Source organism: Zingiber officinale, chromosome 4B (genome assembly GCF_018446385.1).
Source record: "Zingiber officinale cultivar Zhangliang chromosome 4B, Zo_v1.1, whole genome shotgun sequence".
In the NCBI taxonomy this organism is placed as follows: Eukaryota; Viridiplantae; Streptophyta; class Magnoliopsida; order Zingiberales; family Zingiberaceae; genus Zingiber; species Zingiber officinale.
Window position 1 is genome coordinate 86445895 of NC_055993.1, and position 72089 is coordinate 86517983.

Below are 72089 nucleotides of genomic sequence, written 5' to 3' on the forward strand. Positions count from 1 at the left end.
GATCACCTATGTAAGAAAGAAGTGGGGTCGCATTGAAGAGAATTGGAAATAATTCTTAACACTTCTCACAAAACCAGACATGTTTACGACCACAAACAAACACACCCATAAAACCTGAGCTATATTAGGGAGAGTCCTAAATGAGATCTATCTATGCTTACACAAACGATAAAACAGTTCAAAAATATTATGTCTACTGATCAACCGGTGAGCAAACGTATTTTCACAAGGGAAAGTTTAAAAGGTAATACCTACCTATCCTATACATGACTTAATTGTTGAAGGCTATTACACACCTTGTTTACATTCATATAGGAGATTGTTGGAAAAATATGAATGGAAACACAACTCATGGATTATTAGTCTCGCAACGAAAAAGTGACATTAAGACTGATATATAGTGCAAAAAGGGGATGATTACACTAACCCAAAGGGTTCTCGTGTGAATGCTATTGCACGCAATGGACCACGATCGGGGATAGTGTGTCCATGTGACTTTAGTCCGAATTTACCACGAGTCTCTTTTGCGTGCTCAGCCGCGTGGCTCAGTAGGAGTGTGCCACCTGACGTGCCACATGCCTTGCATGTTTCTTACCTCATACTTTTGCATGCTCAATGACACATGTCACATGTTATGCTTTTGTATGAGGATGCCACATGTTGTCATATACTTTTGCATGAGAATGTCACATGTGTGCCACATGTCATAACATGTAGCTCAAGAAGCTCTTATAAAGAGAAGCACGTTGATCTTGAGTAGAACATGAATGAGAAAAGCTTGTGAAGCTTTCTTCATACAAAAGAAAAGGCAGAAGCAATTCAGTGTGCAAAAGAAAGCAGAAGTTCTTCATACAGAATAAAGCAAGAGAGAAAGTGTCAAAAGGAAAGAGACTTTAATTCCCCTCATTTCTTTTTTTTTTTTCTTTAATTCTACTATGTAATTCTTTGTTAGAGAGATACCCGTGATAGTGTTCAAGTATACGCTTAGGTCGTTACGTCGACCTATGCTAGATTGTGTTTGTGATTTCATCATTTTTATCCTAGAAAATAGACGTTTAAATGTGATCTCTTAGCATTATCGAAGGGGATAAATCTATTTTAAGGAGATTGTCTCGTTGCAGGACTTAACATCTTTGTTCCTCGATCGACGCTCCTCACTCAATCCACTTGGACTCAGGTTTTGGGTTTGTTCGACATCCGTCTCACACCTTTAGCATCAACTTCATCGACTCGACACTGAGAGCACTCACTGACTCGACAATTTGATGAATTGGCGACTCAACAAAGTCCCTCTCCCACTCGGACTTGAGCAGCTCCAAACGAAGTTGACAATCAACCTACTCAGCTAGGCATACAACTTAAAATAATCAGCTCAAGTCATCTTGACATATAAGTAATCATTGTTCCTCTGTCCCTCCGACAGATTGTGGATAGAGCTCTAATACAATCTTCCTGAGAAGAAACTAAAAAGTAGTGAAGCTTTGCATGATTTTGGCTCATTAAGGAATCAAAGAAGCTAGACACCATTGATTATATGTGACTACTTATCGTTTTTGAGGATTTATATAAGAAATAGTTGCATATAACATTTAAGAAACACTATGGTATATACAGGTTCTTTATGAAAAAAGAAAGAAAGGATCAACAAAAAATTGTCAAGACTGAAGCTAAAGGTACCCTGCTAAAAAGGGATACAACCTCACTACACTAATTTAAGTTCAAAATACATAATGGAGAAAAGACTTACCTCATAAGAGACTTGCACTGATTTTTGCATATGATTCCAGAGCATATTTTTCAGTGCATGAACATCAACTTGTTTCGATACTTTGTCATACTGGATGTCTATTTTGCTTACCTTCAGTTTAAAACAGACAAATGTCAGTATAAAATTTTATTATTTTTACAAAGCTAAGGGAGTGGTCCTGGAAATGTAATATTAAATGTCAACTATGTTAGTATATAATGGCCAAATGAAGAAGACAGCCTTCACATCCTAAGTTCTTTTAATTTTTGAGTTGGTGATCTGTTTAAGCACAGCTTACTTGCAACTGTCACATGGACATCCACTAGTTTGCCATTAGGAAATGTTTAGTTTTCGGATATCATTTTCACATCAAACGTACTTCTACCCAACCATGACGCTGGCAGAGTTAAATACAACTAGTGCCAAAATTTATGGGGTAGTTAAACAATATCTGTGATAGCATCCACTGATGACATGATTTTGATTGGGATCTTTTGAAACAATATCTCCTATGAAGGTTTACTGAGAACAAATAATTTTGATGATGTGCCATAGAAACCGTTCTGTGTTTTTCATGAGTCATTTTCGAACAAGACACATTTCCCTCCAACCTTGACATTGAGAGTCAAACAAAAAACCTAATTTTAAAAGATGCAACACAAGTGGAATGCCCACTATTGACATGACTCAGATTTGGTCCTTTGAAACTATCTTCTAAGAGGATTTCATTGAACATAATAAAAAATGATTTGTAGCATGTGTAATACGATATTATTGTCTATTTTGCTGTAGTTGTGTTTTTTTTTTCCTCTTGGAATCTCATTTGGATTATAAACGCTTCCATATCCACACATTCTCACATTAAATAATTTAATAATGAAGGTCTCTGTTTTGTTTAATTATTAATTATTTATCAACTTTGTGTTATGATGACCTCCGAACTTGTATTATTTCTGAGTCTTTAGTTGAATCATAGCCTGCGTACACACTGTGATACTATGGTTGTATTGCTGCATGTGATTGTGACTCATGCATTAACCTCAAGTTCTCTACTAGTAAACTAGTGCACACTTAATATATTGGTCAACTTGATGATTTTCAACAAAGAGATCTGTGCCATAATATAGAAACATGTATGCACCTGGCGAGGTTGACGAACAAGACTCCCTTGATCATCTGTATCACCGAAGGCAAGTCCATCATCAAAGTTATCACATGTACTATCATTTTCCCATGATGCCACATAGCTCCCATCATTTTGTCTTGGTTCATCTGTATAATAGGGAATAGATGTATAATCTTTGAGATGAAGAAAAGGTGTAAATTAGAATTAATCGTATAAAAATACAGCAGCCAGAATAGTTGAATGAATGACTTTCCTTTTACATGAATCTCCAAATTCCTAACTGAACTCTCCTTTCCTTTGGAAAAAACTAAAAGTAAATAAATATACTGTGTTTCCGGATTGGGGTGTTTATGACAGCCAATTGTTTTAAAAGATCTTTGATTAAGCACATAGAATGACTATAGCATATCTAGGTGTATGTACGGGAGTGCAGTTGTTCAAAAACTTCTAAGAAGAAAATGAGATTCATATTACAGCGCATAAAAAAGAAAGCAAAACACCATGTATTTTCTTTTCTAAATATATCGCCAAAAGCTCCATTCAAGAGAACTGAAATGACAACTAACACCATGTTGATTTGAAGAAATATTTTGTATGCATATGCATTCTGTTGGGTCCTTCAAATCATTTAGCTTATTACCAGCAACTTACCTGAACCAAAAATCAATTTTAATCAAACTAATAGACAATAATTAATATTCACATCTCTAAATCACGTGATTTGGATACCTTTCGTCAATAGATAGCTAAAATAGCACATTTTCATAGAAGAGAATAAAGAGATTCCAGTACAGCGATTTGTCAACCACAGGAGCAGAAAGATCATAAGAATCATAGAAGCAAAGAGCAAAAGACCACGAGTTACAAGGAAATTGCAATCTTACCAGAAAGCTGTCTTCCTTTCTTTCCAAGACACTAAAAAATGGAGGAATTTCTATTAATACAGAGAAATGAAACATTCTGACAAAGAAACCAATTGAGTTTGTCTTACCATAACATTTGGTAATAAAAACAATTTGACAAGACTTTCTGGTTGATAGTGACAATCTTCAGGGAGCGAAGTAATACATGTTGCTTTGTTTGCAGGCAATAGCAATGACTTTGGATTCTTTGGAGGTGCAAAGATATTTGGCATATCAATTTCCAGTGATTTTGTAAAATCAATATCATTAGCATCCTTCCGGTTCTTTGATTTCTTGCTTACTGATTCAGTGTTCGTATCCAATGATTGTTTTTGATCTAAACCTGCAATCATTTTCTTCCAATAATTGAACATGTGATACAAAGAATGACAAAATAAAATTGAGGTTTTTTTTTTCTCTGTCTACCCTTTGCTTTTCTATATTTCCAATGATCAGGTCCTGCCCATGCATTTGATTTTGAAGTAAACCCCAATCCTACAGACAAGAAATCAGTAATTTTTTCAAACTTCTCTTCCACATTAGGTCCATTAAAGTTGCATTCAAAATCCTCCTGCATCACAAAGATAAAGTTTATACAACCAAATTCTATGGGTTAAAGCAAAGCCAGAAAAAGCATACCTCCAGATCATTTGCATAATTTAGGTTTATGTTAGTTGAGTTGTCATCAGCTACACTAAGACGATCATCATGATCAAGGTTCCAAGCTCCACAATCATCATCAAATCCATTCTCTCCAACATCGATTTGGTCATTTCCTTCGGGAAAATCCTCAGTAATTGGCTCCTGAGGTGAATCATTTATATCTGGCCTACGATTTTCTTCATCAAATTGATTCAGGATATCCTTTAGAGTGGGTGAAATATCATTTGCCGTGAGCATACAGATCATCATTTTCTCAATGTAATCTGTACAAAAAAAGAAGTCCTCATCCAATTAGTGGACATTATATATTATATGTATAGACATAACAGTCACAATATTCATGCCTTTAGCAAAAGAAAGATCAATTAGTTCAGGTCCCTCAGTTTCAACTGTTGACATGCTCCTTTCTGGACATTCAAATGAATCAAAAAGTACACGGCAACCACCATAAACCCCAAGGTTGTTCAATAGAAGACCCTTAGCACCACCTTCATCAAATTGTGCAGAAGTCTGATGATACAGAGGATCCACAATAAATGCCTCTGAAAATGAAATTTGCTAAATTAATTTCTACTCGGGCATCAAATATTCTGAAACAGGAAACACAACATAGCACTCAGTCATACCATCAAACTTTTTTATGTTAAGGGCTTCAAAAGATGATTCCAATGTTGATAAGGGCGAAAGCTGTGGTTCATAAATAGCGTAAGCTGAAAACATCTGCAAGAGAAAGTTCTAGAGCTGGTAAGTCTGTGTACCTTTCTTTCCAATTCCTTCTTAGAGACGTCATCTGTTTGTGCAACATCAATATTGTCCCCCATTTCAGTGGTGTCTGTGAGTATAGCTTGTTATATTAGCAAATTGCTGACTTTATTCTGATAAAGAAATCTATTAAAACAATGCACAAAAGAGTGTAGCTGCAACAATGATGAGACCGGAAGATAAAGATAGGCCTGGTGGCACTGGTGAGGAATTAGAAGAAAATAAAGTATAATAGAATATCAACTTATTCAATGTTTTATTGAATCATCCTTTTATATATACAAAAAAATATTATTTGGATACTACTATGATTCATTGCCATGAAAATGTAAATTTTATATCAAGGGGAGCTATTGGCAACTAAATATCACTTGTTTGATTCCAAGCCCTCCAATAGTGACAACCAACATGGCTTGTAAGCAGTAGAACCTAACCATTATCTTCTTCTCTCCCAGCACGATTTATCCCTCCAAGAACTTTATATGCTTCTGAGTGCACGGAATCTACTCTCATTGAGTAAATCTTCACGCCAGCTTCCAAAGTACAACTTGCCTGACCAGATCAATATTTTGAAATTAAATTGGTTTAGTTGCCATTTCACATCTGCAAAAAAAGTAAATATTTATCCATACACAAACCTTCTGGAAATTGGTCTCCTCGTCATCTTCAGGGCTCACTCTGATGATCTCACTGAGATGATCTATAAGGCTCAGCTCCCATGTGTTTTTCTGGTTAATCTTCTGCAGAAATGACAGAATTCTTGATAGTGACATAAAATATATATATCCGGGAAAGTAGATATATCTTTTACGAGCAATATGAGAAAAGAACACGAAAAAGAAGAATTCATCAGAGCAATGCGAGTAAAGGGGCTAAGGGGAGCGTCAGCTCGCGAGTATTTTTCAATTGAATTTTCTCCATAACACAACCCATCATCAAGGGAAGGCATGATAGTCGAATCAAAGCATGAAAAATCTAACCCTAAGCTGTCCACTTCCCCCAATGCGTTAAAAGAAACAACAGAATGAAGAATGCACGCGCGGGGGAAAAAAAACAGCGGTCGCACGTTTTCGCTGGCCAGCTTGATGCAGTTGTGGAAGAGATCCATGATCTGGCTCCTGTCCATGATATCATTTCTGCTCTCGGAGAAGAGCGGCTGGCTGGGGACGACGGACTTGCGGCGGACGGAAGCAGCGCGGGCGGCGGCGCGCGCCTGTGCGCGCTCGAGCTCGTCGTTGTTGGATCCGAGGTGGAAGGGAGGGGACTGCAACCGCGAGGCCATCGGGGTCTTCGACGGCAGTGGATGAGGCGCCGTCGCCGAGGGACTGCAGTCGCCCATCGCAGAGTACCAAAGCGGGATCGGAAATTAGAATTTGAGTTCCCTCTCCCTCTCTCTCTCTCTCTCTCTCTCTCTCTGCCTCTCACTTCAACGAGCCGACTTATCACCATTCGGGCTATGGGCTTGGAATTTTAGGCCTTGAGCTTTCGCCCTGCCTGCTAGTTTCTGGGCCTTGAGACTTGGGCTTTGGGCCACCTTACTGATTATACTAGGTTAAAAGACTTCTAACTTCTCAAACTCTTGATAATTTACTTTCTTCCTTTTCTTTCATTTCATAACTAAAAGTGGAAATTTTCTTTTGGTTAAATCCTTATTTAAGGTCATTCAGCTTGTGAAATCTGATTGACTATTAAGATTTATTCCACTGCATAGTAGAACTATTCGAAAGTGATGCTTCGAATGCATCATAGAGTATGAAGATTAGATTAGATCTTCAAATCTTTTGTTTTCACTGTGTATGCTATTAACATGATCAATAAAATATAATCCATTGCCTATCTTTGTGTTTACATAAGGAATTTATAAACTAGGTGAGTAGTCTATTCACCCCCTATAGTTGTATCTTTGGCCCTACACAACCTGCCCTCACTCCATTATTCTCAAGGCTATCGATATCTATCTCTTCTAGTTGTAAGATCTTTTAGGAGATTGTGTCGCCCTTCGTTTGTATAGCTCTAACTAAACAAGTTCCTATCGAGTGCCATAGTTAAACAGAATGAGAGAATTTCAAATGACTATGCACAAAATCAATGTGAATCCCTTAAAATCTACCTTTTTCCATCTTATAGTGCTTTGTTCTCTTCTTCATTGTGTTTCATATGCATGTCTCTTATTTTTAGCTCCACGTGCCCAGTTGAATGGTCTGCATCAGGCATGATCACAATATCTCACTCACTAATTCCATGTTGAATTTACTGAAAGGGAATTGGAGTCCGAGACAATGCATTTAAGCTAGCAATGACCATCAACATAAAGCTAATGAACCCCGGCCATGCACATGATGATGAGAGCTCTGTTACTTTGGGAGAGAATTAAAGTCGAGGACCTTTCTCTATCACATCCAATCCATGCATGTCTTTGTGCTCATGTCTCTACCCTTGTGATTTGGCTGCAAGCAAAGCCCTCTCTAAGGCGTCCCGAGGCACATGGTTCTGTGTCCTCGCTTGGGGCGTAGCTTTCAGTCCACCATTTAACTCTGGGCCACTTTCAGAAAAGTGATTCAAAGATGCCGACTTAGTGCCTCATGGAGTCAAGAGGAAGATACGTATACACAAGTGACAAGCACGCACCTATGAGAAGTAGTGAAATTAGCCACGCCATGTGTTTAGTAAAAACTCAGTAGTCGTGGTGTGGTCGGATGCTCTTAGCTTTTGGCAACGGACCCATGTACAGGTGAAACATCAGTCGAGTTAATGTTAGGATTGTGGGCTGCTCGAGTACCTGATGCTCGCTAAGGATGTGATATCGTTTCAGTGTCTATCGTTAGGAATACATATCCAACTGTTTACACTGTAGAAGTGGCAGACGAATGATGGCGATGAAGAAGATCAGGTAAGAGGAGAAGCTTTGCTCACAGGAAGCAGCTCACATGGCGAGTTTCGCTTTCACCATCCCTGTACAAGTTTTTTTAATAATACTTTGAGAATAACAACTTGAACTGAAGTCGACGGAAAAAGAAAACAAGTTAAGCTCATGCTCTGCTTACTGATGAGCCTTCGTCCATTCCGACGTTGAGGACTTGCTGCCCATTCTGAGAGGAATCCCAACTCGGCGAAGCGAACCCAATGGCTCGCCTTGTCGTCTTCTTCCTGCCTTTCATTCTGGAACATGTAGTATAAATATATCGGCCAACGCGCTTCCTTTCTTCTCGGGGAGTCACTGATACAGAGCAAAGAAGAGCATAAATATTTGATTCCGATTTGTTTCGTGTTGAGAGATGGGTGGTTGATCGCCGGAGGAGGGAAAGATGATATCTTGGCATGACCTGTATACGGTGCTGGCGGCGGTGGTGCCGCTCTATGTGGCGATGATACTGGCCTACGGCTCGGTGCGGTGGTGGGGGATCTTGTCGCCGGACCAGTGCTCTGGCATCAACCGCTTCGTGGCTATCTTCGCCGTGCCTCTCCTCTCATTCCACTTCATCTCCACCAATGACCCTTATGCGATGAACCTCCGTTTCGTCGCCGCCGACACCTTGCAGAAGCTGCTGGTCCTGGCGGCTCTGGCCGCCTGGTCCAATTTCCTCCGCCGACGCCGGCCTCTGCCCGGCGGCGCCGCGCCACTGGACTGGTCCATCACCATCTTCTCCCTCTCTACGCTACCTAATACTCTGGTGATGGGCATCCCCCTCCTCATCGCGATGTACGGGTCTTACGCTGGTGCGCTCATGGTCCAGATCGTCGTCCTCCAGTGCATCATTTGGTACACGCTGATGCTATTCCTCTTTGAGTTCCGCGCCGCCCGCCTCCTCATCGCGGATCAGTTCCCCGACACCGCCGCCTCCATCGTCTCCTTCCGGATCGACCCCGACGTCGTCTCCCTCGACGCCGGGGCCGCAGAGGCTGTATCCGAAGTCGGCGGCGATGGCAAGATTCACGTCACCGTCCGCAAGTCGACCTCGTCGAGGCGATCGGCGGCGATGATGACCCCCCGCCCGTCCAACCTCACCGGCGCCGAGATCTACTCGCTCAGCTCCTCCCGTAACCCCACTCCGCGAGGATCCAGCTTCAACCACGCCGATTTCTTCGCCATGGTCGGCGGCGGCAGCGCGGCGACCCCCGCCTTCCGCCCCTCCAGCTTCGGCGCCGCCGACTTCCACTCCCTCCAATCTTCCCGCGGTCCCACCCCGCGCCCCTCCAACTTCGACGACCACCACCATCACCCGCCGCAGCCGGAAATCTCCGTCGCCGGCGCGGCGAAGAAACCCCACCCGCATCCTAACCGAGCGGGGACGGCGGACACCAAGGAGCTGCACATGTTCGTGTGGAGCTCAAGCGCGTCGCCGGTGTCGGAAGTGGCCGCCCTCCCCTCCTTCGCCGGCCGCGATCCTGACCTCGACCATGGCGCGAAGGAGATCCGAATGCTCGTCCCGGCAGAGCTCCCCACCGCCAAAGGTTAATTAATTGACTAATATCCTCGATTCAATTAAACTAACCCTCGCCCTTATTTGAGTGGTCGTGGTTTATGTAGAGGCTGAGGAATACCGGGCGGAGGAGTTGAGCTTCGGCGGCGGAAAGGGAGCAGACGAGGCGAGCGGCGGGGACAGGGGAGGTGCGGGAGGGCCGTCGGATGGGATGAGACCGGACCTTCGAATGCCCCCCGCGAGCGTCATGACCCGTCTGATCTTGATCATGGTGTGGCGGAAGCTGATACGCAACCCTAACACCTACTCCAGCCTCATCGGCCTCACCTGGTCCCTCGTCGCCTTCCGGTGGCACGTCGCGATGCCGACGATAGTGGAGAACTCCATCTCCATTCTCTCCGACGCCGGCCTGGGAATGGCCATGTTCAGCTTAGGCAAGTCCATCTCCTTCCTCAACTCGAGCAACATCTGACCGATCCTACTTCTTAGAACAAACCGGGATCACACTCCTGCAGGGCTGTTCATGGCGCTGCAGCCGAGGATCATCGCGTGCGGCAACACGGTGGCCTCCTTTGCGATGGCGGTCCGGTTCCTGGTTGGGCCGGCGGTGATGGCCGCCGCCTCGGTCGCCGTTGGCCTGCGTGGGACCCTCCTCCACGTGGCGATCGTTCAGGTACGCTCATATACTGTCGATCGATCGACCGAACCCCAAGAGCCTCGCTCACATCACATGCGATGTTTTGTCTGCGTTAGGCGGCTCTCCCGCAGGGCATCGTGCCCTTCGTGTTCGCCAAGGAGTACAACGTCCACCCTGCCATCCTAAGCACAGCGTGAGCAGCAGATCAATCAATTGCCCTTCTTCCCCTTCCACAGAGCAAACAGCTAAAATTCTCTCTTTTACATATCACGAAACGTGCAGGGTTATATTCGGGATGCTCATCGCTCTTCCCATCACTCTCGTTTACTACATCGTCCTCGGATTCTGACGCATGTTAACGATGGTCTCTGATGAACGAACCAGCTTACGCATGAGATGCAAGCGACGGCCTGCCACACCACGCCACGCCACGCCAACTCAGCCGGCACTGCCCAAGGGAAAACAGTTCTTTTTTTTTTTTGTACTAAATTGTATTACGAGAGATCGATCTTGTTTCTCTTTTTTTTGTTTGTTTTTTACTCAAAACATGTGAGATTAAAAAGAGAAGAAGATGCTTATTCTGTCCGAGCACCCATCCTACTCTGTTTTCAATTGACTTGCTTGCCTTGCTGGGCAGGGATCGATGGGTGATACGGCTAATTTAGGGGTCCCACGTAGGATAAAAACGGTTGAGCGTCTCCAGCTGTGGCGGTCAAAGTCCGTGAAAGACACCAGGTCGACTGATGGTCGGGGGTCTTCCGAAGGATTCTAGATCAGATCCCTGAGTCAGCAAGCCTCTCCGAAGACTCCTGATCGATTCTCCGACTCCCGGCCGGATTGTCCGAGTCATTAGACTCTATTCCCGTGAAAGAGTCCAATCGGATCACCTGAGTCACTGGACTTTGCTCCTTAACATAACTCCTAAACAAAGACCCCCCTCTCATGATACCATCACTCAACTCCTTATAAAATGAATAAATTATACTCTTAAGTCTAAGTCTACTAGTTCATTAGCCAAAATTGAACTCCTTTACTTATCCACTGTTCCCTTAATTGGGTTAAGACCCAAAGAACCCAATTGACCTTATAGATTATGACTCAATGGTGCAATTAGTGCTCCACATGATGTTGTTGGAAGTATGTGAGACAATATATTATTACAGATATGGAATACTCGTAATATAGGGGCGATATTATTGCTCAATATTGTAAAAGAACACTGATAAGATATTTTTTCTTTGATATGACATCGAATCATGATATTTATTTAATATGGGGATTACAAAGTGTTACAAAAATGTCTCGTCCCCCACGAGCGTAGATATGTTTTTTCATCGTGAAAAATCTATTAGCTTCCACTATTCTTCTTACATTTTCCCTCCACCTCGCTAACTTGAGCGTCAGAGTGACTGTCACAGAGACTCCCCCTAATTGCTTGCTGGCGTTTCTTCTTCCTCCCCCTTTTTGTGTTCTCTGCAATCCCCATCTCCGTGAGGTCTTTTTCTTCTCGTCAACACTCTAGCCAATTCGTTGATGGTCTTGCTTCACGAATTTTAGACGGAATCAAATTTGACATTATCTGTGAGAAGATACACTTGATTTGAATGTGAAAATGGACGACACTAGAAGATTCATGACAGTCACCATGTCATAAGAAGACCTTGACTTGCCGGTGATGGTGAAGGCGTAAGTACTCGCTCAAAAATAACAAACGATCTGTTGGTGAAATATCCCTTAGGTCAAGGTTGACTGAGTTGACCAAGCTTGAGTCTTGGTCATAGTTTCGATGTTTGACAATACATGTAGACACATGGACAATACATGTGCAGTTGTTCATATGGGGAGATTCTGATCAGGGACTGATCAGTATGAATGAAGAAGAGTCAAGTAGGTCAAAAGTGACCGGATACCTGACTGGAAAGTCCTAGTGAGTGAAGCTAGGCAGAAGGAAATCCTGGTGAGTGAAACCAGGTGAAAGTCCTAGTGAGTGAAGCTAGGCAGAAGGAAATCCTGGTGAGTGAAGCCAGGTGAAAGCCCTAGTGAGTGAAGCTAGGCAGATGGAAAACCCTAGTGAGTGAAGCTAGGTGAAAGCCCTGGTGAGTGAAGACAGGCAAGGGAAAATCCAGATGGATCAAGGATGATCGGACATCTGGTGTTGGGAAGTCCAAGTAGGTCAAAGGATTGACTGGATACTTGACACGAGGAAATCCAGATGGGTCAAGGTTAACCAGACATCTGGTGGAAGTCCAAGTAAGGTCAAGGAAGTGACCGGATACTTGGCACGAAGAGAAAAGTCTAAGTGGGTCAAAGGGTTTGACCGGACACTTGGTGGGGAGTTCTGGCAGGTCAAGGGAGTAACCAGATGCTAGGTATGATGTACCAACAGGTCAAGGTTGACCGGATGTTGGTTTGAGAGGCTTTGGACTTGGTTTTGGGCAAAAACCAAGAGCTGGATCGATCAGTGGATCGATCCAGGCCTTTCCTAGCGAACAGAGAGCCTCTGAATCGATCAGTGGATCGATCCAGAGGTCCCAATCGAGCAGCCGATCGATTGGGACGCTGCTGCTTCGCGCGATAAGCGCTGGATCGATCCGTGGATCGATCCAGACGTTTTTCCAGAGCACAGAGGCGCTCTGGATCGATCCGTGAATCGATCCAAAGCCTCCCCGATCGATTGGGAGTTTTCGAATCGATCGGGATCCGACCGTTGCGTCGTATTTGAGCTGCAGGCGGGTGTCTCCTTCAGCATCTCTTCACCGATTCATTTCAGACTTTCACTAGCTTCTCCACAGCTCTTCTCAAGCTCAAAATCGCCAGTTCTTGAAGACTCTTGGAGGTTCTTCCAAGTCAAGAGGCGGATCAAAGCAAGAAGAAGAAACTAGGGTTAGGGTTTTTGCTCTCAGTGTAAGCTTGTATTTCATTACCTTTCCATTTCTTCTTGTATTGAGTCTTGTAGGGCTTCTCCGCCCTTGGTAGTTACCATAAAGGAGAGTTTTATTAGTGGAGGGTGTGTGTGTAGATGTGGATCCTTGGACTAGTCACTGTTAGGATCGATGGACTCGGCTAGAGAGGGGGGGTGTGAATAGCCGACCCCAAATCTTCGTTTCTTCCTACGATTAGGGTTAGCGCAGCGGAAATAAACAAAAGAAACGACAACGGAGAATAGCAAACCTCAAACTCGTCGATGTAACGAGGTTCGGAGATGATACTCCTACTCCTCGGCGTGTCCGTAAGGTGGACGAAGCCTACCAATCTGTCGGTGGATGAGACCCCAGAAACCCGACTAATAATCACTTCTTCTGGGTGGAGAAACCTCGCCACAATGTCTTGCAACAGCAAGATAAGCAGGAGTACAAGAATACAGTAAGAAACTAAGTACAATACAAAAATGTAATAACCCTAGCTTGCCTTCTTGTCGACTGAATGAAGCAGCAACTTCACGGGAATCCAACCACAGCACCAACTGTCCAGTTGAAGTCCCAGCCGAGGGAAGCTCACGCGAAGCTTCAGCGAAGAAGAGCTCAACAAAGCTCAAGCAGAAATACTTCAGTAGTCAGTAGTAAGAAGAGGAAGAACTAGTTCTGTAGTGCCTCTCGATCCTTTTATAACCTCTGATATCCTGAGCCAACCTGCGAACCTGCAAGCCAAAAAGGCCAGAACACAGAAGCCTGAAATAGCCTAGCCGTTGAGTCGATCGTGGAGACCGATCAGACTCCCTGCTGATCGGTCGTGGAGACCGATCAGACCCCGGCTGATCGGTTCCCAGACCGATCAGTTCTCTCCAGCTCGTTGCCTCCTTCTCTGATCGGTCTCCGATCGATCAGATAACTTACAGAACCCTTCTGTTTGTTATCTGATCGGTCACCGGACCGATCAGATACTCAAGCGTATCACTGGATCGATCCACTGATCGATCCAGAGCTTGGTTTTTGCCCAAACCAAGTCCCAAGCCTTCCAAACCAACATCCGGTCAACCTTGACCTGTTGGTACATCATGCTTAGCATCCGGTCACTCCCTTGACCTGCTAAGACTCCCCACCAAGTGTCCGGTTAATCCCTTTGACCCACTTGGACTTTTCTCTTCGTGTCAAGTATCCGGTCACTCCCTTGACCTACTTGACCTTCTCAACACCAGATGTCCGATCTCCCTTGATCCATCTGGATTTTCCCTTGCCCGGCTTCACTCATCAGGACTTTCACCTAGCTTCACTCACTAGGGTTTTCACCTGGCTTCACTCACCAGGATTTCCAATCTGCCCGGCTTCACTCACCAGGACTTCCCAACTGCCTGGCTTCACTCACCATAACTTCCCAACTGCCTAGCTTCACTCACTAGGACTTTTCGACTGCCTGGCTTCACTCACCAGGACTTCCACCTAGCTTCACTCACTAGGATTTTCACCTGGCTTCACTCACCAGGATTTCCCAACTACCTGGCTTCACTCACCAGGACTTTCCCGTCTGCCTGACTTCACTCACCAGGACTTTTCCACATCCGGTCCAGAGAACGAGCTACCGAGCCCTCTCTGACCACAGTTCGGAGAACGAGCTACCGAGCCCTCTCCGACTTCCATCCGGTCCAGAGAACGAGCGACCCAGTTCGGAGAACGAGCTACCGAGCCCTCTCCGACTTCCATCCGGTCCAGAGAACGAGCTTCCGAGCCCTCTCTGACCACAGTCCGGAGAACGAGCTACCGAGCCCTCTCCGACTTCCCATGTGCCAAGCTTCCATACTTGGACTTTTCCCGTGCCAAGCTCCCTGCTTGGACTTTTCACCAGATGTCTGGTCAACTCACCTCGGGTCAACCAGGTCAACCTTGACCACGGGTTGCACCCACAATCTCCCAAGCTTGTATCCTTGTCAAACATCAAGATACAACTTTTCTGTTCACGTCAAACATTGTCAAACATAACTCGTCAAACATCAAAACACAACTCTAGTCAAGTCAACTCGAGTCTGGTCAACCATGTCAACCTTGACCTAAGGTTGCACCAACAATCTCCCCCTTTTTGATGTTTGACAAAACCCATAATCAAATCCATAATCAAGTTAGGTTAACCCGATAACCTAACTTAGGTTTTCCAATGTTCTTCCCTGAACATTCTCTAGACATTCTCCATTCTCCTTTCTACTCTCCCCCTTTTTGACACACATCAAAAAGAGTGAATCAAGGTCAAGAGTTTCTTCCTAATGAAAGTCCCACACCTTTCATTGAAACTCTTAATTTCCCCCTTGACACTAGAGTCAACAATTAACTTAGTGATAATCCCATATCACTTAAGTCTTTTAGGAGTAAAAACTCCCCCTAAAAGTCAACTCCCCTTGACTAATAGGTAAAATTCCCCCTAACGGTCAACTCCCCCTTGACCATTGCACCAACAATGTCTTGGAGAGTTTCAACCCTTTAGAAATCCAAAACACCACTTCCATAGCTGCAATTTCAGACAAACAGTCGAAATTCAGCAGGTTGGCACGCCCTGATCGGTCACCAGACCGATCAGGCTCCCTTTGGATCGGTCACAGTGACCGATCCAGGCTCCCCTGGACCGATCAGAAACCCTTCTGATCGGTCCACAAACCTGATAAAGGTCTGATAAGTTCTGATTTCTCTCCACGAAATTCAGAAACCTCTAGAAAATTACAGAAAATTCCAAAAATTGTGAAATTTTGAGGATACATTCCTCATAACATATACTATCAAGGAAAAATAGTTTTCTATGAAAATAAGTTCCCTTTTCAAATCTTGATACAAAGTTCAAAAGTCTTTGAAATAGCTCAAAGTTAACTCAGCTTTGTATCACTTTGCTCAATGATGAATGCTATCACTAGAAAAGCTTCATCAAGGTTTTTCAAATCAATTTTGAAATGATTTTAAACCATTTAATTTAGGATCACAATCTTTGGGCTAAATGTACATGACTTGTACATAAGCTTTCCCTATGATCCCCAATTTTGAATTAGGCTCATCTAGGTACAAGAACTATGCATCTTGATCCTAACTCATCATCCTAATATCTCACACACATCTAAGGTGTATCAAAAACACATCCAAGTCAATTTTGATGTGAGATATGGATTTAGGTCATCTTAGGCTAAGGTCTCATGCATTTTCTAAACATCAATTTGATCTCCATATCAAATTGTGTTTCTTATCCTTAGATCAATTTCATTGATTATACATGCAAGAGATAATGACATGGCAGATAATGATATCATAAGTAAAAACATGTGCCAATGTCATGATGTCATGGCATAAAGTATAAAATTTAAATAGAGCATGACATTTAACTAACCTAAACATTATCATGACATTTTAAATGATCATAAAATAAATATGATGTCATGACATGGCATATGGCAAACAATACATGACAAATAACATATAAAGGTATAGAAAATACCTAATTCTAGCCTTAGTTGTCATTTTTGATAATTTTGATCATTTTACCATAAAATCCATATTCCTAAGTGTATTAGACCTAAAATCACATACCAAGGATGTTTAGATCACTATGTGCCAATTAAATTGACCTAAGAGAACTCCTCAAATGTGATTGGCACATCCTAATCACCTTAGGAATAATTTTCAATTTCATTTTCAAGGCTTGATTGCACCTTGAAAATTCCTAACATGCCACCTTTTGCCATGATTAGGTTAACTACCTATTCAAGTAAGGTTGGCACACCCTAACTCATCTAGCGTGATGAAATCACGCTCATAGGAACCCAATACCTATTGGAGCTCATTGGGTTCACTAAGTATTCACTAGGGATGACTTCCCTAGCACCCCTCCTAATGACCCTCCTAGGCTTTGAAGCCTTGGTCATTTGGGACTCATCAAGATCAACTCTAGGGGTGACTCCCCTTGTGACCTTGGTGATGGTCTTCCTAGCCCTAGATTTTGTTCCATAATCGAATGGAACATTGTGATAAGTGGGCTTGACCATTTGGGACTTAGGTTTGTGACCCAAACCTTTCTTGTCCTTGGACATTGGTTTTTGACCCTTAAACCCTAGAGATGACTTCTCCAAGTTCTTAAGATCCTTTTCCAAAGTATCAAGTCTTGACCTCAAGACTTGATTCTCCTTATCTAATACCTCAATTTTTAATTTTTCATTTTTCTTTGAGGTATTCCTAGGCATGTGTCTAGTTGATTTGCGATTCCTACCTAGGTTTCCCTTAACCTTAGATGAGTTAATCCTAGGGTTGACATTTCTAGAGTTATCCTTATCTAGGTTAACATGTTTGGCTCCTAAGCTCATGTATTGGTTTCTATTGTTGTCATGCCTATCTTTATTGACAATTGCAACAAAACTACTATTAACATGTGTCTTACTAGAATTGCAATAATGAGCCTTAAAGGTTACCTTAGGGTTTGCCCTAGCTCCCCCTATACATGTGCTCGATCTCTTGTCCTTGTGAGATTGCCTCCCCCTCGGACATTGGCTCCGATAATGTCCCCTTTGCTTGCATTGGAAGCACACCACGTGCTCCTTGCTCTTGCGTATCGGGACTCCGGCTTCCTTGATCTTTGGCGCCGGTGGAGTCTTCCTAACCCTCTTTGGACACTTACTCTTGTAGTGCCCAAATTCCCTACACTCAAAGCACATTATGTGTAATTTGCTAGAGATTAAAATGCTTGAGTTACCTAGGTTTGAGGATGGATGAAAGCTCTCTTCTTCATCCCTTCCGGAGGTAGACGCCTCTTCTTCTTGCTCCGAACTTGAAGAAGAACTCTCCTCCTCTTCTTCTTTAGATGTTGAGTGGCCCTCAACTTCTAAATCCATCCCTCCATGATGTGAACTCCTTGGCTCACTTGACTCCTTTTCATGACTTGAAGTGGAGTTCTCCTCATGGAACTTTGCCAAGTTGTTCCACAACTCCTTGGCATCGTTATATCCACCTATCTTACACAAAATGTCATTAGGTAATGAAAATTCAAGAATTTTCGTTACCTCATCGTTGATTGTGGATTGGTGGATTTGCTCATTGGTCCACTCCTTCTTCTCTAGGGTTTCTCCTTTCTTGTCCATCGGAGGCTTGAAACCTAATTGAACACAACTCCAATGAACTAGGTTAGTCATAAGAAAATACCTCATTCTTACCTTCCAAAACGCGAAGTCGTCGCGATCGTAGAAGGGTGGAATCGTGACATCTTCTCCAAATTAATCCATCTCTAGCTTGTGCTCCCTCGGGTGTTAATCCTGCGAAGAGTGACCTCGCTCTGATACCACTTGTTAGGATTGATGGACTCGGCTAGAGAGGGGGGGGTGTGAATAGCCGACCCCAAATCTTCGTTTCTTCCTACGATTAGGGTTAGCGCAGCGAAAATAAACAAAAGAAACGACAACGGAGAATAGCAAACCTCAAACTCATCGATGTAACGAGGTTCGGAGATGATACTCCTACTTCTCGGCGTGTCCGTGAGGTGGACGAAGCCTACCAATCCGTCGGTGGATGAGACCCCGGAAACCCGGCTAATAATCACTCCTTCTGGGTGGAGAAACCTCGCCACAATGTCTTGCAACAGCAAGATAAGCAGGAGTACAAGAATACAGCAAGAAACTAAGTACAATACAAAAATGTAATAACCCTAGCTTGCCTTCTTGTCGACTGAATGAAGCAGCAACTTCACGGGAATCCAACCACATCACCAACTGTCCAGTTGAAGTCCCAGCCAAGGGAAGCTCACGCGAAGCTTCAGCGAAGAAGAGCTCAACAAAGCTCAAGCAGAAATACTTCAGCAGTCAGTAGTAAGAAGAGGAAGAACTAGTTCTGTAGTGCCTCTCGATCCTTTTATAACCTCTGATATCCTGAGCCAACCTGCGAACCTGCAAGCCAAAAAGGCCAGAACACAGAAGCCTGAAATAGCCTAGCCGTTGAGTCACAACGGCTAGGCCTGGACCGATCAGGCTCCACCCTGATCGGTCCAGGGTGCTGTTGATCGGTCATGGGGACCGATCAGGCCCCAGTCTGATCGGTCCCCAGACCGATCAGCTGTTCTTTCCCAGCTCTGTTGCCTTCTTCTGATCGGCCTCCTGATCGGTCTTCAGTCCGATCAGATAACACACAGAAGCTCACTGTGTGGTTACTGATCGGTCACCAGACCGATCCAGATACCCAGTGTATCACTGGATCGATCCACTGATCGATCCAGAGCTTGGTTTTTGCCCAAACCAAGTCCCAAACCTTCCAAACCAACATCCGGTCAACCTTGACCTGTTGGTACATCATGCTTAGCATCCGGTCACTCCCTTGACCTGCTAAGACTCCCCACCAAGTGTCCGGTCAATCCCTTTGACCCACTTGGACTTTTCTCTTCGTGTCAAGTATCCGGTCACTCCCTTGACCTACTTGACCTTCTCAACACCAGATGTCCGATCTCTCTTGATCCATCTGGATTTTCCCTTGCCCGACTTCACTCACCAGGACTTTCACCTAGCTTCACTCACTAGGGTTTTCACCTGGCTTCACTCACCAGGATTTCCAATCTGCCCGGCTTCACTCACCAGGACTTCCCAACTGCCTGGCTTCACTCACCATAACTTCCCAACTGCCTAGCTTCACTCACTAGGACTTTTCGATTGCCTGGCTTCACTCACCAGGACTTCCACCTAGCTTCACTCACTAGGATTTTCACCTGGCTTCACTCACCAGGATTTTCCAACTGCTTAGCTTCACTCACCAGGACTTTCCCGTCTGCCTGGCTTCACTCACCAGGACTTTTTCACATCCGGTCCAGAGAACGAGCTACCGAGCCCTCTCTGACCACAGTTCGGAGAACGAGCTACCGAGCCCTCTCCGACTTCCATCTGGTCCAGAGAACGAGCTCCCGAGCCCTCTCTGACCACAGTCCGGAGAACGAGCTACCGAGCCCTCTCCGACTTCCATCCGGTCCAGAGAACGAGCTTCCGAGCCCTCTCTGACCACAGTCTGGAGAACGAGCTACCGAGCCCTCTCCGACTTCCCATGTGCCAAGCTTCCATACTTGGACTTCTCCGTGCCAAGTCTCCATACTTGGACTTTTCCCGTGCCAAGCTCCCTGCTTGGACTTTTCACCAGATGTCTGGTCAACTCACCTCGGGTCAACCAGGTCAACCTTGACCACGGGTTGCACCCACAATCTCCCAAGCTTGTATCCTTGTCAAACATCAAGATACAACTTTTCTGTTCACGTCAAACATTGTCAAACATAACTCGTCAAACATCAAAACACAACTCGAGTCAAGTCAACTCGAGTCTGGTCAACCAGGTCAACCTTGACCTAAGGTTGCACCAACAGTCACCTCTTGTGAGGTGGATACCAAGTAAACCAACCTTGTTAGCGTTATGTGGTTTGTTTCTGTATTTTCCGCTGCACATCTTGAAGAAACAAGCAACGACGAGCATCTAGCACGCGACGAGCTATTCACCCCAATGTTGTCAAAACCGTTTCGTGCACCGTTTCATTTTTCTTACTGAAACGGTATATTTCGGCACCGGCTTGTTTCGGTGCACCATTTCGGAGTGCACCGTTATAACTAAAATATCCATAATTATGATTCATACACACAAAATACACATATTTTTCATACATTCCATTGATAATAATATTTAACAACATTACTTATATTGTTCATACATTTCACACAATAATATTTATATTGTTCATGCATGCACATAGTAGTAATATTATCTAAGCATTTATAAAAGCTACTAATTGTTAAAAGTTCAATATGTAGACAAATAAGCTACTAATCATCATTAAATACCTAAATAGAAGGATCAAAATCTTGTATAGGTGCAATATAATCATCTCCTTCATTATCATTTTGTATAGGTGCAATACGGTTTCTAAGATCGAGGCAGATATGTAAATATGGAAAACATAATTCGAAGGATGTCTTGCTCAGCAAGCCATTAAAAATTTGGTCTGCTTTTCAGTTTTCTCTCTCTCCCTGCTTGTTGAGTGCATGTGCCGGTTTGATTATGAAATTTCATCTGAAATCGGTGTTTCGGATATTTCGGCCGGAATCAGCCGAAACCGAGCGATACAAATCCCGGTGCGATATCTTAATCATGTTGTTTCGTTCAAAGGGTCATTTCGCACCATTTCGGCTGTGCCGGCCGGAACGGTACGATTTTGACAACACTGATTCACCCCCCTCTAGCTACTTTTCGGTCCCAACAAGTGATATCAGAGCGAGACTGCTCTTCACCGGAATCATCGCCGGAAGGGTCAAGCATAACAAGAAGAGCAAGAGGGTGAAGAAGTTGAAGCAAAATTATCAAAGTCAAAGAAATTCAAAAGCTCAACTTCTACAATGGAATTCCGAGATGGGCTCAGATTCGACACGAGGGTGGCTCCACCATACACTTCCATGAGCTTCGATTCTTGGAAATCAAGAATCGAAAATTTTCTTATGATGGAGATAGAGCAATGGTTTGCTCTTATGGAAGGCTTCAAGACTCCAACAAATTCAAAGGGCAAAGTTCTCAAGAGGAGCAAGTGGAGCCAAAAGTAAGTCCAAAGGTGCGAGGCCAATGACAAAGTGACCAAGCTTTTGGTCAATTTATTGCCAAGCACCATCCTTTGCAAAATTGGAGAATTTGAAGATGCAAAGGAATTATGGAGTAAATTGGCCAAGCTTCATGAAGAGATCCCCTCCACTTGACAAGAGCAAGAAGAATCCAGAGAGGGTGACTCTTTGGAGCAAGACCAAGAGGAGGACTCCGAAGTTGAGAGATGCTCAACTTCCGAAGAAGAGGAAGTTCAAGAAGCTTCATCCTCAAAGGAGTGCAATCAAAAGAGCAAGGAAGGAGCATATTCCTTGTTTCATGTACAAGAGGATGAAGAAGAAGGTGAAGCCTCCACCTCTAGGATTGAGGGGGAGCAATCTTCATTGACACCGAAGCAAGAGCAAGAAGAATCCTCCACATCCGGGTCAAGAGAAGATGAGGATGAGGAAGCTTCTACCTCCGGATCAAAAGGAGAAGATGCCACCCCTACAAGCAAAGGTATAAACATTTCAATTAATAATAAAAATCATATCATATGCTTTGAATGTAGGGAACATGGGCATTACAAAAGTAAATGCCCTAATTTGGTCAAGAAGAAGGGTCAAATGACACAAAAGGGCAAGGAGAAGCCCAAGGAGACCACCCCCGGGACAAAGAAGAGCAAGGAGCACATTGTGTGCTTCTTGTGTCAACAAAAAGGGCATTACCGAAGTCAATGCCCCAAGGGGAAGAAGATGGTCAAGGCTCAAGGAGACACTAATTAAGGGGGAGCCTCCAAGGTAAAGAAGAAGGTAACATTTATTGAGCCTACCCCTTTACGTTATGGTAAAAAACATGATAGTTCTAATTTTTATCATTTTAATGCAATTTACCATAAGAATAGAAAGCATGAGGGCATTAAGGAAAAGCATGTAGCCCTACATGCCAAGACTACCCAACCTAAGGTTAGGAAGGTAGATAGACATTTGGGCAAGAACACTAAGGATAATAGATACAAGCCCAAGAATAAAAATGCTCATGAATCAAATGAAAAATCAAATACTAAGGACTTAGTGAGGGAAAATCAAGTCTTGAGGTCAAGACTTGATAAATTAGAAAAGACCCTAAAAAGATTGAAAAATATCCTATTAGGGCAAAATGGGCATAACCTAGGTTTAGGGGTACAAAGGTCATCTAATGGCCATAGAGGTTTGAGATACAAACCCAAGGCTAAAAGGATGTGCCTAGTTATCATAGGGTTTCATATAGTTATGGAACAAACCCTAAGTCTAGAGGTCAAGTCAAGGATACAAGGGAAGATATCCCTAGGAGTATCTTTGCAACCAAAGTGACTAAGACTTCTAAGAAGTCTAAGAAAGTCACTAACAAGGTCACAAGGGAGGTTATCCCTAGAGTTGACCTAGAAAATTGTTTGTTGCTACTCGAAAAACCTAGAGGTTCCATTGTACAAAAATTTTGTACAAAGGTCTGAACCTTTTCCTAGCTACCATGTGTTCTTTTAAATTAAATTTTGGATCGCCTGCGGAACTTAACACGTTTGATCCAAAACTTAATCTATTTGTTCTTTTAGGTTTTGACTTGGATCTCCTGCGGAACTTAACACGTTCGACCCAAGTCACCTTAAGTTATTAATTCCATTAAATATTAATTTCCATAATTGGTTCCCAGTACTGACGTGGCGAGGCAAATGACCTTCTTGGATATGGGAGCAACCACCACCGACTAGACAAAACCTTTTATGGAAAGCTAATATTTAATTTCCTAAAATAACTTTAGGTTAACCGAAAAGAACAATCAAATCACAAGGAAAAGAAAAATAAAAGAACACTATATCGAAAATAAATTCGAAACTCTAGAATCATATGCCTCTTGTATTTAGTATTATTTCCAAAAATAACTAGTATGATGCGGAAAGAAAAAAATACTAGTTATACCTTTTAGAAAAACCTCTTGATCTTCTACCGTATTCCTCTTCTAACCTCGGACGTTGTTGTTAGGACCGATGGTCGCGGCTAGAGAGGGGGGGTGTGAATAGCCGACCCCAAATCTTCGCGTTTCTTCCTACGATTAGGGTTAGTGCAGCGGAAATAACTAAATAGAAACGCAAAAAGGAAAGATCAAACCTCAAACTCGAACTCGACGATGTAACGAGGTTCGGAGATGATACTCCTACTCCTCGGCGTGTCCGTAAGGTGGACGAAGCCTATCAATCCGTCGGTGGATGAGTCCCCGGAAAACCGGCTAATAAGAACACTCCTTCTGGGTGCAGAAACCTTGCCACAATGTTTTGCAAAAGCAATACAGGAGTAGAAAGCAACAAGAAGCAAAATACAATACAAATGTATGAAACACCTTCGCTTACTTGCTTTCTCTTCGACTGGATGAAGCAGCAGCTTCTCGGATCCAACCACAACAGCAACAACAACTGATCAGTTGGTCCCAGCCGAGTGGAAGCTCACAAAAAGCATCAGGAACGAAAAGCTCAGCAAAGCTCACAGAAGAACTTGCAGCAGCAAGCAGAAAGAAGTAGCCTCCGACCAGAAAAAGAGTAAGAGAGTCCCTACACTGTAGAAGCCCTCAGCCCTCTTATACCTGCATCCACCTGCGAAGAAGAGAAGACTAGCCGTTGTGAGCCAACGGCTAGTGCCAGACCGATCAGGCATCACCCTGATCGGTCGTGGGGACCGATCAGGCTCTATGCTGATCGGTCCCCAGACCGATCAGCACACTTCACAGAGAGTTGCCCAACTCTCTGTGCGTACCCTGATCGGTCCCGGGGACCGATCAGGCTTCATGCTGATCGGTCCCCAGACCGATTAGTAAGCTCACAGAGGCACTGATCGCTTTCTGATCGGTCTCCAGACCGATCAAGAAACCACAGTATCACCGGATCGGTCACCAGATCGATCCAGGTCTTGGTTTTTGCCCAAACCAAGTCCAAACCAATATCCGGTCAACCTTGACCTATTGGTACATCATGCTTAGCATCCGGTCACTCCCTTGACCTGCTAAGACTCCCCACCAAGTGTCCGGTCAATCCCTTTGACCCACTTGGACTTTTCTCTTCGTGTCAAGTATCCGGTCACTTCATTGACCTACTTGACCTTCTCAACACCAGATGTCTGATCACCCTTGATCCATCTGGATTTTCCCTTGCCCGGTTTCACTCACCAGGACTCTCACCTAGCTTCACTCACTAGGGTTTTCACATGGCTTCACTCACCAGGATTTCCAATCTGTCCGGGGGACTTTCCAACTGCCTGGCTTCACTCACCAGGACTTTCCCACTGCCTGGCTTCACTCACCAGGACTTTTCACCTAGCTTCACTCACTAGGGTTTTCACAACTGCTTGGCTTCACTCACCAGGACTTTCCCACTGCCTGGCTTCACTCACCAGGACTTTCTCCAACTGCCTGGCTTCACTCACCAGGACTTTCACTTTCACCTAGCTTCACTCACTAGGATTTTCACTCTGCCTAACATCCCAGTTAAGACTTCTCAGTCAAGTATCCGGTCAACCTTGACCTACTTGACTCTTCTTCATCTAACCTGATCAGACCCTGATCAGTATCTCTCCGCATGGACAACTGCACCTGCATTGTCCATGTCTACATGTCTTTCTGTATTGTCAAACATCGAAACTATGACCAAGGTTTACGCTTGGTCAACTAGGTCAATCTTGACCTACTGGAAATTGCACCAACAATCTCCCCCTTTTTGATGTTTGACAATACCTTTAAGTTAGGCTAATCCAATAGCCTCAACTTTCTTCATGCCACTAGGTAATGAAACATAAGTTACAACCTTACATTCTCCTTCTAAGAAGGCAACCTCCTTCTTAGATAATGAAGGCCTAACTTAAACCCTTCATTCTCCCCCTATTGACACACATCAACAAACTCTCCCCCTGAAGAGTAAGTTATCGTTGTTCACAACTTCACTCGTTGTGATCAACAAACTCTCCCACTAACTCCAATGTTCTTCCTTGAACATTCTCTAGACATACTTCCCCTTTTTGACACACATCAAAAGGAGTGAATCAAGGTCAAGAGTTTCTTCCTAATGAAAGTCCCATACCTTTCATTGAAACCCTTAATTTCCCCCTTGATACTAAATTCAACAATCAACTTAGTGATAATTCCATATCACTCATCCTCAAAAATTTCGACGAGTAAAAACTCCCCCTAAAAGTCAACTTCCCCTTGACTAATAGGTAAAACTCCCCCTAAAGGTCAACTCCCCCTTGACCATTGCACCAACAATGTCTTGGAGAGTTTCAACCCTTTAGAAATCCAAAACACCAACTTCATTGCTGAGATTTCAGAAATTTCAGACAGCTCTGTCGAAACTGGCACAGACCGATCCACACTCTCCTGGATCGGTCCTAGTGACCGATCCACACAGACCTGGACCGATCAGGGAACCTCCTGATCGGTCCACGACCTCTGATTTCTGATTTCTGAATTTTTCTTCTCCCGAAATTCAGAAACCTCTAGAAAATCACAGAAAATTTCAAAAATTGTAAAATTTTGAGGATACATTCCTCATAACATATACTATCATGGAAAAATAGTTTTATATGAAAATAACTTCCATTTTCAAATCTTGATACAAAGTTTAAAAACTTTGAAATAGTTCAAGTTTACCTCAACTTTGTACCAACTTGTTCAATGATGAATGCTATCACTAGAAAAGCTTCATCAAGGTTTTTCAAATCAATTTTAAAATGATTTTAAACCATTCAATTTAGGACCACAATCTTTGGGCTAAATGTACATGACTTGTACATAAGCTTTCCCTATGATCCCCAATTTCGAATTAGGCTCATCTAGGTACAAGAACTATGCACCTTGATCCTAACTCATAATCCTAATATCTCACACACATCTAAGGTGTATCAAACACATCCAAGTCAATTTTGATGTGAGATATGGGTTTAGGTTAGCTTAACCTAAGTTCTCATGCATTTTTCTAAACAACAATTTGATCTCCATATCAAATTGTGTTTCTTATCCTTAAATCAAGTTAATTGATCATTATTGCACAAGATGATGACATGGCATATAATTGTATCATAAATGGAAACATGTGCCAATGTCATGATGTCATGACATAAAGTATGAAACTTAAATAAAGCATGACATTTAACTAACCTAAGCATTATCATGACATTTTAAATTATCATAAAATAAATATGATGTCATGACATGACATATGGCAAACAATACATGGCAAATAATATATAAAGGTATAGAAAATACCTAATTCTAGCCTTAGTTGGCATTTTTGATAATTTTGATCATTTTGCCATAGGTTCTATATTCCTAAGTGTAATAGACCTAAAATCATATCCTCAAGACTTTTAGATCACTATGTGCCAACTAGATTGACCTAAGAGAACTCCTCAAATGTGATTGACACATCCTAATCACCTTAGGAATAATTCTTAATTTCATTTTCAAGGCTTGATCACACCTTGAAAATTCCTAAAGTGCCACCTTTTGCCATGATTAGGTTAACTACCTATTCAAGTAAGGTTGACACACCCTAACTCATCTAGCGTGATGAGATCACGCTCCTAGGAACCCAATACCTATTGGAGCTCATTGGGTTCACTAAATATTCACTAGGGATGACTTCCCTAGCAACCCTCCTAATGACCCTCCTAGGCTTTGAAACCTTGGTCATTTGGGACTCATCAAGATCAACTCTAGGGGTGACTCCCCTTGTGACCTTGGTGATGGTCTTCCTAGCCCTAGATTTTGTTCCATAATCGAATGGAACATTGTGATAAGTGGGCTTGACCATTTGGGACTTAGGTTTGTGACCCAAACCTTTCATGTCCTTGGACTTGGGTTTTTGACCCCTAGACCCTAGAGTCAAATCCTCAAGAGCCTTTTCTAGAGAGTCAAGTCTTGACCTCAAGACTTGATTTTCTTTCTCTAATACCTCAAGCTTTAATTTATCATTTTTCTTTGAGGTATTCCTAGGCATATGTCTAGATGATTTGGGATTTCTACCTAGATTTTCCTTAGCCTTAGATGAGTTAATTCTAGGGTTGGCTTTCCTAGTGTTATCCTTATCTAGGCTCACATGTTTGGCACCTAAGCATGTGTATCGATTTCTATAAATAACATGCTTATCATTCTTGACAATAGCAATAAGGATACTAGCATGTATCCTACTAGAATTGCAAGAATGTGCCTTAGAGATTACCTTAGGGTTTGCCCAAGCTCCCCCTATACATGTGCTCGATCTCTTGTCCTTGTGAGATTGCCTCCCCCTCGGACATTGGCTCCGATAATGTCCCCTTCGCTTGCATTGGAAGCACACCACGTGCTCCTTGCCCTTGCGTATCGGGACTCCGGCTTCCTTGATCTTTGGCGCCGGTGGAGACTTTCTAATCCTCTTTGGACACTTACTCTTGTAATGCCCAAATTCCCTACACTCAAAGCACATTATGTGTAATTTATTTGAAATTAAATGGCTTGAGTTACCTAGGGTTGAGGATGGTTGTATGCTTTCTTCTTCATCCCTTCCGGAAGTAGAGGCTTCTTCTTCTTGCTCCAATCTTGAAGTAGAACTCTCTTCCTCTTCTTCCTTAGATGTTGAGTAGCCCTCAACTTCTAATTCCTTACCTCCATGAAGTGAGCTACTTGACTCACTTGACTCCTCTTCATGGCTTGAATTGGAGTTCTCCTCATGGAACTTTGCCAAGTTATTCCACAACTCCTTGGCATCGTTATATCCACCTATCCTACACAAAACATCATTAGGTAAAGAAAATTCAATGATTTTCGTTACCTCATCATTGATGGTTGATTGGTGGATTTGCTCCTTCGTCCACTTCTTCTTCTCCAAAAGTTCTCCTTCTTTATCCAATGGAGGAGTAAAAACTAATTGCACACACCTCCAATTCTCAAGATTAGTCATAAGAAAGTACTTCATTCTTACCTTCCAAAACGCGAAGTCGTCGCGATCGTAGAAAGGTGGAATTGTGACGTCTTCTCCAAATAACTCCATTCTCTAGCTCGTGCTCCCCTGGGTGTTGATCCAACGAAGAGCGACCTCGCTCTGATACCACTTGTTAGGACCGATGGTCGCGGCTAGAGAGGGGGGGGTGTGAATAGCCGACCCCAAATCTTCGCGTTTCTTCCTACGATTAGGGTTAGCGCAGTGGAAATAACTAAATAGAAACGCAAAAAGGAAAGATCAAACCTCAAACTCGAACTTGACGATGTAACGAGGTTCGGAGATGATACTCCTACTCCTCGGCGTGTTCGTAAGGTGGACGAAGCCTATCAATCCGTCGGTGGATGAGTCCCCGGAAAACCGGCTAATAAGAACACTCCTTCTGGGTGGAGAAACCTTGCCACAATGTTTTGCAAAAGCAATACAGGAGTAGAAAGCAACAAGAAGCAAAATACAATACAAATGTATAAAACACCTTCGCTTACTTGCTTTCTCTTCGACTGGATGAAGCAGCAGCTTCTCGGATCCAACCACAACAGCAACAGCAACTGATCAGTTGGTCCCAGCCGAGTGGAAGCTCACAAAAAACTTCAGGAACGAAAAGCTCAGCAAAGCTCGCAGAAGAACTTGCAGCAGCAAGCAGAAAGAAGTAGCCTCGGACCAGAAAAAGAGTAAGAGAGTCCCTACACTGTAGAAGCCCTCAGCCCTCTTATACCTGCATCCACCTGCGAAGAAGAGAAGACAGAAGACTGGCCCAGAGCCAGCGGCTGGTGCAACTGCTAGTCGAGATCGGTATGGGGCTGATCCGATCGGCCGTGGGGACCGATCAGTCTATGCTCGATCGGTCCCCACCGATCAGCACACTCACTGAGAGTTGCCCAACTCAGGCGTTCTCGATCGGTCCCGGACCGATCAGAGGTCGATCGTCCCCTGATCGGTCGGTGATGATCAGTAGTCGCCGATCGGTCTCCGGACCGATCAAGAAACCCCTGATCGGTCGACTACCGATCCAGGTCTTGGTTTTTGCCCAAACCAAGTCCAAACCAATATCCGGTCAACCTTGACCTATTGGTACATCATGCTTAGCATCCGGTCACTCCCTTGACCTGTTAAGACTCCCCACCAAGTGTCCGGTCAATCCCTTTGACCCACTTGGACTTTTCTCTTTGTGTCAAGTATCCGGTCACTCCCTTGACCTACTTGACCTTCTCAACACCAGATGTCTGATCACCCTTGATTCATCTGGATTTTCCCTTGCCCGGTTTCACTCACCAGGACTCTCACCTAGCTTCACTCACTAGGGTTTTCACCTGGCTTCACTCACCAGGATTTCCAATCTGCCCGGCTTCACTCACCAGGACTTTCCCACTGCCTGACTTCACTCACCAGGACTTTCTCCAACTTCCTGGCTTCACTCACCAGGACTTTCACTTTCACCTAGCTTCACTCACTAGGATTTTCACTCTGCCTAACATCCCAGTTAGGACTTCCCAGTCAAGTATCCGGTCAACCTTGACCTACTTGACTCTTCTTCATCCAACCTGATCAGACCCTGATCAGTATCTCTCCGCATGGACAACTGCACCTGCATTGTCCATGTCTACATGTCTTTCTGTATTATTAAACATCGAAACTATGACCAAGGTTTACGCTTGGTTAACTAGGTCAATCTTGACCTACTGGAAATTGCACCAACAGTTGTGTGGGCAACGATCTTCCGAGATGAGAAACCACCAATCACCTTCTTCTTCCTTGCAAGTTTCGACCATCAAAACTTCTTCTAGGATGAAGAGGTTCGGCCACCACCACCATGCTCTAAGGGATGCTAGAAACGAGGCTTGCTTTCTCTCCTTCTTCTCCTTCCTTGATCCGACCACTAACAAAAGCTCCACCAAGAGATAAGTTTCGGCCAACAAGAGGAGAGAAGAGAAATAGGGCCGGCCACCAAAACCAAAGAGGAGAGGAAGGAAAAGAATAGAGATTATTCACAATGAAGTCTTCTCTACCCCCTCTTTTATAATCCTTGGTCTTGGCAAATAAGGAAAATTTAATAAAAAATTTCCTTAATTCTTTTTCCATTGAAAAGGAAAAATTATTTAATTAAAAATAATTTTCTTTTTCAAATACAATGGCCGGCCACCTCAAGCCCCAAATCAAGAAAAGTTTTAATTAAAACAAGAATTAAAACTTCCTAATTTGTTTCAGGAAATTTATAAAACTTTCTCCAATAATTTAATCCCTTCATGATTGGTTTATAAAAAGGAAATTTAATAAATTAAAATATTTCTTTTAAACATGTGGATAAAAATAAAGTTATCTCTAAAAATTAAAATATCTTTTAATCTACAAATAAGGAAAGATATCAAGTCTTTTCTTAATCTTTTGTAGAAACTAATAAAAGAGAATTATTAATTTTTAAACTTTCTTTTAAATTATGAACATGGTTAAAAAGGAAAGTTTTCTTAAAATTTAAAATCCTCCTTTAATCAACAAATAAGGAAAGATTTTAAATTTTAAACTCTCTTTTAAACATGTAGATGATTTACAAATAAGGAAAGTTTTTACCAAAAATTAAAACCATCCTTTTAAACTACAAATAAGGAAAGAGATTAATCTCTTCTCTTAATCTTTTGTAGAAAGCTATAAAAGGAAATTTTTAATTTTTAAACTCTCTTTTAAAATCATGATATCCACATAAGAAATAATTTTAATAAAAATCCTTTTTAATATTCTAGTGGCCGGCCACCTAAGCTTGGGACCCAAGCTTTGGCCGACCACCTACATGACTCATCCACTTGATCTTGGCCGGCCCTAGCTTGGGTTCCAAGCTAGCTTGGCCGGTCCCATTGGATGGGTAAGAAGGTAGGTATGCGGTGGGTATAAATCTCTATATACTAGAGGCTACGATAGGGACCGAGAGGAGGAATTGGTTTTGGTCTCCCGATGAAATTAAGCATCCCGTGTTCGCCCCGAACACACAACTTAATTTGATCAATAATAATTCATTCCACTAAAGAACTATTATTGAACTACCGCACCAATCCCAAATTACATTTTGGGCTCCTTCTTATTATGAGTGTGTTAGTCTCCCTGTATTTAAGATAACAAATGCCCACTAATTATGTAAGTTACTGACAACTCACTTAATTAATATCTAGCTCCAAGAGTAGTACCACTCAACTTCATCGTCATGTCGGACTAAGTCCACCTGCAGGGTTTAACATGACAATCCTTATGAGCTCCTCTTGGGGACATTCTCAACCTAGATCATTAGGACACAGTTTCCTTCTATAATCAACAACACACACTATAAGTGATATCATTTCCCAACTTATCGGGCTTATTGATTCATCGAACTAAATCTCACCCATTGATAAATTAAAGAAATAAATATCAAATATATGTGCTTATTATTATATTAGGATTAAGAGCACACACTTCCATAATAACTGAGGTCTTTGTTCCTTTATAAAGTCAATATAAAAAGGAACGACCTCTAATGGTCCTATTCAATACACTCTAACTGTACTAGTGTAATTATATTGTTAAGATAAACTAATACCTAATTACACTACGACCTTCCAATGGTTTATTCCTTTCCATCTTGGTCGTGAGCTATTGTTTATAATTTATAAGGAACCGATAACATGATCTTCTGTGTGTGACACCACACACCATGTTATCTATAATATAAATTAATTGAACAACTATATTTATCATAAATGTAGACATTTGACCAATGTGATTCTTATTTCTAGATAAATGTTTATACCAAAAGCTAGGCTTTTAGTATACATCCTAACAATCTCCCACTTATACTAAAAGACTAAGCTGCTATATCTGCTGTCATACATCTGATTCCTAACCCTTCAACATGCCCATCAAAAGCTCTTGCCTTAAGGACCTCAGTGAAAGGATTTATAGGTCATCACCTGATGCAATGTAGGCGGCAACAACTTTTCCTCATTTATACGATTTCTCGTATTGGGTGGTACTTGCGCTCTATTGTGTTTACTTGCCTTATAGACTTATGGTTTCTTCGAGTTTGCTACTGCACCAACATTATTACAATAAATTATAATAATCTTTGGACAAACCAGAAATCATATCTAAGTCTATCTTGAGGTTATTGAGTCATTCAGCTTTTATCGCTATCTCAGAGGCTTGCCATATACTCAGCTTCTATGGTGGAGTCCAGAAAAACACCTATGCTTATCACTCTTCCATAGTTATGCCTTTTCCTCCTAAAGTAAACACAAAACCCCGAGGTCGACTTATTATTGTCCCTATCCGATTGGAAGTCAAAATCCGTGTAACCCACAGGGACCAAATTAACTGCCTTGTAAGCTAGCATATAATCTCTAGCGCCTCTAAGGTACTTTAATATATGCTTTACTGCAGTCCAATGTCCTTGTCTAGGGTTACTTTGATATCTGCTAACTATGCCCTTGGCAAAACAGATTTCTGATCTCGTGCATAGCATACATTAGGTTGTCTAACTGCCGAAGCATAAAGAACTGCCTACATGTCCTCAATCTCCTTTGATGTCATCGAGAACATCTCTTTAATCTCCTATGTAAAAGGAGAAACCTCTTCGAGGAGTTTTGCATGCTTAAAACGAGCAAGGATTTTCCGATGTATCAAGCTTGGGATAAGTAAAATATATTTTTTCTTTCGATCCCTTATTACTTTGATCTCAAAAATATATACATTCTCCCAAGTCCTTTATATCGAATTATTTGGACAACCATACCCTTACTTCTGACAACATTTTGATATTGTTTCCAACTACCAAAAATGTTATCTACGTATAGTACAAGAAATACCACCACGTTTCCATAACACCTTTTGTATACACAAGACTTATCCATTTACTCAATAAATCCATAGGTCTGGATTATTTTGATAAACCGGATGTTCCAAGACCTTGAAGCTTTGCCTCAGTCCATAGACTGATTGAGCTTGCACACAAGATGCTCTTAGCCCTTTGCAATGAACCCTTCTGGTTGCTTTATATGGATGCTTTCATCAAGACTTCCATTAAGGAATGCTGTCTTGACATCCACTTGCCAAATAGATAAAAGAATCCGGATAGACTTAAGCATGGCTACCAGTGAAAAAGTTTCCTTTTTCATCAAGCCTTGCTTTGAAAGTTACTACCTTCCTTTCTATCCCTCTTTTCCTATTATAGACCTTTTTACACCCAAAGGCTTTTACACCATTTGGTGGTTCTACAAGCTTCCAGATTTTATTAGAATACATATATTCTAATTCTGTTATTCATTACTCTTTGCCAAGATGTTGAATCTTTATCTTGGAGTGTTTCGTCATATGTCCGGAGATCAGGTTCATGTCCTCCAGGGATCGAGTCCAAAAACTCTCCCAAAACATGAATCTTTTTAGGTTGCCTAACAACCCTCCCACTACGACAAGTCACTTTCTGTAATTGTGTATCATTTGTGATACGTGTTGCAGTTTCCTTATGGTATCTCATCTTATACAGTTGGTACTAGATTAGACATGCCTTTTATTATTTCCTTAAGAACAAATTTTCTTATGGGCACATGGTTTATTACATAGTCCTTTTCTAAAAATCGGTCATTGATGCTAACAATGATCTTCTGATTTTTAAGACTATAAACCTACTTTCATTTTACTAGGATAACCCACAAACAAGTGAATTCCTATCCAACTTATCATTGTCTCTCTTCTGCATATGTGCTGGACTACCCGAATCCGAATATGCTTCGAAATAGGCTTGCGCCTATTCAGCAATTCTATATGAGTAGAGAGTTCTGACTTTAGAAGGTACTATATTCACTCCCGTTTCCAGAGTATATCCTTAAAATGATTTTGATAATATTCTTAATAACTCATCAATCTACTTATTTCCATAAGAGTCCTATACCTTCATTTTCCTACACCATTCTGTTGGAGTGTACCAGGTGCAGTTAGTTTGGATTGAATCCCTACTTCTGATAAATGACTCCTAAATTCTCCCAAGAGGTACTTGTCACTACGATCTTACTGTAGTGTCTTGATACTTTTACTTTGTCGTTTCTCCACATCAGCCTCGTACTCTTTGAACTAATCAAAGCACTTAGACTTGCGGCACATCAAGTAAATATATCCGTATCTCAAATAGTTGTCTATAAAATAGATGAAATATTTGAAACAACCTCTTGCCTGGATGCTCATAGGATCACACAAATCAGAATAAACCAATTCCAATATATCTTTGACTCCATACCCCTTAGACTTAAAAGCTTCTTGGTTATTTTTCCTTCCAAGTAAGACTCGTAGGTTGGAAAGATTTCCACTACTAATGAACCCAAAAGTTCATCAGCTACTAATGAATCCTACTCAAGTTAATATAACCTAGCCTTAGAAGCCAAAGATATAATTGGTTCATATTCGAAGGTTACTTTCTCTTAAAGTTAGAAGATGTGTTACTAATTTCCATTTGTTGCATCGTGAGAGTTATTGGATTTATAAATTGCCAACCAACGTACCAGAACAGATAACTTCTCTCTTTTTCTTAATAACAACTTTGTTATTAAAAGAGGCGAATATCAAGTTCTTTGAATAGTTTAGAAACGAAAACTAGTTCTTTCTAAACTTGGTGCGAAAGACAATTACTCAAAATCCATATTTTATTCTTATCAAAAGATAAACATCTCCCACCGCAACAACTACCATTTTTGTCATGTGCACAGTGTTTTTAATTTTCATTTAGTTGTTGGGTTTCCCGGAAATTGCAGACATGATTAATGGCATCTCATATCTACACCGAGGTTCGGTAGATAACACCACTAAACATGTTTCAACTAATGAATTAAATACACCTATATTGTTCTTAGTTCTAAGAAGACAGTTTACCTTAATGTCCAAGTCCTATTTCCAATCATTACAATTGAGATTACTAAGTCTTTCTTATAGTATGACTACTAGGGGATTGACAAACATTTTAAATCCTAAGAATCACAAAAACACTTGGTCAAGATCAATTCCTTAAAGATCCCCATGAATTTTGTATGCCACGATAGTGTGGACGTATACAAAATCGAAGAGGAGATTTTATTCATTAATTTTATTATCTCGTCAACTTTACTTTATGACGAATAAAATTAATAGTTGATCTGTCTTTGATCAAATATTTGGTCAAAAACTTATGAATTTAAAAAATATTGATTCCTCAAACAATATTATTTAAATTCACCAACACCTCAAACACCGTGAATTTTGCATGCCACGTTAGTGTGGACGTATACAAATTCAACATTTGTAAAAGGAGGGGTTTAACCCATTAATTTTATTATCTTGTCAACCTAACTTTTTGACAAATAAAATTAATAGTTGGTATCATTTGGTCACACAAATAATAGCAGTGACTCCGATGGGGAGGATACTATTAGATGTGTCTAAGTGTATACCATTACTTGACACTAAGTCCATTAATAAGATTATGTCCCTTCCGTTGGGGAAGATCACACGCTCTTAATTAACTTCCTATAGTCATCCAAAAATGGAAGTCTGTTCTAGTGATCCACAAACAAGCTCATCCGTTATGGAGGAAGGCACTCAGAGCCAACGCGCAAGTTTGTTTGCATCACTTACAAGCCAGTAATGGAGACCATGAAATTTACTTAAAAATCCCTCTCCCACTTAGTTATTTATAAATAAGGAATTTTAACTATGCTAGCCTACTAAATATGTAAACTAACATGCACACACAGCACAATATAAAAGCAATAAATAGAAAATCTAATTTTCAACTATTATGGCTTTTATCTCTTGTTGTCCTCCGTGTGTTGTCATCCCAAGCTGCTGCCATATTTGACCACTGCCACCGGGTCTAGCTGTCGCATCCATCTTGCTCCTAGTTCCGTTGCGCCTCTGGTCCTTAGAAGGTTCCACGCTTTGCAAGATTGGATCTGCGACATAAATAGAATTTTACATTTTGATCCTATATTCCTCGAAGAATGTACATGTAAACTAGATCGAACATAAAATAAAATTTACATCCATCGATCCTATATTCTATAAAAGGAATGTACATGTAACTAGATCAAAAATAAAATCCTAATAAAACTAAATACAGCTCCTGCTGTATTTTATAATACAATCATGCACACACAATAAAATGCCCTTGACATGTCCAAGGGTCCAATCACACACATAATAACTATAAGCCATAATAGTTGGATCCTGCATCCACAAAGTTAGCACATCCTACTATTAACCTGCCTAAATTATGTATGACATGTGCATAATTAAACTAATACCAAATACACAGAGGCAAAACCCTAGCTCTGATACCAATTGTTGGTTGCTACTCGGAAAACCTAGAGGTTCCACTGTACAAAAATTTTGTACAAAGGTCTGAACCTTTTCCTAGCTACCATGTGTTCTTTTAAATTAAATTTTGGATCGCCTGCGGAACTTAACACGTTTGATCCAAAACTTAATCTATTTGTTCTTTTAGGTTTTGACTTGGATCTCCTGCGGAACTTAACACATTCGACCCAAGTTACCTTAAGTTATTAATTTCATTAAATATTAATTTCCATAATTGGTTCCCAGTACTGACGTGGCAAGGCACATGACCTTCTTGGATATGGGAGCAACCACCACCGACTAGACAAAACCTTTTATGGAAAGCTTATATTTAATTTCCTAAAATAACTTTAGGTTAACCGAAAAGAACAATCAAATTACAAGGAAAAGAAAAACAAAAGAACACTATATCGAAAACAAATTCGAAACTCTAGAATCATATGCCTCTTGTATTTAGTATTATTTCCAAAAATAACTAGTATGATGCGGAAAGAAAAAAATACTAGTTATACCTTTTAGAAAAACCTCTTGATCTTCTACCGTATTCCTCTTCTAACCTCGGACGTTGTGTGGGCAACGATCTTCCGAGATGAGAAACCACCAATCACCTTCTTCTTCCTTGCAAGTTTCGGCCATCAAAACTTCTTCTAGGATGAAGAGGTTCGGCCACCACCACCATGCTCCAAGGGATGCTAGAAACGAGGCTTGCTTTCTCTCCTTCTTCTCCTTCCTTGATCTGGCCACTAACAAAAGCTCCACCAAGAGATAAGTTTCGGCCAACAAGAGGAGAGAAGAGAAATAGGGCCGGCCACCAAAACCAAAGAGGAGAGGAAGGAAAAGAATAGAGATTATTCACAATGAAGCCTTCTCTACCCCCTCTTTTATAATCCTTGGTCTTGGCAAATAAGGAAAATTTAATAAAAAATTTTCTTAATTCTTTTTCCATTGAAAAGGAAAAATTATTTAATTAAAAATAATTTCCTTTTTCAAATACAATGGCCGGCCACCTCAAGCCCCAAATCAAGAAAAGTTTTAATTAAAACAAGAATTAAAACTTCCTAATTTATTTCAGGAAATTTATAAAAATTTCTCCAATAATTTAATCCCTTCATGATTGGTTTATAAAAAGGAAATTTAATAAATTAAAATATTTCTTTTAAACATGTGGATAAAAAGAAAGTTATCTCTAAAAATTAAAATATCTTTTAATCTACAAATAAGGAAAGATATTAAGTCTTTTCTTAATCTTTTGTAGAAACTAATAAAAGAGAATTATTAATTTTTAAACTTTCTTTTAAATTATGAACATGGTTAAAAAGGAAAGTTTTCTTAAAATTTAAAATCCTCCTTTAATCAACAAATAAGGAAAGATTTCAAATTTTAAACTCTCTTTTAAACATGTAGATAATTTACAAATAAGGAAAGTTTTTACCAAAAATTAAAACTATCCTTTTAAACTACAAATAAGGAAAGAGATTAATCTCTTCTCTTAATCTTTTGTAGAAAGCTATAAAAGGAAATTTTTAATTTTTAAACTCTCTTTTAAAATCATGATATCCACATAAGAAATAATTTTAATAAAAATCCTTTTTAATATTCTAGTGGCCGGCCACCTAAGCTTGGGACCCAAGCTTTGGCCGACCACCTACATGACTCATCCACTTGATCTTGGCCGGCCCTAGCTTGGGTTCCAAGCTAGCTTGGCCGACCCGATGGGTAAGAAGGTGGGTATGCGGTGGGTATAAATCTCTATATACTAGAGGTTACGATAGGGACCGAGAGGAGGAATTGGTTTTGGTCTCCCGATGAAATTAAGCATCCCGTGTTCGCCCCGAACACACAACTTAATTTGATCAATAATAATTCATTCCACTAAAGAACTATTATTGAACTACCGCACCAATCCCAAATTACATTTTGGCCTCCTTCTTATTATGAGTGTGTTAGTCTCCCTGTGTTTAAGATAACAAATGTCCACTAATTAAGTAAGTTACTGACAACTCACTTGATTAATATCTAGCTCCAAGAGTAGTACCACTCAACTTCATCATCATGTCGGACTAAGTCCACCTGCAGGGTTTAACATGACAATCCTTATGAGCTCCTCTTGGGGACATTCTCAACCTAGATCACTAGGACACAGTTTCCTTCTATAATCAACAACACACACTATAAGTGATATCATTTCCCAACTTATCGGGCTTATTGATTCATCGAACTAAATCTCACCCATTGATAAATTAAAGAAATAAATATCAAATATATGTGCTTGTTATTATATTAGGATTAAGAGCACACACTTCCATAATAACTGAGGTCTTTGTTCCTTCATTAAGTTAGTATAAAAGGAATGACCTCAAATGGTCCTACTCAATACACTCTAAGTGTACTAGTGTAATTATATAGTTAAGATAAACTAATACCTAATTATACTACGACCTTCCAATGGTTTGTTCCTTTCCATCTTGGTTGTGAGCTACTGTTTATAATTTATAAGGAACCGATAACATGATCTTCTGTGTGTGACACCACACACCATGTTATCTATAATATAAATTAATTGAACAACTACATTTATCATAAATGTAGACATTTGACCAATGTGATTCTTATTTCTAGATAAATGTTTATACCAAAAGCTAGGCTTTTAGTATACATCCTAACAATGTGACCAAGGCTTCTAAGAAGCCCAACAAGGCCACTAGGAAGGTATCTAGGGAAGTTATCCCTTGTGAGTACCTAGAGCATCCAAGGAGCACCAATAGGTGTTGGGTTCCTAGGAGCATTTTCTCTACCCCATAGATGGGTTAGAGAGTGTCAACTCCGATTAGAAGGGTAGTTAACCCAACTTTGAGGAAATTGACACTCAAGGAGCATTTTCAAGGTTTTTGTTAACCTTTGAAAATGAAATGGAATTACTATTTACTCCTTGAAAGAGAGATATGCCTAATGGTGAAAAATTGATTTTATCTTAAAATGGCATAAATTGGGAAAACCTAGAGAAATACCAAGTTGGGATTCTGGTACTCTCTTAGAACCTTAAGGCAATCCAAGTTTTAATTTAAAGTGCTACTCTTGAGGAAAAATGGTATATGCCAACATTTGAGGATATGCTTAATTTTTAAGTGGCATAAACAAATCAAGAGAAATAGAAATGTCAATTTGGGTTTTGGCATTTTCTTGAAGCATTTATGGCAATCTAGGTTTACCATTTTAAGTTAAAACAAGTGGTATATTTTGAGTTAGCTAAGTGGTTAAGGATACTTAGATAGGTAATCTAGGTATATTTTGTTTATGCTAAACATTGCCATGATTGTTTGCCCATGATATGCCATGACATCATATTTAGTTCTGTATTTTGCATTCATTCCTTTATTGTGAAAAATACAAAAATATCATGTCATGTCATACATACATCATGTAGCTATAGGACTCTTTATTTTGAAAGATATGTTATATTGATGTATGCCATAACATTAATCATGCATTTAGTTTGATTTCCTTAAAATTAAGGACAAATATTTTTACCAACAAATGGTATAAACAAATGGCATTTATATACAAGTTATACCAACAAGTGGTGTATCAACAAGTGGTATACACAAGTGGAATCAACAAGTAACATCCTTGGTGGATGTTCACCACTCAAAATGCCTAAATAGAGATGCATAATCCCTAGATTAGGGCAAAACCAAATTTACATCTCACAAAGGCCTATAAGATGACTTGTATGTGTTGAAACCCCAAGGTTGTTTTGATGTGATCAACAAGTTAAGTTAGGTCCTGCGTTGTTTCTAACCTTGTGTCTAAGTGTGCAGGAGCTTAGGAGCACAGGTACTCGAGCGGAAGACGCAGCTAGCGAGAAGGACGGCACGCTGTGCGTCCGAGGGACGAGGTGCTGCGGAAGAGTACACCGGCGGACGAGAAGGAAGTGCGCGCAGTGGTTCCGAGGTACGAAAGTCGGAGCGGAAGATTGCTCGGGGAGCAAGAGACGCAGCTAGCGCGAAGGTCGGCACGGGGTACGACCGAGGGACGAAGTCTGCGGATGAGTACGCTGGTGGACGAGAAGGGACACGCGGTAATTCCGAGGGACGAGAAGCCGGAGGGAAGCACGCTCGAGAAGACCGGAAGATGGGTTCGGGTGAGCCCTATTCCGGATGTCAGAGATCACCCAAGCAAGCGGAGCCGGAGCAGAAAGACCCGGACCAGAGGCGAGCTGAACCAGAGAAGAGAGCACGGACCAAAAGTCAACTGGGTTGACTTTTGGCTCCGGGGCGCCCGGAAGGGACTTTTTCACAGGATCGAGCTTTGACTCGATCCAACCGTTGGGGGATAAATTTTATCCCCCCCAGGGCGCCCGGAACCCATCCAGGCGCCCCGACCAAGGCTATAAATATAGCCTTGGTCCAGAAGCTTTTCAACGATCACGATCATTCTATTTCCAAACACTTGTATGCTTTAGTTGTAGTTAAGCTTCTATTTTCTGTGCCTAAAACGCTGTAAGAGGCTTCTCCGCCTGAAGGAGTTTTTGAGCTTAATCTTCCTTGGATTAACAACCACATCGGTTGTAACCAAGTAAACATCTGGTGCCTCGTATTTACTTTTATGCTTTTATTTATCTGCTTAATTCATTTTACAAGTGTTAGCTTAATCGTTCGAGGAAGGGTTGTTTGTTTTTTGACAGGCTATTCAACCAACCCTTCTAAGCCGGCCCAACGGTCCTACAGTATGTGTTTTAGTGCACATTAGATACAAGTGAGATGTTAAGATGATGAACAAAACTCAAGATGTTGATTTAGTGCATTCTTTAGAGTTTTAGGTTCATCAAAACACATAGTTATGTGTTTTCCCATCATTGGGAAAGCTAATGTACAAGTCATGTGCATTTAGCCCAAGGAAAATGGTGGGATATTGGTTTTGAAAGATGTTTTAAAAATGCTTTTGGAAAACCTTGGTGAAGGCTATCTTTTGATAGTAATCACCATTGAATAGTTAGACACAAACTTGAAGAATACGCTAAAGTTTTAGCAAGTTTTCAAGCTTATGTCAATCTTTGAAAATATGATGTATTTTCATAGAAAACTATTTTTCCATGATAAAGTATACCCTAAACAATGTCTACACGAAATTTCATGATTTTTGAATTTTTGTAGAATTTTCTAGGGGCCTCTGAAGGTGACTGAAATCATTTTTCAGCAACTATCAGACCTCAATCGATCCACCGATTGATTGAGGGTCTCAATCGATCAGTGGATCGATTGGGAGCAAGCTTCTCGCGAATAGAAGCTTGCTGGATCAATCAACCGATCCATCCACAAGGCCTGAATCGATCAGTGGATCGATTCAGCAAGGTTCAATCGATTGGAACCCAACTCCAATCGATCCAAGGTGCTGATTTTGGCTGGGAAGGTCTGATTTCAGCATTTTGAACCTGTTTTAGTCTACGTAACCATTCCAAATCCCTCAAAATATATTTGTATACATAAAAAGGGTGTTTTCGTGTTGAAAACAAGGATGGATTGGTTAAGGAAGACTATATTGAAGTCTAGGGTGAGGTTTGTTTCAAATTTTGAATATTTAAACCTCAAAGCTTCTAAATTTGGGTTTCCTAAAGGATTAGGAATTCCAAGTTATTGTTGATGCAATGACAGAAGTTACCACCATGTCTTTAGGGGGAGGGACTCTTTAAAGGCATGAAAATTATTTTTCATGAACCTTGGAAGGTGGTTAACTTTCCGTTAAGTGGATAATGCTCAAGGATGGACATTTGCCTACATTGAGGAAGAATGTAGGGTTAAGGATAAATGAAGGGTATGAGACCTTCATTTGGGTCATTAGACCATGTTAATGCTCCAGGGCGAGCATTGGTTGAAAATGAAGGGAATGAGTCCTTCATTATCGTGTTGGTCACAACGAGTGAAGTTGTGAACAACGATGAGCAACTCTTCAGGGGGAGAGTTTTCAACAATGGGACATTTGTTGAAGTGTGCCCAAAATTGAGGCACGGGTTGATGTGTGCTCAAAGATGGGTTGATGTGTGCCAATAGGGGGAGAATGTGTGGTTTAAGTTAGGCCTTCATTACCTATGGGGGAGGTCATAGGGGGAGAATGAAGGGAACCAACATTCATACTTTGGCATGAATGGAGTTAAGGCTATGGGATTAGCTTAACTCAGAATGGTCCAAACTTAAAGGTATTGTCAAACATCAAAAAGGGGGAGATTGTTGGTGAAATATCCCTTAGGTCAAGGTTGACTGAGTTGACCAAGCTTGAGTCTTGGTCATAGTTTCGATGTTTGACAATACATGTAGACACATGGACAATGCAGGTGCAGTTGTTCATATGGGGAGATTCTGATCAGGGACTGATCAGTATGAATGAAGAAGAGTCAAGTAGGTCAAAAGTGACCGGATACTTGACTGGAAAGTCCTAGTGAGTGAAGCTAGGCAGAAGGAAATCCTGGTGAGTGAAGCCAGGTGAAAGTCTTAGTGAGTGAAGCTAAGCAGAAGGAAATCCTGGTGAGTGAAGCTAGGTGAAAGCCCTAGTGAGTGAAGCTAGGCAGATGGAAAACCCTAGTGAGTGAAGCTAGGTGAAAACCCTGGTGAGTGAAGCCAGGCAAGGGAAAATCCAGATGGATCAAGGATGATCGGACATCTGGTGTTGGGAATGTTAGGACCTTCGGATGGCTAGAGAGGGGGGGTGTGAATAGCCTCCACTAGAAAGTCAATCAATTTCCTCACAAAACTTTGTTAGCACAGCGGAAATAAACAAAACAAAAACTGATGCAAGGAAAGAAAACCAAACCACAGCTTACACAAGTATATACGAGGTTCGGGGATAACTTGCCCCTACTCCTCGGCGTGTCCGTAAGGTGGACGATCCCTTGATCTTTCGGTAGATCACACCTCGGACAAATTTCGGCTAAGTATTTCTCCTTCTCGGTGGAGTAACCTCTCCACAAAAATCATAGAATAGATTTGTAAAATAAAGCACAATGACTTACAGAGTTCAGTGGCTAAAGGATTGAGCAAATGAACTTACAGCCACGAAGTGAAAAACACAAAGACAGAAGGAAGCTTCAGCCAAGGGCTCAACGACACAGCCTCTTGCTTGAGCGATAGAGAGTTTTTCCAGAACCTTAGCAAACCTCTCTTCTTCCTCTTTATTTTGCTTTCTCACTGTCCCGAATCACTGTCACCTGTGTCGAATCACTGCAACCAACTCAGGCATCGCCAATCACTCTTCCTTCTCATCTGGTTCTCTGAACTCACACCAATACCATCCATGGTCTTCACTGGTGTCTCTGAGCTCGAACCAATGAGCAAGAGTCCAACTGATCGCGACCAGTGAACGTTGAAGCTCGAATTGCATCACTTGCAGTGAAATACAGCATAAAGGGCGCTTGTTCTTATTCATCTGATGGAGCTTCATTTGAAATTAACCAATGGCACGATACCTGCAACCTGTAACTTAAAAATCTCACAGCAGATGATTTGATCGTGAGCATGTATGGAGTAGCCATCGAAACAAGCGACATGTTGTGGATCGGTCACGGGCCGATCGGACTGATCGGTCTGGGAAGAGTCTGATCGGTCTGTGGACCGATCAGCCTATGGGTGGATCGGTCCACAGACCGATCCCCCTATCGCTTTGAGTCCCAGCGTCTTTTTGATCGCTTCTTTCTGATCGGTCTGTAGACCGATTAGATAACCCACAGAGACTTTCTGTGTGGTCACTGATCGGTCACGAGACCGATCAGGTGACTCATGTATCACTGGATCGGTCTGTCGACCGATCCAGACAACCAGAGTATCACTGGATCGGTCAACTGACCGATCCAATGTCCTTGTGTTAGTTTTAGAGCCTCCCATCCCTAAACCCTAACGTCTTCCTGGTCCAGAGAACGAGCTACTAAGCCCTCTCTGACCTAGTCCGAAGAACGAGCTGCCGAGCCCTCTCCGACTTTGTCCGGTTCAGAGAACGAGCTACCGAGCTCTCTCTGACCTAGTCCAGAGAACGAGCTGCCGAGCCCTCTCCGACTTCGTCCGGTCCAGAGAACGAGCTACCGAGCCCTCTCTGACCTAGTCCGGAGAATGAGCTGCCGAGCCCTCTCTGACTTTGCGTGCCAAGTATCCGTACTTGGACTTTTCCTCTCCTTATGATCATCCTTGATCATCAATCAGTCTGAGTTTAATTAATATCTGATACAAACTTAAATCAGTGTCAACATCAAAACAACAGCCAGGTCAGACTGTATCAACAATCTCCCCTTTTTTGTTGTTTGACAACACGATTTAAGTTTAGATCAGAAATGTTCATATTTCCATATTTCCCTAATTTTAGGGGAATCAAGATCCTCCCCCTAAGACAGATACAACACCATGTAAGGATAGGGGAATCAAGGTCCTCCCCCTAAAGCCAAACTTTCATTTATCTCTAAACTTAGTTATTCTCTCTCCCTTTGTCAAACATCGAAAAGGTGCGAATTAGGTAAGAAAACTTTAAAAAAACTCCCCCCTTAACCCATACTATCTTTTTCTTAATTCATGTAGAACACCCTCTAAATGTATTATAAGACAGTGATAAAGAAATAAGAGACATACAAGACATGACATATGAACAACATATTAAAAACCAATAAGGAGTGAAACATAAAGAAAGAAAATAAACAGCATAAATAGAAGAAATCAGTAAGTATCCAGGACAGACATACATATCCAACAACCAACATCCAAAACATAGACAGTCAAAATGACATCATAGAACAATGTATATCAATCAGCCTCCTCATCATGAGGAGCATCAACATCATCAACGGGAGGAATGGGTCCCTGAGGTGGCATGCCGCTGCTCGAGGATGGATAGCCCGGGAAATCCTGCGGAGGTGGGTATCTGGCCATCCATCCCATAATCGCCTGATGTGTCGCCAGCTGCTGACTGCGTAAATCATCGTAACGCTGGTCAATCCGAACGCGCAGCCCGTGGAGCTCAGCAACCAGCAGCTCATCGTGTCGATCAAAGCGACTCTCCAGCTCGGCGATCTGCCAGCGCAGATCAGGATCGACCTCTCCATCGTCAGCAGCAGGAGGAGTAGCAACAGGAGCAGCTGCAACTTGTCGTGGAGGTCCCCGTGGTAACTCACCTAGAGCTCTCCCATCCTTCCACCAAACATCCCCATTTTGTCCTATGATTCCAGACTTGGAAAATGCCCGCTTCCCAAGTCTGCAATCCTGTCTGACCATCTTGACTATTCTACCCTTAGAGACATCAATCTGAAGGGTCTCGAGCCAATCTGTAATTATATGCCCATAAGGCATATAAACAGTGTAGTCGCTCGGCTCACTATAGGAGATGATCGAAGAGTAGATGCTAGATATGATGTCAAAGTCGAGACACTGACGCAATCCATAAAGCATCAGGCAATGATATGGTCGGATCTCAGACAATGGTTTAGATGTAATAGGCAGAAGGCAGTTTGTGACAATTTTAAAAATAATGTAGTCTTGAGGAGATAATCTCAAGGCTGCAAAAGTAGGAAAGTCAACATCTAGCTTATCAAGGCCACCCGGTCTAGGATGTCTGAAGAAGTACTCATAAATATCGTCAGATGAGATATCAAAGGGTGGAGGTAAAGGATCTGGTAAATCAGGAAATATCGAAAAGACATTACCGGAACACCTCCGACAACCGAGATAGTCAAAGAAGGATGAGAAACTGAAATCAAGAGTCCGCTTAGTAACTCTTGTTTTATAACTTATATCATTAGTCTGATGAAGGTTGTTATAAAACTCAGAGACCAAGTCATAGTTGATATCCCGTTCTAAGTAGACAAGTGAGTCAAGTTTGTAGTAGGCAATGATTTCAGACACAGTTGGACAAAATTCGTCCATGAATTTACGATCTACAGACCTACAAGGGAGTAATTTAAAGGTTCTTTGTCTAAAGGCTTCCTCAAAATTGTGGTTTGGGAATCTCCCGGAAACAGATGGTTGAGGTCGGGAAGGAGCCTTAGACTTCGACTTCTCAGGTGACTTAGAGGTCCCCTCACCCACTGGTTTCTTTCTAAGAGTTAACAAAGTGATATAATGGGGCAAGTAAGTGAGCACCGGAGCCACCCGAAACAAAAACCACAGATATGGTGAGAAATGAGACCGAAATGCCAAGTTCTAGAGAAGTAAGGAGTTACCTTGGTGCCATTGAAGTTTTGGCTAGAGCTTTGGCTAGGGTTCCGGCGTGCAAAGAGAAGAGAAAAGGTGAGGTGTAGGGAAGAGTCGGCTAGGGCTTCCGCGTGAAGAGGGAAAAGAAAGGATTGGGAAGTTTTAAGGGTTTTCTGATGGGTGTACAGTTGATAAAATGATCGGACGACTGTCCGATCAGGAGGTATCAGGAGCCTCCTGATCGGTCCATGGACCGATCCAGGAACATCCTGATCGATCTGTAGACTGATCAGGAGACGATCAGTACTCGCTGATCGGTCCCTGGACCGATCAGGGAACTTCCTGATCGGTCGGTAGACCGATCAGAGGCTTGTGTACCGGATTGATCTGATCGGTCTCCGGACCGATCAGGGAACTCCCTGATCGGTCTGTAGACCGATCAGAAAGTGATCAGTAGCGTGCCAGGCTGACCTGATCGGTCCGTAGACCGATCAGTGTCTGATACTTAGATCTCTCCAGTAATTTCAGTAACTGAAATTAGTAATTTCAGTAACTGAAATTCATAGAGATGTTCGATAGTTCGTGGAAGTTTCTCTAGGAAAACTTCCAAGTTCAGAACTTAGAACCTGGAGGATCTACAAGCATAACGATTACCTAACAATTATGGTCTGAACTTGTTTATAGCCCTAAAGTTGCAGACATTTAGACAACAAACAACTTAAGGCCTGAAAACTGAAATTTTGACCTTTGTTATGTTCAGTTTCAAGTTTGTCAAAATATAACCAACTTGCTATCATTCTTTCAAGGACTTGTCCTAGTATCAATCAAAATCATGAAAAGCATCGTTCAAGTGTATCAAACAGTCCATCAACCAAAGTTTCATAATTTCTAGGTAAAGGTCCAACCAAGTTTCCTTGGTTGGAATATATGAGTAAGATCTAGGAACCAAATACACATGAATTATGTAATGGTCTTCCCCATACTCAATTTATGTCTCTTCAACCTAATTATTCAAGGGATGCATGATATATTTTGAATAATTCGGCTGATCCTAGCATCTCACCCCATTTCTAGCAAACAAAAATCATTTGTTAAACCTTATAGTTTGTGTGAGATGTTCCCAAGTTGCCCAAATTAATTTCCCTATTTCTCTTGTTGTTTTAATTGTCCTTATTGATCATGATGAAGTCCTAATGGCCTATTGAGCCAAACACATTCCCAATTCTCTCCTCAAATGACTAAATTCATTTTCCGGAAGAGGTTTGGTGAAAATATCGGCTAGGTTTGACTTTGACTCAACATAGGTGAGTGCAATGTCTCCCCTAGCTACGTGATCTCTAATGAAGTGGTGACACACTTCAATATGTTTGGTCCTTGAATGATGGACTGGGTTTTTTGTTAGGTTTATTGTGCTGATGTTCTCACACAACACTTGCACTCCCTTATACGAAAGTCCATAATCTTCTAGAGTGTGGATCATCCACAACAATTGTGATACACTCTCTCCCATGGCAATGTATTCAGCCTCGGTCGTGGAGAGAGCAACACAATGTTGCTTCCGACTTGACCAACTAACTAATGATGAACCTAAAAATTGGCAACCCCCACTAGTGCTTTTCCGAACCAATTTGCACCCAGCGTAATCGGAGTCGGTATAACCTATCAAGTCAAAAGACTCCGTGCGAGGGTACCATAAACCTACTCGAATTGTGCCCTTAAGGTATCTCAGAATTCTCTTAACTGCAATTAAATGAGATTCCTTGGCACAGACTTGATATCTAGCGCACATGCCCACAACAAAAAGTATGTCCGGCCTACTAGCTATGTATATAGAAGACTACCGATCATGCTTCTATATTGCGTTAGATCAACTGGTTTTCCATTCTCATCATTGTCAAGGCGAGTGTTTGTTGCCATTGGAGTGGATACTTCCTTAGAGTCACTCATTTTGAATTTCTTGAGCATCTCTTGAGTGTATTTTGTTTGATGGACATAAATGCCATCTCGAGTTTGTTTGATTTCAAGTCCAAGGAAGAATGTCAATTCTCCCACCAGACTCATCTCAAACTCACTTTCCATGTGAGTGATAAATTCATTCAAATAGCCCTTGTTGTTTGAGCCACAAATTATGTCATCGACATACACCTGGGCTTCAAATATGTTTTCACCATCTCTACGCAGAAATAGTGTTGGGTCTATTTGACCTCTCACAAAACCCTTTTCTAATAAGTAAGTTGACAACCTTTCGTACCATGCTCGATGTGCTTGTTTAAGCCCATAAAGAGCTTTCTTGAGCTTGTACACGTGGTTTGGAGCTTCGATATTCACAAACCCCGGTGGTTGTTCAACATAGACCTCTTCTTTAATGAAACCATTTAAGAAGGCCGATTTAACGTCCATTTGATAGAGCTTGAAACCTCTATGTGCAGCAAAAGCTAGCATTAAACGAATGGACTCTAATCGAGCCACGGGAGCATAAGTCTCATCATAATCGAGGCCTTCGACTTGACTATAGCCCTTGGCTACAAGTCTTGCCTTGTTTCTTACGACTTCTTCCTTTTGGTTTAACTTATTTTTGAAGACCCATTTGGTTCCAATAATGGTGGTCTTCTTAGGTCTAGGAACTAAGTCCCACACTTGGCTCCTTTCAAATTGACCTAACTCATCTTGCATAGCTATAATCCAATCAGGATCATGCAATGCCTCATCAACTAATTTTGGTTCAATTTCTGAGATCAAAGCGACCTCATTAGACTCATTTCTGAAGAATGATCTAGTCCTAACCCCTTGTTGAATGTCTCCCACAATCTGGTCTTGGGGATGACTAGAGGCTATCCTAGATTGCCTTGGTGTTGACGGTGCCTCATGAGTGATCTCACTAGACACAGGCAAGGGCTCAATATCAGGTAAAGGATCAGACTGAGCCCTCTCTTGCCTTTGCTCATCGTCATCGGAGTCAGCCTCGACTCTTTCTATGTTTTGATCATTTAAACTTAGATTTCTAAGTTCAAATTGAATTTCTCCTACATCCTTTGATTGATCATTCGTTTTAGGGATTTCTTCAAATGCTACATCCGAGGACTCTTCAATCAATTTAGTCCTACTGTTGTAGACTCGATAGGCTTTGCTGGTGAGAGAGTACCCGACTAGTATCCCTTCGTCAGCCTTAGCCGTGAACTTTCCAAGATGATCCTTGGTGTTCAAGATAAACACCTTACAACCAAACACTCTAAGATGTTTAATTGTAGGGGGTTTCCCAAACCAAAGTTCATGGGGAGTCTTTCCTAAAAACCTATGTATCAAGACTCAGTTTTGCACATAGCAAGCGGTATTTACCGCTTCAGCCCATAAGTAGCTCGGTAATGAGTACTCATTGAGCATGCTTCGTGCAGCCTCTTGCAAGACTCGGTTCTTTCTCTCCACAACCCCATTTTGTTGTGGGGTCCTTGGAGTAGAGAATTCATGCCTATATCCTTTTTCTTGACAAAATTCTAAAAATCTATGGTTTTGAAATTCTCCACCATGATCACTTCTAATTGTTTTAATTGTTGTCAATTTTTCATTTTCAGTTCTTCTACAAAAAGAAACAAAAACATCTATGGTTTGATCCTTATTTTTCAAAAAGAAGGTCCATGTATATCTAGTAAAATCATCAATGATCACTAAACAGTATCTACTCCCATTCAATGAAATAACATTACTGCAATCAAACAAATCCATATGCAATAAATCTAAAGCAGTAGATGTACTTACAGCGCTTTTACCTTTATGAACCGCTTTTGTTTGCTTACCCTTTTGACATGCATCACATAGTTTTGTCTTTTGATACTTGATGCTTGGTAAGTCTCACACTAATCCTTTGTTGGCCAGCTTTCGAATATTCTTCATGTTTACATGGGCCAACCTTCTATGCCACAGCCATGATGCTTCTTCTTTTGACATGAAACACTTAGCAGAGGCATTAGTAGCACTTTTAAAGGATACTTGGTAAATGTTATCTACCCTTGTGCCTACTAGTACCGTGTCAAGTGTGTCAATGTGTTTGACCAGACATTGACTTGAATGAAACTCAATTGTGTAACCCGTATCACACAATTGGCTGACACTTAGGAGATTAAAGGTCATCCCCTTGACTAGAAGGACATTTTTGATTTGGAGACATTCGGATATTTGAATATCTCCAACTCCTATAACCTTAAGACTACCATTATTACCAAATGACACATTACCTCTATTTTTGTTTTGAAGGGTAGTAAAGAGTGACTTGTCCCCGGTCATGTGCTTGGAGCATCCACTATCAACAAACCAAGTTGATAGATGCTCCCCCTTGACAAATGCCTACAAGACACGAAAGATAGATGTTTTAGGTACCCAAATCTTGAGACCTAATGCATTTACAATGAAAGACCTAGGAACCCATGCCTTGGTCACACCCTTCCTAGTCTCATGAACCCTAGAAGCATGTGATCTATGAAATTGGGTTCTAGACACTAAGGAAATGAAACTAGACTCCTTAGGTTGATATCCTAATCCAGCCTTGTTGTAGACCGCCCTTTGGGTATTTAGAATCATATCTAAGGTCTTAGAACTAGTTGAGAATTTCTCAAGCATTTTCTTGAGTTTCTCAACTTCACTCTTTAGAGCTTTGTTTTCATCCTCAAGAAGCTCTTGATGAAGGTCATCAACCTCATCTCCCCTAAGAGTCTTCAGGTGTTCTACTTCTTCTTTTAATAATTTGATTTCAGTTTTTGATTTCTTAAGCAGAGTTGATAAATGTGTAATAGTTTTATAGCATTTTTCTAAATGTGGAGAGGTTACCTCTTCATCATCCGAAGATGATGAAGCCGCGGCTGATGTATCACTTCCGGACTCCGATTCCTCCCTTGCCATGAGTGCTAATTGACGAGTGCTTTTCTCCTTCTCTTCCTCCGATGAGCTTGAGGAGGATTCATCCCAAGAAGATTTGAGAGCTTTCTTCTTCTTGGCCCTTTCTTCCTTCTTCTTGAGTTTCGGACACTCGCTTCGATAGTGTCCTTTCTTGCTACACTCATAACAAGTAACGTTAGTCTTATCAATATTTTGATCAATAGACTTACCTTTCCCTTTGTATCTTTGGCTCCTTCTCATGATTCTTCTCACGAAGTTGTCCATCTCGCTTGATGATGATCCTCCTTCATCATCGGACTCGGAGGAGGATGAGGATGTAGGAATTTCTTTCTCCTTCTTCTTTTCTTTCTTCCTCCTTCCATCTTGCTCTTTTCTCCTGCAACTAAAGCAATACCTTTCTCTTTTTGACCCTTGTTAGCAAGCTCATGAAGTTCCATTTCAAAAAAGAATTCATCTAACTTAACAATTGAGAGGTCCTTGGAGACCTTGTAGGTATCTACCATAGATGACCACAAGACATTCCTTGGAAAAGCTTTGAGAGTGTACCTTACGAGATCGTGATTTTCTACGCGTTCATCCACGGAATGAAGACCATTGATGATCTCCTTGAACCTTCCGTGTAGTTCACTTACCGTTTCGTTCTCCTTCATGGTGAGATTTTGTAGTTGGTTTAGGAACAAGTCTCTCTTGGCGATCCGAGAGTCTCGAGTTCCTTCTTGGAGCTCGATGAGCTTGTTCCACAAATCCTTTGCACTCACGAATGGACCTACCTTGACAAGCTGATCTTTGGCTATTCCACATTGTAGTGTGACCACCGCCTTGGCATCGGCTTGTCCTTTGCGAGTTTGCTCGGCGGACCACCTCGACGACTCTAGTTCCTTACCTTCTTCATCCTTCGGAGGTGTGAAACCTTCCTTGACCGAGAACCACATGGAGATGTCGGTCTTGAGATAATACTCCATACGACTCTTCCAATATTGGAAATCCGCTCCATCGAAGTAGGGTGGGCGATTGGTACTAAAACCTTCCTTCATAGCCATCTTCTTGCTCTTTAGGGTGTTAATCCGGATGAAGAGCGCCTTGCTCTGATACCACTTGTTAGGACCTTCGGATGGCTAGAGAGGGGGTGTGAATAGCCTCCACTAGAAAGTCAATCAATTTCCTCACAAAACTTTGTTAGCACAACGGAAATAAACAAAACAAAAACTGATGCAAGAAAAGAAAACCAAACCACAGCTTACACAAGTATATACGAGGTTCGGGGATAACTTGCCCCTACTCCTCAGCGTGTCCGTAAGGTGGACGATCCCTTGATCTTTCGGTAGATCACACCCCGGACAAATTCCGGCTAAGTATTTCTCCTTCTCGGTGGAGTAACCTCTCCACAAAAATCACAGAATAGATTTGTAAAATAAAGCACAATGACTTACAGAGTTCAGTGGCTAAAGGATTGAGCAAATGAACTTACAGCCACGAAGTGAAAAACGCAAAGATAGAAGGAAGCTTCAGCCAAGAGCTCAATGACACAGCCTCTTGCTTGAGCGACAGAGAGTTTTTCCAGAACCTTAGCAAACCTCTCTTCTTCCTCCTTATTCTGCTTTCTCACTGTCCCGAATCACTGTCACCTGTGTCGAATCACTGCAACCAACTCAGGCGTCGCCAATCACTCTTCCTTCTCATCTGGTTCTCTGAACTCACACCAATACCATCCATGGTCTTCACTGGTATCTCTGAGCTCGAACCAATGAGCAAGAGTCCAACTGATCGCGGCCAGTGAACGTTGAAGCTCGAATTGCATCACTTGCAGTGAAATACAGCATAAAGGGCGCTTGTTCTTATTCTTCTGATGGAGCTTCATTTGAAATTAACCAATGGCACGATACCTGTAACCTGCAACTTAAAAATCTCACAGCAGATGATTTGATCAGGTGAATCAGAAGTGAATCAGAAATATCAGAGAAGCAGACCGATCCATAGCTCTCTGGACTGATCAGGACTCATCCTGATCGATCTGGGAAGAGTCTGATCGGTCTGTGGACCGATCAACCTATGGGTGGATCGGTCCACAGACCGATCCCCCTATCGCTTTGAGTCCCAGCATCTTTCTGATCGCTTCTTTCTGATCGGTTTGTAGACCGATCAGATAACCCACAGAATGCTTCTGTGTGGTTACTGATCGGTCCCCAGACCGATCAGATAACCCACAGAGACTTTCTGTGTGGTCACTGATCGGTCACGAGACCGATCAGTTGACTCATGTATCACTGGATCGGTCTGCCAACCGATCCAGACAACCAGAGTATCACTGGATCGGTCAACAGACCGATCCAATGTCCTTGTGTTAGTTTTAGAGCCTCCCAACCCTAAACCCTAACGTCTTCCTGGTCCAGAGAACGAGCTACCAAGCCCTCTCTGACCTAGTCCGGAGAACGAGCTGCCGAGCCCTCTCCGACTTTGTCCGGTTTAGAGAACGAGCTACCGAGCCCTCTCTAACCTAGTCCGGAGAACGAGCTGCCGAGCCCTCTCCGACTTCGTCCGGTCCAGAGAACGAGCTACCGAGCCCTCTCTGACCTAGTCCGGAGAATGAGCTGCCGAGCCCTCTCTGACTTTGCGTGTCAAGTATCCGTACTTGGACTTTTCCTCTCCTTATGATCATCCTTGATCATCAATCAGTCTGAGTTTAATTAATATCTGATACAAACTTAAATCAGTGTCAACATCAAAACAACAGCCAGGTCAGACTGTATCAACAGGGAAGTCCAAGTAGGTCAAAGGATTGACTGGATACTTGGCATGAGGAAATCCAGATGGGTCAAGGTTAACCAGACATCTGGTGGAAGTCCAAGTAAGGTCAAGGGAGAGACCGGATACTTGGCACGAAGAGAAAAGTCCAAGTGGGTCAAAGGGTTTGACCGGACACTTGGTGGGGAGTTCTGGCAGGTCAAGGGAGTGACCAGATGCTAGGTATGATGTACCAACAAGTCAAGGTTGACCGGATGTTGGTTTGAGAGGCTTGGGACTTGGTTTTGGGCAAAAATCAGGAGCTGGATCGATCAGTGGATCGATCCAGGCCTTTCCTAGCGAACAGAGAGCCTCTGAATCGATCAGTGGATCGATCCAGAGGTCCCAATCGATCAGCCGATCCATTGGGACGCTGCTGCTTCGCGCGATAAGCGCTGGATCGATCCGTGGATCGATCTAAGCGTTTTTCCAGAGCACAGAGGTGCTTTGGATCGATCCGTGAATCGATCCAAAGCCTCCCCGATCGATTGGGAGTTTTTGAATCGATCGGGATCCGACCGTTGCGTCGTATTTGAGCTGCAAGCGGGCGTCTCCTTCAGCATCTCTTCACCGATTCATTTCAGACTTTCACTAGCTTCTCCACAGCTCTTCTCAAGCTCGAGATCGCCAGTTCTTGAAGGCTCTTGGAGGTTCTTCCAAGTCAAGAGGCGGATCAAAGCAAGAAGAAGAAACTAGGGTTAGGGTTTTTGCTCTCATTGTAAGCTTGTAAGCTTGTATTTCATTACCTTTCCATTTCTTCTTGTATTGAGTCTTGTAGGGCTTCTCCGCCCTTGGTAGTTACCATAAAGGAGAGTTTTATTAGTGGAGGGTGTGTGTGTAGGTGTGGATCCTTGGACTAGTCACCTCTTGTGAGGTGGATACCAAGTAAACCAACCTTGTTAGCGTTGTGTGGTTTGTTTCTGTATTTTCCGCTGCACATCTTGAAGAAACAAGCAACGACGAGCATCTAGCACGCGACGAGCTATTCACCCCCCCTCTAGCTACTTTTCGGTCCCAACACGATCAATCCCTCCCCTTTAAAGGCACCTGAGTATTCGCTAAAGGGGCACAAGCTATTGATCGAAGATCCAAGCCGGCTCCATCGATTGAATTCCTCGATGCTATGATCCAGACACTCGGGGCGGACTTTGAGAGATTTAAACTGTCTCAGGGATCATCCCCCCCCCATTCAAAGTGAGGCAAAGCTCCTTTTGTCAACCATTCGCCCGATCGACCCATTACTTTGATCTCTCAGGGCGTTCTGGAAGACTCATTGCCCCTGTCAATTTTGACCCCATGGGTCGGGGAATATGGAGGCACGATTAACCCGATGACCACCTTTGTAAATTCAAAAACGTCATCCTACTATATCAATGTACTAATGTTGTAAAGTATAGAGTGTTTCTTACAACATTTTCAAGTTCGACATAGAGATGGTTTGATTGGCTTCCTTTGGATTCTGTTTCATGCTTCAAAGATTTCAAAACAGTATTTCTTCATCATTTTACAAGCAGTCGAAGATATCACAATACCACCTTGAACCTGTTCACCCTCAAGCAGGGAGTGAAAAAGTCACCGAAGTATGGATTCAATCAGGTCACCATGGCTCTAAGGTACTGGTGAGTATCTTTTTCCAAGGGCTCATAGATAGCGACTTTTTCTATTCCTTAGTGAAAAGACCCTCGCCCCAAAGATTTTGATGACTATTGGGTTGATTGATCAAGTATGTTAATGTTGAAGAAGGCCAAATAACTCGAAAAAAGAATATTGTTGTTACAATTCCCTCCTCCCCAGTAGAACATAAGGCGCCTCCCCCTCCTCTACGTTGCAAAGAACAACGGCCACATCCTCCTCCTCAGGCCCATGAAAGAGTGGTTCAACATGTTGATATCGCTCGAACCACATTTGTCGAGCCTCGATGTTGGATACCCATTTTTTACACTTATCACAAATCTAAAGCGCATAACACTCAAGATTATTATCAATATGCCCAAGCGGTTCGCTAAGATGCTGCCCAACAATCTTGAGATCAACCACCTCTTAGAATCACCCAATAGCCGAGCGAATCTTTAGTGTTAGCTCCCTTCATGGCTGGTCGGTAGATTGAGACCCCTCGATAGCAAAACAACTAAGCTCACTCTCCTCCTAGTGGGGGCATCTAACCCTCTCGGATCCAACAAGAAGAGAATAAGTAAAATGTGGCTATGGGAAATGTGAGCATGATCTCTACAAGTCCTATTGATGAGGATTCTCATGGAGCAGGAAAGTCTTGTGGTTGCCGACTAGAAATTCAAGAAGTTGACTCCAATCAAAACCAAGCAAAAGGACCTCAAATTGACTTCGGACCTCAAGATCTTGAAGGTGTGGAAGCCCCTCATAACGATGTCTGCCAATTATAATGTGTTTAGAACTTTTATGGATATTGAAAGTTTTGTTAACATCATTTTCAAAAGGGTATTTGATCAGTTGTAAATCAACCAAGGAGAGCTCCAACCCATTGCCACAGCTCTATTCGGATTCACGGGATATGAGGTACAACCTCTTAGATAAATCCAACTAGTCATCTTTCTAGGGGAAGAGCCCTTGATGAGAACTCAGAGGACTGCCTTTGTAGTGGTTGATGCTCCCTCTGTCAATAATGTTATTCTGGGAAGACCTACTCTATATGAATTTCGAGCAGTCATCTCCACTTACTATCAAAAATCAAGTTCCCAATAAATGATCAAGTTGATGAGGTGAAACAAAACCAACTATTGGCTCAAAAAGTTATGTAGAGATTATCAAAATGGAGTCACGCAAAGCTCACAAAACTCAATCGGTGGATGTACAAGTCATTCAAGAAGCACCTATCTCCCAAGTGATTAAGAAACAAGACATACAAATTCACCTCGATCAATAAAAAAAAATCCATGAAGATTGAAGCGGACCTCCCTCTAAAGCTCAAGAAGGAGTTGATTGAATGTCTATCATGCAACAAGGATGTTTTCACATTCTCACTCTAAGAGATCATACGTGTGCCTCCCATGGTGATAGTGAATCATCTCCACATCCTCCCTAAAGTCTAGTCAGTCAAATAGAGGAAGAGAGATTTTAGTGTCGACCAAACAAGATCATCCGAGTAGAAATTAGCAAGTTACTAAAAGCATAACATATTTGGGAGGTGCAATTCCCCATATGGTTGGCCAATATTGTATTAGTGCCCAAGCCTGGAGATAAATGGTGAGTTTGTGTTGACTTCCGAGATCTTAACAGGACATGCCCAAAATATTGCTATCTTCTTCCCTGCATCGACCAATTGGTGGATTCCACTTCCGGAAGCGAGTTGATATGTATGTTGGACTTCTATCAAGGCCATCATCAAATTCCTCTCACCCCTGAATATTAAGAAAATGTTAACTTCATCATCTCCGATGGGACTTTTTGTTATAATGTTATGTTTGGATTAAAGAATGCAGGAGCAACCTATCGATGGCTCATGGACAAAATATTTAGCAGTAGATCGGAAGAAACATCAAAGTTTATGTCGATAATATCCTGATCAAGTCCACTCGATCAACAAACTTGATCCCTGACATTGAAGAAACTTACAATACTCTGAGGAAGTATAAGTTCAAACTAAATCCTGACAAATACTTGTTTGGAGCCAGGAACGACCGCTTCCTCAAATATCTAGTGACTAAGCTGTTAGGACACCTAGAGCTGGAGCAGGGGTGAATAACTCATCTTGCTCGCTCACTTACTTCGTCAATGTTGATTTTGCAGTGAATAAACTCAAAGTAAGCTCTCAATGCTAACAATTATAATTTACTTGATATCCACCTCAAGATGAGGTGACTAACCCAAAGATCCACACATAAACACACTCTTCACTATCAAAAACACTCCTTCTAAGAATAATCCGGAGATAGAGAAACCTCGTACAACACAAGAACAAGAATACAACTCTAAACGAAAAGTAAATTTAAGAATATAACTCAAAATCTCTTCTTGCTTGATCTCTTGTTGTTGGTGAATGCCTCTTGTAAGTTTGGAAGTGCAGCAACACTTCAACTCTAAGCTTCCAAGAACTGGAGTTGAAGATCTATGAGCTCGGTGAGTAGTTGTGGAGAAGATATATCTGCAATTTTAGAGCTCCCAATCAATTAAGTCTGCTCCCAATTGATTGTCACATCAAATCCTAGCGAACACAGCAGTCTAAAGCTGGCAACCTCTAGAATGGTCATATTTCAATTGATTGACCAATTGATTAGGGAGACTTCAATCGATCAACTGATCAATTTAGAATGCCTTTGTGCTCTCGCAGAAGACCAGGAATCGATTGACCAATCGATTCCGACTCCCTCGCGTCTTCACGAGAAAACCAACTCCAATCGATGTGTTGATCGATTGGAGTAGCTCAATCAATCGACTGATCGATTGAGGAGTACATTGTGCTCTCACGATTCCCCCCAATCGATCAACAATTGGGTTGTCTTTGCTCGTAGCACTCTCCCAATCGATCCTAATCCATCAACCTTGTTCAATCGATCAACTGATCAATTGACCAACCTTAACTTGCTCAGTTCAAGTCTAGGGTTCCCTTACCTAATATCTGGTCAATCGTGATCTGTTGGGACTTCATCACTAAGTGTCTGATCAACCCTTTGAGTCACTTGGACTTTTCTTTTCATGCCAAGTGTCAAGTCAACATTGACTCACTTGGACTTTTTCCCTAGTATCAAGTGTCCAGTCAATATTGACCCACTTGGACTTACCGTTTTGTGCGAAATGCCCAGTCATCCATGACCCACTTGTACTTCCACTCACCAGATGCCCGTTTAATCTTGACCCACTTGGATTTCTACTATTTAGCTTCACTTATCAGGACTTCCTAACTGCCTATCTTCACTCACTAGAACCTCACTCACCAGAATTTTCATTTGCTTAGATTCACTCACTAAGACTTCCCAACTATCTGACTTCACTCATCAGGACTTTCTCACTGCTTAACTTCACTCACAAAGATTTTTCACTTGACCCACTTGGATTTCTACTATTTAGCTTCACTTATCAGGACTTCCTAACTGCCTATCTTCACTCACTAGAACCTCACTCACCAGAATTTTCATTTGCTTAGATTCACTCACTAAGACTTCCCAACTATCTGACTTCATTCATCAGGACTTTCTCACTGCCTAACTTCACTCACAAAGATTTTTCACTTGGCTTCACTAACTATAATTTCTATCTGCCTATCTTCACTTACTAGAACTTTTCCCATATGCTTAGCTTCACTCACTAGAGCTTTCCAATTTATCTGACTTCATTCACCAGGACTTTCCACACCAAGCGTCCAGTCAACACTGGCCCACTTGAATTTTTCTCTTCTACCAACCTTCTTGTTGGACTTGCCCTTGTCTACCCTCCAGTTAGTGTTTATACCCCAAGGTAATTTTGATATGATCAAACAAGTTAGGTTAGGTCTTATTGTGTTTAACCCTATGTCTAAGTGTGCAGGAACTTAGGAGCACAGGAAGTTGAGCGAAGACGTAGCTAGCGAGAAGGACGACACAGGAGAGAGCCGCGGGCTCGGTGTGTCTGAGGGACGAGGTGCTGTGGAAGAGTACACCAGCGGACGAGAAGGGAGCGTGTGATGTTTCCGAGAGAAGAGAAGCCGGAGCAGAAGATTGCTTGAGGAGCAAAAGACGTAGCTGTCCGAGGGCCGAAAAGTTGTGTAAGAGTACGCTAGCAGACGAGAATGAAGCAAGTAGCGATTCCAAGGGACGAGAAGCCGAAGCGGAAGTATGCTCAAGAAGGCCAAAAGTTGGGTTCGGGTGAGCCCCATTCTGGATGGATGAAATCACTCAAGCGACCGAAACCAGAGCGGAAGACCCGGGAAGGAGGCACCGGACCAAAAGTAAGCAAAAGGCTAACTTCTGATGCCAGGGGCGCCCGAACCAGGTTGGGGCGCTCGGATCAGTCCAGGGTGCTTGGACGGGTCCTAGGGCGCCGGGAGTAGGTCCGGGCACCCGGACCAGTCCAAGGCGCCCGGAACCAGTCTAAGCGTCGAAAACCATTCCGGGCACCTGAAACCCGATTTTTATCCAGATCAATGTGATATTTGAACATTGCATTGGGGATAGATTTCTATCCTATTCCAGGCACCTGGAAGGGTTCCAGGCGCCCCAAGCAGGGCTATATAAGCAGCCCTGCTTCCAGAAGCTAAGATGAACAAGAAATACTCAAGCAACACTTGTAGATGCTTTCATTTCTGTTTAGCTTCATCGTTTCTGTGTTTTCATTGTTGTAAAGAGGCTTCTACGCCTGAAGGAGAAATTAGTGTGCTTTACTTCCTTAGATTAACAACCTCCCCGGTTGTAACCAAGTAAAATCATGTGCCTTTATCTTTTAGTCTTTTTGTATTTCTTATATGTAAGTGTTTGATTTATAAAGCTGTAAATCCGAGAAAGATTTTTTTGTTTGCTTGATTTGTGCAAGGGCTATTCACCCCCCCTCTAGCCGATCGCCAAGGTTCCTAACAAGTGGTATCAGAGCCTAACAGTTTCAGGAGGATTAACCACTGATCGAAGCACCGAATCGATGGTCGGAGTTAGCATCTACCTACCAGTATTTGAGGGAGAGTTCACTTTTTGAAAACGTTGGATGGAGGTATATTTTAAAACTGATTTTAATATTTCACTAAAAATTAAGTATGATTTTGATATGCCCAAAAGTAAAGAAGGAAAAGAAATTGAGAAGCATCGATGGACTGAAAAGCAACGCAACGACTTCATGGCTAACGATAAGGCTAAGTTTCACCTTCTGAGTGTTCTGCCTGCCCAGGATGTCGACAGAATCAGTAATTACGAGAATATAAAAGAACTTTGGGAAAAGTTCTTAAAGCTCTACGAAGAACCAAAAGTAGCCGAATCCAACTCCTCGATGAACTCCGAGTCGTTATCAGAAGCAGAAAATGAGGAAATTGCCGAAATTTCTCTTATAGCCGAGTACCTACTTGAAGATAAAGAAACTTCTTTAGAAATGAGCATTGAGAGCATCAATGAAGGGGAAGCAACGTCGGAGGAAAGAAGCTCTACAGGGGGAGCATCAGAAGTTGATAAGATAAGTCAGGTGCGGTCTCTACCTCCTGACCAATTGTTTAATTTGATAAAAATATTGTTGAAAGATTTTTGTAAATTAGAAACAGAAAATATAAAATTATTAATAGAGAATAGTGAGTTAAAAGGAATTCTAGCAACAGCTTGTCAATTAGAGGATTTCGAAAAATTAAAAATAGAAATGAAATGTTAAAGGAACATATACAAACTTTAAAAATTTCTACATGTTCAAAATTCTCTGCTTCGAAGTTTAGAAATTATTATAGACTTAAATAGAAATTTAAATATCACAATGGATAAATTAGAAAATTATCAAAGACCTAAAAATTATCTTGTTAATCCGGTAGAAAGGAATCTTTTTTGGATTCCAAGATCATGCTTGTATTAATTTTTTTACAATTGAATTTATTTTTAACTACAAAATCCCTTTTGAGTTTAATTATTGTTCGAAATTAATTTGATCTCAATTTTTTTGAGAAAGAGGAATTAAATATTTATCTATAGAAAAATCTCAATTTTTTTTGTAACATTTGAATTTTATTATTCAAAATTTTTTAATTATTTCACAAGAGTTATCCCTGCTAACTAAGAAAATTTTTCTAAATTTTTTTTGAGTTATTTATCTAAATATATATATTTTTAGAATTTTTAAATTATAAATCTTGAAAATGAATTTTCTTTTGTCAACATACATGCTCTATACATTTTTAAGAAAATATTTCAAGATTTTCAAAATTATTTTAAGGCTTTTAATTTTGATTTTTTTTCTCTTAGACTTGTGTTTAAGATTCACCAAATTTTTTAAGTCATTTTAACCTTATAAATTCAGAATTTTATTTGTTAAACGACATAAAATTTTTGACAAGTTACCCCTAGACTTTTGAAGTACCTCACTTTTTTATGTGATCAAAGGGGAGAAGGGAAGATTAAGTCTAGGGGAGGTAGTTTCCACTTTAATTGCAAGTTTATTGCTTTTACTTTATGTTGGTTTACCCTAACTTAACTTGGATTGCTCACATAAAAAAGGGAGAGATTGTTGGTACCCCAAGGTAGTTTTGATGTGATCAAACAAGTTAGGTTAGGTCCTGTTGTGTTTAACATTGTGTCTAAGTGTGTAGGAACTTAGGAGCACAGGAAGTCGAGCGAAGACGCAGCTAGCGAGAAAGACGGCACGGGAGAGAGCCGACGGGCTCGATGAGGGACGAGGTGTTACGGAAGAGTACACCGGCGGATGAGAAGGGAACATGCAGTGTTTCTGAGGGACGAGAAGCTGGAGTGAAAGATTGCTCGAAGAGCAAAAGATGAAGCTATCCGAGGGATGAAAAGATGTGGAAGAGTATGCTGGCAGACAAGAAGGAAGCAAGCAGCGATTCTGAGGGACGAGAAGTCAGAACGGAAGTTTGCTCGAGAAGGCCGGAAGTTGAGTTTAGGTGAGCCCCGAAATCACCCAAGCGAGCGGAGCCGAAGTGGAAGACCCAGACCGAGACAAGCGAAACTGAAGATGGAGGCACCGGACCAAAAGTCAGCAAAAGGCTGACTTCTGATGCCCGAGGCGTCCGGACCAGGTCGGGGCGCTTGGATCAATCCGAGGCACCCGGAGCAGGTTGAGGCACCCGGAGCAGGTCGAGGCACCCAGAGAAGGTCGAGGCACATTGTGTTATGATGTGTACTAAAAACCTAGCTTTTTGTATGAACATTTATATTTTGAAATGAGAATCACTCTGATCAAATGTTGTATGTTAATATAGTTGTCCATTTAATTTATATTGTGGATAACATGGTGTGTGGTGACGCATAGAAGATCATGTTATTAGTTCCTTATAAATTATAAATAGTAGCTCACGACCGAGATGGATAGGGACAAACCATTGGAACAGTTGTAGTGCAATTTGAAATTAGTTTGTCTTGACTATATAATTACACTAGTACACTATGTGTGTATTGAGCAGGACCATTTGAGGTTGTTCTTTTTATACTGACTGCATAAAAGAACAAAACCTCTGTTATTATGGATGTGCGTACTCTTAATCCTGATATAATAACAAACACATATACTTAATATTTATTTCTTTAATTTATCAAAGGCTGAGATTTATTCAGTTAAATCAATATGCTCGATAAGTTGAGAAATAATATTATTTATATGATGTGTTGTTGATTATAAAAGGAAACTGTGTCATAGTAATCTAGGTTGATGATGTCCCCTTGAGGAGCTCATAAGGATTATCATGTAAACCCTGCAGGTAGACTTAGTCTGACATGATAATAAGGTTGAGTGGTACTACTCTTGGAGCTAGATATTAATTAAGTGAGTTGTCAGTAACTCATTTAATTAACGAACATACGATATCTTAAACACAGGGAGGCTAACGCACTCATGATAAGTAGGAGCCCATATTGTAATATGGGATTGGTGCGGTAGTTCAATAATAACTCTTTAGTGGTATGCGTTATTATTGATGAACTTAAGTTGGATGTTCGGGTCGAACACAGGAAGCTCAAGTCCATCAGGAGGCCAAAACCAATTCCTCCTCTCGGTCCCTGTTGTAGCCTCTATAAAGCCTCACATTCACCCGTTTTGATTTTGCTTCCTACCCAAGAAAGGGGCCGGCCACATCCTTGCTTGGTGCCCAAGCAAGGGGCCGGCCAAGCCTTGCTTCCTACCCAAGAAAGGGGCCGGCCAAGCCTTGCTTGGTGCCCAAGCAAGGGGCCGGCCAAACCAAAAGAAAAGAGAAAAAAAGGAGAGATTTTTTCTCAACAAAATTAGAGATTTTTCTAAAAAGAATTACGTCGATTCTTTCTTAGAAATTTTCTAAAAAGAATTATACTAATTCTTTCCTAAGAATTTTTTCTAAAAAATAATTATGTTAATTCTTTCTTAAAGATTTTTCTAAAAAGAATTATGTTGATTCTTTTTTAGAAATTTTCTAAAAAGAATTATACTAATTCTTTCTTAAGAAATTTTTCTAAAAAGAATTATGTTAATTCTTTTCTATAGATTTTTTCTAAACAAAAATCTATTACTTTTTCTCCTTTTTTATCTGGGCAAAGGGTTATAAAAGGAGAGGAGGTTGTGCCACAAAAATCAACAATTCAATTAAGAATTGATAAGTTGTTCTCTACAACTAAAAACCCTCTCCTTTCCCTTAAGGCCGGCGCCCCATCCTTTTCTTCTTCCCTCTAGGGCCGACGCCCCACTTCCTTTTCTTCTTCCGTTTCTTCCCTCTAGGGTTGGCGCCCCATCTTCTCTTGATGGCCGAAGCTTGGAGGAAAAGAAAATAAAGAGACGAAGCACCTTAGTGGCCGACGGTTTGGAGGAGAAGAAGGAGGAGGCACCCCTTTTCTTTGCATCTTTTGGTGGTAGGCGGCTTGGAAATAAAAAGGATTTGGGTGTTTTTGTCTTGGTAGATCGTCACCCACACGACTTCCAAGAAGAAGAGAGGAATACGGCAGAAGATCAAGAGGTCTTTGTCTACGAAGAAAAGTACAACTAGTTATTTATTCTGTAGCACAACTAGTTTTATTTTCTTTGTATGGATCCTGAAATACCAACACAAGAGGCTAGAAATTTTGTGTTTTCATTTTTGTGCTTCAATTTTGTGTTTTGATCTTGTGCTTTGATTGAGATCTCTGTTGTTAAACCTAAGGTTACTGTGAGAAATTTAAATATTCAATTTCTTTGAAAGGCTTTGTCTAGGAAGTGGTGGATGATCCCATAACCAAGAAGACCTAGTGCCTCACCTACGACCTGGAAGCCAATCCTTGAAATAGATATTTAATCAACTTCTGTAATATGGTTTAACTTCAGAAGAACACAATGGTTGAACTTGGAGTAAAAATGTTAAGTTTCGTTTCCAATCCAGGTTTAACTTTGAAGAACGAACTTGGAGTAAAAATGTTAAGTTTAATTTTCAATCCAAGTTTAACTTCTGAAGAGCACATGGGTAGCTAGGAAAAGTTATGCTCTTGTTCAAATTTTTTTTACAGGGGAAACAGAATGATATTCTGAGTAGCACCCAACACATTGTTGGTACCCCAAGATAGTTTTGATGTGATCAAACAAGTTAGGTTAGGTCGTGTTGTGTTTAACCCTGTGCTAAGTGTGCAGGAACTTAGGAGCACAAGAAGTCGAGTGAAGACGCACATAGCGAGAAGGATGACATGGGAGAGAGCCGATGAGCTCGGTGCGTCTGAGGGACGAGGTGTTGCGGAAGAGTACACCGACGGACGAGAAGGGTGCATGCGGTGTTTCCGAGGGATGAGAAGCCGGAGCGAAAGATTACTCGAGGAGCAAAAGGTGCAGCTATCCAAGGGACGAAAAGCTATGGAAGAGTACGCTGGCAGACGAGAAGCCAAAGCGAAAGTTTGCTCGAGAAGGCCAGAAGTTGGGTTTGGGTGAGTCCCATTCTAGATGGCCGAAATCACCCAAGCGAGCGGAGCTGGAGTGGAAGATCCGAACCGAGGTGAGCGAAACCGAAGAAGGAGGCATTCGACCAAAAGTCAGCAAAAGGCTGACTTCTGATGCCTGGGGCGCTCGGACCAGGTCTGGGCGCCCGGATCAGTCTGGGCGCCTGGATCAGTCCGGGCGCCTAGAGCAGGTCGGGGCACCCAGAACCATTCCGGACGCCCGGAACCCGATTTTTATCCAGATCAATATGACATTTGAACGTTGCATTGAGGATAGATTTTTATCCCATTTCAGGCACCTGGAACTCTTCCAGGTGCCCCGAGCAGTGCTATATAAACAGCCCTACTTTCAGAATCTAAGAAGAACAAGAAATACTCAAGCAACACTTGTAGACGCTTTCATTTATGTTTAGCTTCATCGTTTCTGTGCTTTCATTGCTGTAAAGAAGCTTCTCTGCCTGAAGGAGAAATTTCCTTGGATTAACAACCTCCCCGGTTGTAACCAAGTAAACTCGTGTCCCTCTGTCTTTTAGTCTTTTTGTATTTCTTATATGTAAGTGTTTGATTTATAAAGCTGTAAATCCGAGAAAGGTTTTTTTTGTTTGGTTGATTTGTGCAGGGGTTTTTCCCCCCCCCCCCCCCCCCTCTAGCCGGCCGCTAAGGGTCTTAACAGTTAGAACTTTTCAATCAAATATCCAGTCAACCTTAACCTACTTGATTCTTCCGGTCGACCTTTGACCGTCAGTCTCCTATATGGACAATTACACCTGCAATCTTCATATATTGTCAAACATCGAAACTCAAACATTAAAACTCAAACTTGAGCCAATTCAAGCTTAGTCAACCTGGTCAAACTTAACCCAAGGAAAATTGCACCAACAATCTCCCCTTTTTAATATTTGACAATATGTTTAAGTTAGGTTAATCCTATAGCCTCAACTTTTCTTTATGCTAAAATATGAATGAGAGTTTCCTTCATTCTCCCCCTTAACAAGAGGATAATCTCCCAATAAAAGTTTCCTAACTTAAACCCTACATTTTTTCCCCTTTGGTACACATCAAAACTCTCCCCTTAAAGAGTTATCCACATGTTGTTCACAACCTCACTTGTTATTCACAACATCACAATGAAGGTCCCATACCCTTCATTATCTCCAATACTTACCCTTGAGCATTAACCCATCATACAATACTCATCTTAGAGCATTCACACTCTATAATGAAGATATCCCATCTTTCATTATTTTCCAATGCTCAATCTTAAGCATTCATCGCAATGAAACTTTCCAACCTTCCATTGTTTCATTGTTTTGGAATAAAATCAAAACCATATCTTTAAGGAGTAGCTCCCCCTCAAAACATGCTCCAAACTTCTATCATTGCATCAACAATGACTTGAAATTCTTAAATCTTTAGGAAACCCAAAATTTGAAGTTTTGAGGTTTAAGAATAATATTAAATACAAACCTTATCATAAACTCTAACTTAATCTTCTTTAACCAATCCATTCTTGTTTTCATCAAGAAAAATATCCTTAAATATTTATAAATGAATTTCTTAGGGTTAGGGATGGTTAACATGACTAAACATGGCTTAATAGGCTGAAATCAGACTAACACTATCAAAATTAGTATTTCAATCGATTGGCTGATCGATTCCACAAGCCTTTGTTCACGAAAATAATGCACTTCAATCTATCAGTCGATCGATTAAGGCAGGGTCCAATTGATCAACTGATCGATTTCATGAGCTTCTGCTCACAGAAAAATCCAGTTCAATTGATTAGTTGATCGATTGAACATCCCTAATCGATTGGGTTATGATTTCTCTGAGTTTAAATTCAGCCGAAATTCAGAAATCCCTAAATAATTCTATATTTTTCTAAAAAATCACAAAATTTTACTATTTATTTAAGTTATATTCTATCAGGGAAAAAAGTTTTGTCAGAAAATAACCCCTATTTTCAAAAATTGACACAAAACTCAAAACCATTAAAAATTTCAATGTTTCTTCCTAGTTTGTGTTTAACTATTATAATAGTGAGTCCTATTAAAAGATAGTCTTCACTAAAATTTTTCAAAAGTATTTTGAAATAATTTTTAAAACTAATTTTCAACCATGTTCCTTAGGATAAATGCACATGACTTGTACACTATCTTTCCCAATGATTGGATAACACATAAACTATGTGTTTTGATAAAATTAAAACTTAAAAAGATACATTAAATCAACATCTTGAGTTTTATTCATCCTCCTAACATCTCACTTGTATCTAATATGCATTAAAATACATGTAAATCAACTTATGGTCTTTATGAGATTTAGAGATTGGTTTTACCTTAATCTAAGAGTTTATGCATATTTATCTAGGTATTTTAAAAGTATGATCATCCACCTAGGATGTCATTTGATGACTAATGACATTGTCCTTAATTGCATGGAATTTAAATAATGCATGATGGTTTATGGCATACATCAAGATAAATAATTTTCAAAAGAAAACCTACTATAGCTACATGATGTATGTATGTCATAACACATGATATTTTTCATAAAGATATGAATGCAAAATATGATGTCATGGCATATGATGGGCAAACAATCATGACAATTTAGCATAAATAATATACCTAGATTATCTATCTAAGTTTTTCTAATTAATTGCTAAATTTAAAGAATAGACCTAAGTTTGTCCTTATCTCCCAAGAGAATGCTAAAATCTCAACTTGACATTTCTTTTACTCATCCTATTTGTGCCAATTTTAATTAAGTCTAAATCTTCAAATTTTTGACACATTTTATTCTTCCAAATAGTAAACAGTTAATCCTTCTCATTTTCAAGGTGTAACAATACCTTGAAAATGCTCCAATATGCTAACATCACCATGGTTGGGTTAACTACTCTTCTAATTTGAGTTGACACTCTCTAAACCTATCTAGGGTGTAGAGAACACACTCTTAGGAACCCAAAATCTATTGGTGCTCTTTGGATGTGTTAAGTACTCACTAGGGGAAACTTCCCTAGTTACCTTCCTAATGACCTTTCTAGACTTCTTAAAAGCCTTGATCACACTAGACTCCTCATGATCAACTCTAGGGATAAGTTCCCTTGTGACCCTCTTATTGACTTTCTTAGATTTCTTAGAAGTCTTAGTCACACTCGTCCTTTTAAGGTTACTTCTAGGGATAACTTCCTTTGTTACCTTGACTTGACTTTTAGATCTAGGGTTAGTTTCATAACTATATGAAACACTATGATAAGAAGGAGCATCCTTCTTGGATTGGGGGTTGTATCCTAAACCCCTCCTATCATTTGACGGTTCTTATCTATCTATCCCTAGATCTTACTTATTTGAACCCTTAAAGATATTTTTCATTCTTTTTATGATCTTTTCTAATTTATCAAGTCCATCCTTAAATTCTTATATGTGAATTTTCTAGATTGCCTTGAGCATTTTTATTTTTAGACCTATATCTAAAATCCTTAAAGTTTTTGCCTAAATTATTATCTATTTTCCTAGCCTTAGGTGAGGTAGTCTTAGCATGATACGTTACAATTTTTTTAATTCTATCATCATTCCTATTTTCATGATAAATATCTTTAAAATGATATAAATTTGATCTAGTATGCTTTTTATCATGATTTAAAGGAATCACTTTAATAAATAATATCTTGGGTTTTATTAGCTTGACCCACTTAGACTTTTCTTCTTGTTCCAAGTATCCGGTCAACTTTGACCCACTTGGACTTATCATCTCGTACTAAGTGTCTGATTATCCATGATCCACTTGGACTTCCACTCACCAAATGCCCGATCAATCTTGACCCACTTGGATTTCTACTGGCTGACATTACTCACCAAAATTTTCCCACTACCTAACTTCAATCACTAGGACTTTCTCACTTTGCTTCACTCACCAGGATTTCCATATGCCTAGCTTTACTCACTAGAATTTCTCAATTGTCTGACTTCACTCATCAAAACTTTTCACTGCCTAGCTTCACTCACTAGGGTTTTCGACCTGACTTCACTCACTGAGATTTTCATCTGCCTAACTTCACTCACTAGGACTTTTTCCATCTGCCTATCTTTACTCACTAGGGCTTTCCAATTTGTTTGGCTTCACTCACCAGGACTTTTCACTCCAAGTGTCTGGTCAACACTAATCCACTTAAATTTTCTTCTTCAATCAACCTTCCCATTGGACTTGCCCTTGCGTACCTCAAGTTAGGACTTTCCAGTCAAATATCTGGTCAACCTTGACCTACTTGACTCTTCTAGTCAACCTTTGATTGTCAATCTCCCATATGGATAATTGCACATATAATCTCCATATATTGTCAAACATCGAGACTCAAGCTTGAGCTAACTCAAGCTTAGTCAACATAGTCAAACTTAACCCAGGGGAAATTACACCAACATAAGTGAGGGATTAATGCCAATCTAGATAAAGTTTGAGCCCTCAGTGATATGACCCCTCCAAGAAATCTCAAAGAATCCCAATGATTGTCTGGTCGAATTATTGTTCTTTCTAGTTTCATCTCCTAATCGATCGATCGGAACCTTCCTTTTTTCAAGATTCTTCGACGCGCCACTAAGTTCCAATGAGATAAAGTTTGCAACAAAACTTTTGCAGAGTTGAAAGAGTGCTTAACAAATCTGTCGCTTCTCTCCAAGTTGATAAATGGAGAACAACTTTGGGTTTATTTATCTACCGTGGAAGAAGCAGTGAGATCAATTTTAATTAGGTAGGAAGGCAGTTTACAACAACCAGTATACTTTTTTATCCACTTATTAAAAGATGTTGAATATCATTATACCGTTCTCAAAACATTGACCTTCGGCCTAGTCCTAACAGTCTAGCGGTTGATACCTTATTTTCTCTCACATTCGATCATCATTCTAACTAATAGAGCTCTCGGTCGAGTGTTCATAAATCCAGAAGTTTCAAGAAGGTTAATCAAATGGACTACAGAATTAAGTGAATATGAAATACAATATCAATCTCGACCAACTATCAAGGCTCAAGTCCTAGCTAATTTTCTAACTAAAATTCATAATCCAGAGTTGGAAATGTTGGCACAACTGGCTGGCAAGAGGGGAGGGTTGAATTGCCTGAAACAGAAAAAGATACTCTGCTCGTTCTTTCAACTCTTCTTAAAGTGCAACAACAATAATAAAATAAAAATGACAAAACTGAGGAAGTGACTCGGGATTGACTTGGTTGCAACCTAGGCGGTTGTTAATCTAAGGCGGTTGCAAAGCTCATTAAGAATCTCCTTTCTCTGAAGACAGAGAAGCCTTTTACACATAATGAAAGCTCGAACAGTTGCTAGGAAGTTAATACAAGAGTTGATGTCTTATTCCCTAGCTCCAGGGTCATTTTTATAGCTCCTGGAAATTCTATCCACAGCTTGAGGGTGCCTCCCAAGGGCATGGAGGGCACCTCCAGCATGGCAGCTGCGGATAAGGTTTTATCCGCTATAATAGCTAAAAAATTGGGTCGAGGGTGCCCTCCATAAGCATGGAGGGTGCCTCTTGTACTTTATGGAGGGCGCCCTCTATGCCTAATGGAGAGCACCCTCTATACCACATGGAGGGTGCCCTCTATACCTCATGGAGGGCGCCCTCCACCTGCAAGGTATAAATTGCTCCAGTCTTCCTTTGGTTCTTCCGCTGCTTCGTTCGC

At 41.3% G+C, this 72089-nt stretch overlaps 2 protein-coding genes across 2 annotated transcripts; one reads left to right on the plus strand and one right to left on the minus strand.

Moving 5' to 3' along the window:
* Positions 1-1397: 1397 nt before the first annotated feature.
* On the minus strand, positions 1398-6622 carry LOC121978367 (condensin complex subunit 2-like). The gene is made up of 13 exons (XM_042530722.1): positions 6267-6622; positions 5839-5940; positions 5635-5752; positions 5197-5270; positions 5065-5125; positions 4783-4980; positions 4415-4701; positions 4202-4346; positions 3865-4118; positions 3758-3788; positions 2889-3019; positions 1728-1858; positions 1398-1452 (listed from the first exon to the last, which is right to left on the minus strand). The coding sequence occupies exons 1-13, from the start codon at positions 6537-6539 to the stop codon at positions 1398-1400; spliced, it is 1860 nt and encodes a 619-aa protein (XP_042386656.1). The 5' UTR covers positions 6540-6622.
* Positions 6623-8175: 1553 nt separating this feature from the next.
* Positions 8176-10846, plus strand: LOC121975403 (auxin efflux carrier component 3a-like). The gene is made up of 5 exons (XM_042527029.1): positions 8176-9652; positions 9729-10055; positions 10137-10294; positions 10375-10451; positions 10541-10846. Exons 1-5 carry the CDS (start codon positions 8506-8508, stop codon positions 10605-10607), a joined length of 1776 nt encoding a protein of 591 aa, XP_042382963.1. The 5' UTR covers positions 8176-8505; the 3' UTR covers positions 10608-10846.
* Positions 10847-72089: the final 61243 nt, after the last annotated feature.

Excerpts from the sequence above, each read along its gene's own strand:
- LOC121978367 (XM_042530722.1), bottom strand. The coding sequence starts at position 6,539 with ATGGGCGACTGCAGTCCCTCGGCGACGGCGCCTCATCCACTGCCGTCG. Across the intron at positions 5,126-5,196 it reads AGAAGGAATTGGAAAGAAAG|CTTTCGCCCTTATCAACATT; the intron begins GTACACAGACTT and ends TATGAACCACAG. Across the intron at positions 4,981-5,064 it reads TAACATAAAAAAGTTTGATG|AGGCATTTATTGTGGATCCT; the intron begins GTATGACTGAGT and ends TTTCATTTTCAG.
- LOC121975403 (XM_042527029.1), top strand. The coding sequence starts at position 8,506 with ATGATATCTTGGCATGACCTGTATACGGTGCTGGCGGCGGTGGTGCCG. Across the intron at positions 10,295-10,374 it reads TCCACGTGGCGATCGTTCAG|GCGGCTCTCCCGCAGGGCAT; the intron begins GTACGCTCATAT and ends TGTCTGCGTTAG. Across the intron at positions 10,452-10,540 it reads CCTGCCATCCTAAGCACAGC|GGTTATATTCGGGATGCTCA; the intron begins GTGAGCAGCAGA and ends CGAAACGTGCAG.